Genomic DNA, 72,089 nt, shown 5'->3' with positions numbered 1-72,089 from the left:
ATGGGTGCACAGAAAAAATACACAGTAAGGGACACAGGAAAGAACTTAGAGTATACTAGAGAGAGTTCTCACATAGCAAATCTTGGATGGCACTGCTTCTTCAGTTGGTAGAAACAAGAGATCAACCCATCTGGTGAATAGCGAAATAAGCGGTGAGAAGGAAATTCTACTTAAAATCAATGCAGAGTTGTGGTAGAACTCAGAAAAGTTCCTCATCAGCTTTAATTCAAAGCACAGCTTTTTGCTACTGCTGACTATGGGATCTGACAATTGGCAGAATAAGATAGAGAGTGGGAAGCAATGGTACAATGAGAGTACACATTAGTCAGTTCACAAATGCTCTCATACACTGATCTAAATTCAGATAGTTAAACCACCCATACTGCAAGTTTCAGCTCTTTGCATTTTAACATCATAATGCCATGCTGACAGTATCATCAGATTTAATACTTTTCCATCCTTCTGGTAGAAGAGAGATTACAGAATTGTAATGAAGCCCCCAGTTTGATCAGAAAACCTCTGCCCTTCAGCTTGTCCTCAGATGCATTCTTCTCTGAAGTCCCAATCCTGCATTATTTTAGGAAGAAAGCCTTTGTAATTCAGCAGCATTGGATGAGTCACAGGAATACTACAGTCCACGCTTTTGAGGAATCCTCTTGCCTTTACTCCCCCTTGCAAATCTCACCTTTTGCTCACCTAATGTCATGCTGCCTCTGACATTGAGAGCAAGGGCCCAGGCATCCTGTTGAAAGGCTGGCCGGATTACAAATCTCATCAATGCAAAGGGAAGGGAAATTGCACATTTTAAAGACAATTGTGAATTTGCCCATCAGTAAGGGGATGAGTTTGGAGCTCCTCTGAATCGTTCACATTGGGCAGCCACAGTAGAAACAAAACAAAACTTAACCTTTTCACCAGCCACTGACAGAAGCAGGGAGGGAATCATTCTGAGCTCTTCTTTCCATCTCTGCCTGGGGAGGAAGGAAAGGGAAAACTGCAAAGCTGGGTAGCCAGCTCCAAGCCGTCCCCTTCCTTGCAAGTTTTTGCCTTTCCCAGAGAGAAACCCATTTTAAGATCTTATTTCCGTTTGTAGTTCAAGTAATTCCAGAGGAGCAGCAGCTGTATAGACAGATCTGACCATTCCCCTTCCCTCTCCTTGCAAGCCTTTGTTTATCCTAGGCAAAGTCTTGGAGCCACCAGAGGCCAGGCCTTTTTAACAGATTGGACATGAGTCCAGCCATTGCAACCAGGAAGTGGAAAGAAGGCTTTGGGTGAACCAGACTTGCAGATACAACACTAAGGAGGCCGCAGGCTTGCCCCTTAGACCCTTCTCAAATCCAATGAGCAGCCCTACAGAGTTGAGTTTCACAGCCTGAAAGAGCCAACCAGCTCTGCTGATCAGTTGGGTCCAAATCAGATAGAGGAGTGGGAGACCAATACCCAACTTCTTAACTGGTCTGAGTTCCCATTCAGGTCATTGCTCCACCATGGCCTTTGGAGCCCAAAATATAATAAAATACAAAAATAATATAACCTTTGGTCAGTGAAATAGCATCTGCCCCTGTAGTAGAGGTTGTAAACTTTGTTCTATTTCTGCAACATTGCTATTCTCGATACCTGAAAATGGCATACTTCTCTATACTTTGATTGGAACTGGACAACTACCAGGCAGCAAAGGGCTATAAAAACCATAATTCTTTGCTGCCAACTAGTAGTCTGGATTTTTGCAGCCCAAATATGGTAGCTCTACTATTTATAGTATTCAGCAAGGTTAATTTATTTATTCCTGAATTAATTACCAGAATGCCTTTGCTGGCTGTCATTGCAGTACAGTTATTATAAAGTTACTCAATGTTGCCATGCATTTAAATCTTTGAAGATTTCAATCAGCACAATTTAAAGCCAGCATACACAAACTATCTCTACCCAAAAGAGGTAATACTTGATCATTCTGACTACTTTAGAAGTGGTTTATTATCCTGACTTGGAATTTTCAGAGTTAAATATTTACATTTATCAATATAAGCCATTCATAAACATTTTCAATGAAGCCAAGTAAATCCTGCATTCTCCATTCTGTTGACCTGTGAAAATATTTCCCTTGCCAATGTATCAAAAAGCACTGTAAATTAGGAATGGTTGCTTATTGATGGAGGCATTTGCCATTCTGCTATGTAGACAAGATGAAAAAGAATCATCTGAGCACATTATCACAGTCTTCAGTTCATGTTCAAAATGTAACAATAAGCAATGTACATTTCTGGCTAAGAGGTAATTGAACAATTATTTACATTCAGAGCTTACCCATAATTATTTTCCTCTGACAAAACATGCATCACAACCTCATTTCACAGATGCCATGATTTACATCCTGGCATCAGATTTAGGAGGCAAGGACATGATCATGACATTTATGTATGATGTCACCAAACACTTGTCATTATTTCAGTGTCATTGCAGTTTGTTGCAGATGCTTCTGTGCAGATTGCCTTTGAAATTAGACAGTGCTGTCCTTCCTGCTATTAAGTAAGCTCTATCAATGCCACCTCTATCCCTTTTGCTAATTCATCCATTTCCCACTTGGTCTCATCTCACTCAATGGAAAGTTCTCATGATTGGGCAGGTTAGAAATAAAATTATTTAATAAAAATGGAAAATCTACTTGGACAGACACAGATGATGTGCTTAGCAAACATTTTTTTTCCATCTTTGAAGCTCTCCTTGCACTGGGTTATGCAAGGAAATGAAAGGAATTGTGGTCAACAGTTTTTCTAGACTGGTTTTGAAGAGCTGTTGCCAGTTGGTGAGTAAGCTAGCTAGAGTTTTTCGTCTTTTTCCTTGCCATTGCACCTATAACTTATTCCATCCTTTATCTGACCAAATAAATAAGTTGTTGAGCATTGGGCCAAATAACATCAGCTCTGGAAAACTGGACATTAAATAAATTAAGGGTTATAATTTTGCTACTTCCAGCTCACTGTATTTATCAAAATATAGCCCCATGGCATGTGGCCATGTTACATGTAGAGTCGTCTTTACCTGGCTGTATCTATCTTTCTCATTAGATCTGGCAGGAGAGGCATCCTCCAGGTCCCATTTATTAGGGAGTACCATCTGGTGTGACCCAGGAAGAAAGCCTTTCCTGTCATAGTTCCATCCTCTGAAACATCATTCCCCTGGAGATTAGACTTGCTCTGACCCTGCTGACCTTTTGTAAGGCCTTGAAGACATAGCTTTGTTACTGAGCCTGGGGTACTAGGTGTGTGGTTGAGCCCATATTATGGTTGTGTAATTGTTGGTTTTTATCTCAGCTGCTGTATATGTTATTTATTACTTTGTTATGATGCTTTTTACCTGTTTTTATTGTTAGCCACCCAGAATCATGTATTTGAGATGGGAGGCCATATGAATGGAATGAATGAATGAATGAATGAATGATGTTTAAGTAAAGGCATAAACTCAGCTGAAGCTGGTTTGAATGACTAAAAAAAAAAATGAAGATTGGAAGATGCTACAGATCTCAGTAATTATGCTTCTAGAGGACTTCAATTCTGACCTGCTGATTTAAGATACCACTCCATATTTAACCAAATATATGTTGTATTTGTTCCAACTCAGATTAAGGGTTATAATTTTGCTACTTCCAGCTCATATATTTATCAAAATATAGCCCCATGGCATAGGGCCATGCTACTTGTGGGATTTGTATTTGTTTTGTATTTGTTCCAACTCAAAAGCTTATGTCATTGTCGTAGTGACCAGGACAGTTTGGAGATTTCTTAAAGTGGCTAGATGAGACATAGTAAAGCACCTTTAGGGAATCCTATGATAATCGGAACAATCCATTATCACTGCAAGAACAGCATGGTTCATATAAAAGCATTCTGTGTAATGAAAAATGCACCACAAATAGAAAAACTAAAAAAGACATTATCAGTAATGCCTCCAAGGATATGTGAATATACACCATTATATTGGGACTATACAGTAGGGAAGAATATGAAAGCAAAATCTTTTAACTAAAGGGTATTTAAAAACTATACATCCCAGAGTGAACATGGACCTAAAAATGGTGACTATATAGGCCCCAAACAAAGGGATTTGATTTTATTGAAGAATAACAATGCAAGTATATCAATGGGAAATGGCAAGGAAGGAGAAAGCAGCAATCATTGGAGAAATAGGTTTCAATGGGGATATAATACTTAGGCAGTGTTGAGAAAGCAACAATAAACAATCAGATCAAGGAGAGCTAGTGATAGACCAGCAAATACACTGCAGCGTTTAAGGAAGACAGGGAAGTCAGTATTAGCCGAACAAGCCCTCTCCTTTGCCTTAAGAGAGAGAGTGGGTCCTGAAGAGCAGGAGAAGGAAGGAAAAGTGGGAGGAGAAAGGATAAGGAAAAGAAAGAAAAGAGGCTGAGAAGCCAACCTGTATGTAAAGACAGATAATAGATAAATTAGGAGGGATGGGGAGAGATGTACCTTTCCATAGCGCAGTCCTGGTTTATGCGGATTGGGAATAGATACAGCCTTCTGAAGTTCATGGAAGAAAAAGGAAGGAAAAGAGGCTCTTAGCAAGAGATGGTCACCAGTGTCTTCTAGGTGGGTCAGCTCAGCACGTGAGTTACTGAAGCTGTGGCTTTCGTGGACAGACTGCATATGTAAGGTATGGGAAGAGGCTGAGACACACCTAGGAGGAATTCAAATTTACTGAATCTCATGAGCCTCTTTTGAGGCTCAAGTGGCAAATTTGTTTATCACTCATCTAAAATTGGCACCAGTGAACATTCCCATTTTTGCAGCAAAAGAATTGGAGCAGGGGGAATGCAAAACTGAATTCCATGTTGGTTCCTTGCCCCAGTTCTAATAGGAATTGGTACTCAACGTGATTGACTAAATTGGAAGATGGAAAGGATAAAAATACTAACCCATCCACCACAGAAGTAACATCAGCAGAATATTTAAGTTATCTGAATCTGGAAATATTTTTATGGATACTTTTCTGAATACTATTGAATGTGTATGTGTACTGTATGTGTGTGTGTGTATTTCTAGAATTGCATGGTTGACCACATAGATGTGGTCACTGATCACATATATGCCAAGGAGTAAATGTAAAATGTATCCCATGATCAACAAAACTAGATGAATGAGACAATAATCAAATGATTTCTTGATAATATATGTAGATAAAATGGGCATAGCATTTGTCTAAGCCCCATATCAAAGAATTTTTTAATGCAATTTCTCATTTCAACAGGCTATGTCCAGTCTAAATGTCTTAAGCATAACAGCACCTCACATATGATCCTCTTTTATTTTTAAAGTGTTATCAGGAGAAACAGTGAGCAAGAAAGTCGCTCTGTGAGAGTGACTGGAAAATCAAAAGCAATTCTTATCCTCAGGCAGATTATGGGTCCACCTAAATCTACAGTGGCCTTTATTATCCATTGCTCTTAAGGCTTCAGCAATATATACTGTATTTTTACCCAGTACTGCCTGCAAGATGAACTTGGGACTTTTCTACTTTCCTGTATTTGGGCCATAGTTTTTTCCCAACTGTGTGATCAACCTCTGGGTTATAGCATATGTATCCTATTATTGCCCAAATACAGGAAATAAGTATTTGCTTACAAATAGTATTGTATCTAGTGAATGTTTTCTATACAAAGCTGTGTGGGTTGCTTTTGTGATTCAGTTAACACCCACCTTTCAATGAGAAGCAGTATTTTCTTTGGATATTATTCTGCTCTGCTAACAGCCCACACATTCTGCTCTGCTAACAGCCCACACATTCTCATAGGAAGGCATCTTATTCAAGATAGAAGGAAGAGCTATAGTTGTTGAGCAAGCAACAATCAGGATTCTGGGAAGAAGATGGAGAAGGGGAAGAAGAAGGTGAAAGAAGAAAAACTGGAATGGAGGTTTGGGGAATGGCTGGCAACTAAAATGAAATAGATAGCAGTGACTGTTAATGTTGCTTTTATAACAAGTACTATGTGGGCTGGTAAGTATTGGGCAGTGTTTGCTGAAAAAAGTTGTTGGGCACAATCTGAAAAACCATGCTGAAGGCCAGAAGAGGATGAAAAGTGTGGATGCACAGTGACTAATCAATGAAGAGAGCATGATGGGGTATCAGAAGGTATCAGCAGCCCCACTAGGTAGACCAGACCAGGAAATCAACTCCTCTGAAGGCTAAAATTAGTTTTATTGAAGTTGGCTATAGTAACAGAATCCCGCAAGTTTGATTGTGCTGTACCTCCTCCTCCTTCTTATAGTTCAGTGAATTAAGGTGTCTGCCTGTGTCACTTCCAAATGTTATCACACAGTTCTGGACTTTAAAAATGTTTCAGCCCCTTTTGCCTAAGTAATAATTCCTACATATCTCTCATCAAGGTCATCTTACTATCTACAGAAGAAACTAAGATAAAAAGTTTTATCCACCAGAGAAACATTAGCTTGTATCTTGACTGGGAGAGTGAGAAAAAAGCTACTATTCTATGTAAGTTCTAATTTAGGAAGGTGAAACAAAGTAGCATGCACATATGCTAATCTTACATCACAACTAGTTTATATATGTACTGTATATGCTTTTTTTTCTCCCACTTTTCATTCAGGAGCTCAAAGTGGTGCATATAGTACTCTTCTCTCCTATTTTTCACCACAGTAACAATCCTGTGAGATAGGTTGAGCTGAGAGTGTTAGTGAGTGAGCAGCCCAAAGTCTCCCAGTAATGACTGAGGGTGGATTAGAACCTGGAGTCCTTGCTGCTAGTGCAACCCCTTAACCACTATACCATATTAGCTCTCAAATATGAATCATCATGCTTCAGTTTGTCCTTCTTAATTTAGGGAAAAATCAGTATCTATCTATCTCTATTTCCTTGACCAGAAATTCCTTGTGGTGGTAGAAATTATGGCTTCTGGTTTCTCACACTACTGGGACTTGTGAAGTATGGCAGAATATGCCACATTACAAAAGAGTCTGTGGTTGTTCCAGTACACACCAATCCTGCTCCTAAAGGAGGGTAGGAGAAAAAAAATAGTAAACAACTTACTGTAATGTTATCTACCTCTGTATCTCTATCTCTGTGCATGTGTTTGTATATGTGTATGTAAATGTATATGTGTGTGTGTGTGTGTATACAATATACAGTAGGTTTTATTTAATGGGAGAGAAGAAAATGTTTGAAAATGACACAGATGTTTCAGGGGTCTAAGCAAACCAAGTTATAATAATGAAACAAATCCAAAGCACTAAGAATGTGCAAAGTAAAATCAAAATAACTCCACGCTACCATGTATGTCAAAATAATTTCCTCTTTTCTTCATATTTGACCATATTTTGGTTTCCTACATCTTATAAGCTTGTTTACTTAGGCTGAAATACCCTTTTAGTTGCCAGATGTTTTGCTGCACTCTAATTTTCCTTTTTATTATGCCTTATGCAACATTTGCATCACATTATATGGAAGGTCTAATTTCAGGTTTTGCTACAGTTTCCCAATTTATAGACATACTTTCTCAACTTCCATTCCAAATACTACTCTAAGCTGCAGTTAGAAATCAGAGAGCAATGCACAAAGTAGGTAAGAAACCATACAATTTCTCAGGAGACAATTCTAAATTGCAGGGAATAAGATTGTTCGACCTTCTCTTGCAATGCACAGCTAAAACAAATATTAAGTGGTATTTAGGTCAAGTGACATGATGTTGGAGAAAATCCCCACAGCATTCACAGAGATCTGTGAACACATATGTGGGTGGGGCAGGGTGTCCCCAGAAAATAGCACTACGCAATAAGCATTCTACAAAGAAGTAACAATTTTTTAAAATCACTGCATGAAGACTAAGCAAAAATATTGGAGTATTGCCTCCTGTCTGTGATGGGAGTTCAGCAAGATGTTGAGCTCATAAAGAAGACTGAATTGGAGTAAGATACAGCAAAATGGTGAAAAAGCAGTATTTAATTATATAAGGCCAGATTTGTAATTTCCACTTTGAAGGGCTGCACTTCACAATTTTCTGGAAACAAGCAATATTTTTGGAGGAAGTTTTAAGAGGTAAAAAATGTGCTTAAGCCAAGGCACCCATTTAACCTCTTAAATCCCAGTCTCAGCACTACCAATAATACATTAAATGGCCCCACCAAGTCTGGGAGGATTATCGGTGCCCTGAAAGTGAATTTGGTACTTTTGCACTCATCTCCTAGCAAATAATTTCTCCTGCTTTTTAATGCCATAATTCCCAAACTCATTACCTCTAGTTATATGTAGATTGTGATGGTAATGCAATTTTCTCTTGACATACCAACCACCATTGCTAATATGTCTTGTATATAAGAAAAACTGCTGACACATGCTGAAAAGCTAAGAAATACAGGTGTTTTCACTCCTTTCTCTTTGGTGATGACTTCAATCATTCAAGACTTCTTAAGACTTTCACCTCTGAAATAAAAAATCTGCTACAGACAGTTTATGGTTTATCTTTGAAACATGAAATATTAATCATTTCCTCCAAGAATTCCAAATGTCATTGCCTTGCGACTAGTCATCATAGCCAGTCCATCAACCTTTATGAAGGATTGATGCCCTAGCAATGTTGACTCAGTAGTTATTTATTCCACATTCTCTTCAGCTTTACATTTTGTTATTTGGAAAAAACTCTGTATTACCTAAGCATACAATCTCCTTATCTTTTTTCATCGAGTTGGCGAAAGCTGCTCAGGGGATGATCTGTCCAGTGGCACCCCCTTCCCTATAGAAGAGTATGTTCCCCCGAAGCCAGATTAGCCCTCACCTGCTAACCTTTGGAAAGGTGGTCAAAGCTATCCTCTTCCAGATAGCATTTGGGGTGGATAGTTTTCCATTGTGGATAAGAACATATACAGTAGAACAGAGGTCCCAAAGTCTTCAGCACATCGACCCCCTTCATGAAGTTTCAGATTGCCCATCTACCCCCAAACATTTATTATATAAAAATCATTTAATAAATACTACTTTAAATAATAGTACTACTAGTAGTAATTTTGATCCCTTGGACAGTTCCATCAACCCTTGGGGTCTATATTGATCACTTTGGAAAACCCTGATATAGAGGAATGTTATGCTATTATTGTTTTATGGTTTTAATATTGTAAGCATTCAGGAAAGTCACTGTAAACATTCAGGGAGCATACGCATCTTTGTAATAAATTAAAACAATAGTAAAATAAATTTGTCTATATTTCCTAGAAAGAAGGCAGGGAGAGGGCATGCCAAATCTGCATGGTAGTCTATAATGGGTTTATCATTCTGGCTGGTAAGCCTCATAGCCATTCTAAGTTAGGTCTTGTTAATACTGAGATGGGATACTATCAGAGAATTTCAGGGTTATAGCCTATATTGGGAAATAGAAAAATCAATCTGGAAGGCATGGCTGAGCCACTTCACTGTTACTGAGAAGTTCTCTGAATGTGTCCATAACATTGTACAGGTAGTCCTCATTTAGCAACCACAATTGGGACTGGCAACTTGGTCATTAAGTGAGCAGTTTTACTTCAGCTTCCTTTGCTTTACAGACCTGCAAAGGTCATAAATGTGAGGACTGGTTGCAAAGTTACTTTTTAATCACTGTCGTAACTGCCAATGGTCACTAAGCAAGTCAGTCACTAAACAAGGACTACCTACACTTGACTCAAAGGAGTCTTTACCTTTAAACCTGCTTAGGATTATTCTGCATGTTTTAATTTGCCAACTTAGCTACAATTCTGTATAATATTACATTTTAAATGTAAGCATTTTCCCTGCCCTTCTTGTGAGACTATCGCTCTATTATATATTTTTTTCCTTTTTGTAATATACTAAGCACAGTTGATTGGAGTTACCAAATTCACATCTGTAATAGTGTTTCTTGGATACTGAAATTTTACAAGCCTTCCCCAAAGGAACTCTAAAACATATGAGGCATTGAAATTCATATTCTTTCATGCCAAGATTTTGGTAATTTGAGTATTATCAGCACATTGCAATGTAGTCATTATGCCAGAACAGGTTTTTCTGGTTAAAAAATCTGATATCATTGGCCTGGATAAAGGACAAATTCAACATTATGTATTGTTGCTTCCTACAATTTTAATTTTCTTTTAAACATACCATATGGTACAATTCAATGTTTTGATCTGAAGAAGTAAGAACAACTTACTTCTGAGTAAACATACATAGATTCCAGGGCAAATTTGTGAACTCTCCCACATTAATTTTCTTATCATTTGCTCAAATAGACTAGGGTACCTGAGCTGGACTGCCAAAAATTCAGACAACTACTAGATGACAGCACAGAGATAAAACTGCTGCTGTCTATTGACTGTTCAGATTTTTGCACCCAGATATGGTAACTCTAAATATGTGTTAACACTCAGGGTTCAAAAACACAATGCTGTTGTAGTCTTCCATCTTTTTTGCAATGTGGTATTTAGAAATTCAGTCTGAAATTTACTGTATACCTTTCTGTCAAATACCTTGTAACTCTCAATACTCCTGACCTTTTAATTTTCTTTTGCAACCATTATCTTCAACAGCGCTTGAAACAGAATGCATCGTAGAAAGTTACCTCCATGCAGCAGTTACTTTACTATAACTGCAGCTTTCATTCAGTACAATAAGTCATCTGACATCAACCAACCATTTTTCCCTTCAACTTAAGAGTTCCAGATCTCTTATATTAACCAGTAATTTAAGAGAACTCTGCAGTTTTGAGGAGGAAAAGTCGAAAACTTCTTTGCTTTTTCAAACTTTTTTTGAAAAAAAAAACCACAAATTACCTGTTTAATCCATTTACAGAAATACAGTATAAAGATGCAATGTTTTTTGTGATTAATATTAATAGCTTTTCAGTTTCATGCATTCATGAATAGATGGCAATATTGGAAAAGCATAGTTACCAATGCATTTTAATGCAATAGCTTATGTTTTATTCATAGCGTATAGAAACAGAAATGCCCTTTCCTAACAAATAGAAAACCACTGGATACATTTTTAGCCCTAATGTCTAATCAGGCTTCTCAACCACAGTAACAGTTCTATAATTATTATATTCTCATTAAAACGCAGAGACATCCTTTGATGAAGCCACAGGTGTCAAATCAGACATGTAGATCAACATAATTCAAGGCTACAAAATGTAGGCCTAATTATCAACTTTGTGGGCAAAACAGCAACAACTTTCAGAACTCAGATCAAGGTTTTCAAAACAGAGCGGTTAAAACAATTTGCTGTTTTGTTTTTTGTTTTGTCCCCAAAATCTATTTTGTAGATCACAGCAACTTTCATGGAAAGGTGATTTATAAGAGCATGCTACTTCAGTGGAGAGGTTCTTCCAGGGTTATAAAGAAATCCAGAAATGGAGGTGCTACAGAGGGAGGTGTCAACAAAAGCAGTGCTGTTCCGTTGTAAGTGCTACTTCTTTTGTATGCACATTGTAATATTGCACACAGATACAAAAGGGTGGAACTTGTGTTAATCTAAGAAAGTTGGTGGAAAATTAATAGCCCATTACTATCCCTAAATCCTCTGTGCCTCACCCCATATTATGCAGGGCCGCTTTCCCCTGCTCCAACTTTCCAGCAAGGGTTACTGAAGTTGCAGGAGCCTTCAGAGGAATGAAATGGGATTCCCCCGCCCCCAAATATCTTCTACTCTGGTTTCAGATCTAAACCAGGGTTTTTCAAACTATGTCCTACAGAACCTTAGGGAGATACATATTTTTCTCACCCTTCAAATTTCTGTAAATCTCTTGAGAATCTGGCTCTGCTCCCAGGCCTGGATTGACGGTGTCTGCGGAATACCTGTTTTTTTTGTCATTACTGTAGTTCTGTCTGGGCATTCATGTTTTTTTTTCCCCTTTTTATATTATGTATTCTTTTAAGTTTGTAAGCCTCCCAGAGTCTTTTTTGGAATCAGGTAGCCTTGAAATCAAATCAAATCAAATCAAAAATCAATCAATCAATAAGGTTCCATGAGAGATTAGGGGGGCAAAAAAGCATATTCATTTGAATGCAGCCAATTTTCTATCACTGGAGCTTTGCCTCTTGATCAGGGGTACAGGCATTTTTTTTTTTAATTAACAGGTTCTGTAGCCTGAAAAAGTTTGAAAATCCCTGAACTTAACCATAGCCTATGCATGATTCAGTCTGGATTCTATGCCAACTTAAGTTTTTGAATTGTCTTGTGAATCCCCCCCTCCCAATTTCACTGTCAGTACTGAAAGCTGCCTGGCACTTTCCTCAGGGATGGTGGATGCACTCTGCAGTCAACTGCTGAAGTTAACTGTCATGAACCATGCCACACTGATTTATCTCCATGATACTTCACATTACTCATTTTAAGGTGTAAAGGTTGTTAAGCCACCTTTCAAAGAAGAGCTACTGATTTGGGCTGCAGAAATACAATTAACTTCTAGATGGCTCAAAAGAGTCAGGGGGTTTCTGTAACTTTTTCATTCTGCCCAGCGGCTATCTAGATGTTTGTAACCAGATAGCATGAGAGATTTGTATGCGTGTATGCAGGAGCTGCATCCTTTTCTCTGTTATTACAAGGAGAGAAATACAGTTATTTCCAGATTCTGAATAGTTAATACAATTTAGTTAACACATTAGCAGCAAACCTCGCCCATCAGCATAGACATGAAGATGCAGTGGAAAATACTTCTTTTTTCACTGTGAAAAACATATGCCCTGTGTTCTAATTAGAGATCTGGTAATTACTTGCATGCCTGACCAGTAGCTGCAAAAATGATAACTGAGTGTGTGCAGTGTTTTACTCAAAGAAATTAGCATTTTGCTAATGACAAAATAGTAATTTGCTGGAATACATTTAACACTGAAGGTCAAGATGAAACTATACACTCACTATTTATCTGCCTTGATATACAACAGATAAAGGTATTAATGAAATATTTTAAACTGAAGCTTGAATTCTTAAAGCTACATCTACTTTATGTACCCCTGAAAATGTAGGTTCTGGATATAGAAAAGTGAATTATGGCAAAGATTCAAGCTACCATACACACAACCTTCTCCCGCAACATACACATCACAAGAAAAGCTCTTGCTTAATCAACAGATATATACTGAAAAAGGTAGGATGTTAAGTTGAAATCACTCTGAATACCTCAATTTGCAAGATTTTTTTTTCATTTGTCACTCAGAATAAACAATCTTTTGCTAAATAGTGATCACATACCACTCACATTGACATTTCTAAAAGAAACAGTATAGCTGTCAAACAAATCCTTACAGTTGCATGTGCACTGACATATCAACTTTTTAAGAAATCCATTCTAGACCAGTTTGTGAATACAAACTCTAATTCATATAATAATGCCAATAAATTCTAGGAAATAATGTTTTTACTCTGTAATGCAAGACCTGAACTTTCTTTCCTACCTTTAAAAAAGAGGCAATAAATATCCCATGTTTGAGCATCTTAATGATGAAACAAGCTACAAGTGAAATCTTTTTTAAAATTTGGAATTTGAAAATTGAATTGATGAAGAGAATGTTGAAAAAACTATTTGCTTGGCTTTGAGTCTCATCATGATGAGTACAGTCTGTATCATGTTCCAGGCACATCCCAACCATTGTCAATACAATCATCTGCTTTTGGAAAAAGCTAGAAAGGAAAAGAAATTAAGCCTCAGGCCAAAGATTGAAAAACAGTATAAGTGCCTTCTGAATCCTAGAAAGCATTTCTTGGACTCAATAACAAGTCATAAATTGTTGGGAGGTGGCCTGAAAAAGAATTGCTGCAATAATTATGCTCTGGCTCATTAGACAATTAATAATGCATGCTACCATTTTCAACACCTAAATGTTAAGCTTTCCCAATTCATACTTAACCCTCTGATTAAAATCAATAGGGCATACAAGGGATGAAGTTTGGTTGCATCATGTCTCTGCAACTGAACATATTTTCAGGAGATAAATTAAGTAATTCTGAACTGCTGTATATTTGTCCTAACAGTCAGAAATCACACTGAGACGAGGAGTAGGTCTCTAGTGTTTATTACTGCTACATTAAACAGAATCCTAACAAACTGAAGAAGCGTGGGAAAAACCCAGATAAACCCTGAAAGTTAAGGTGGGTCTGATCTGTGTCTCTTTGAATGGCTGCTTAATTCCTCAGTACTACGCATGCATTTTCCCCCGTGGATAGAGGCCCCCTCCTGCTCGCCATCAGTACTCATGACAATATTTCAAACTGCTTTGTTTAAAATTGCAGTGCAGACACAAGAAACGTGGTTGTTCTAAACGTTGGTCTGGTTTGGCATATTCACCTATTACCCTCAAACTTCCTGATAACTCCACTCTATGCTGCCCTGGTCAGACTGCACCTGAATACTGGGTTCAGGATTGGTTACCACAGTACAAGAATACTGAGGAATTGGAAAGAGTGCAGAGAAGAGCAACAAAACTTAAGAGTAAGGTAACACAAGGGGTTAAAAGGGTACTGTGAACCTCAAAAAAGGGAAAGGAACATGGAAGGAGAGCTTCACGGGGACCAGAGCAAGCTCTTCCTTTCCCTTTTCTTCTCTGCTTCCCACTGGGTTTTAAGGCAGCCTGAGTAGCCAGACCACACCTGTATGGGAAGAGGATGCTTTCAGCACTTGGGTGTGGATGTAGATGTGGATGTTGAGAAGGGAGACTGCAGTCATGGGGGAGAGCAGGGGAAGAGCAGCTTACAGGTGAAAGAGGAAATGCCAAAACACAGCCAGCTTGGTGCAGCGGGCAGCAGGCAACTGGCAGTGGAGAAAAGCAAGCGCAAAATTCAGATACACAAGCAGCTGAAAACAGAGCAAGTGGCAGAGCCCGGTAGCCAACTCCTCCAAAAACCCAACAGCCGGCAGCTGGTAACAAATCTTTCTCTGCCAGCCAAGGTCTGAAACTCTAAAGTCCCTGTAACAGTTCAGGATGGCAACCACCAGTACTTGGTTGAAAATGGAAAACACCAAGCAGATCTAAGGTGACTTAATCATGGCTAAGAGGTGGCTATATTCCAACTGAGAAGTCTCCCCCCCTACTCCCGGCAACAATCCACATCTGAGAGCAACCAAGGACAGACTAACTAAGCTGGTTATTTTATACAGGTCTAGGCAATTCAAGTCTGCCTATAAAGGAGGACAAAAGGGAGTTTATGAAAACTCACAGTAACTGTATGTAAGAATCCTTAAAATTAGACACATAGCACATATAGAAATAGGTAAATAGATAGTTGTGGGTATAATAATGGAAGGAAAGAGAAGAGGACAACCAGCAGCAAGATGGATGGACTTGGTGGCAATGAGTGCACTGTTGGGAGACTTGAAGTAACAGGTTAGGGATAGATTGTCATGGAGAAAATCTATGTGGTCACTAGAAGTCGAAAATGACTTGATGGCACTCAATCAATCAATCAATCAAGGTATAATAATTAGGATTAGAAATAAGTAGGTATCATAAATTTTAATTAATTTGAAATTAAATTATTTTAACTCAATTTTAATTAAGAGGTTTTATTTTTATGTAATAAAATCTCCTTTGTAACAAAGGGAAGATAAAAACATTCTTTTCTCTAAAAAGGATCCTGTCTCACATGCACATGCAGGTGCCCCAGTTGGTATGCTGCAATTATAGCTCTGCCAGAACTTACCCTCTTCAAAAACAAACAAAGCCTTTGTCACTTTATAGTGACTGTTCCTAGAACTGCAAATCATAATTAGGTGAGGATTTGAAGTTATGTCACTAGACATCATCCATCAGTGGTAGAAGAATGAGGGAAAGATCCAGCTCTTATGGCCAGATCCAGATCCCTCAGCATTACTGAAGAGAAGGATGCTATGCAAAGGCACACTTTCCTATAGCAATTGAGTTATCAAAACTGTCCTAGATTTCCTACCGCCCTGAGGCTCCTACTTATTAATGCTTATTGGATAAATTAAACACTTAACAGAAAGCTGAAGAATTAGGGTTAGGGTTAGATCAAACTACACATTCAAATTGGAACTTAAAGGTACAAGGTTATTTTAAAATAACAATTGGGGATTAATTTGTGTTGGGCCTATTTATAACAAGGTGAACTATGATTTCTGAGTTATCACTTCAACCAGGCTACCAGGCCTAGAAAAGCTGTCTTCATTGAGTTTAAAGCTGGGGACAGGGTGCGGGGAGTCTCATAACCATTCCTAAGAAAATTCCTGCTAGGCAAAGACTAAACCTCTCCTCTCTGCCTGGGGTGAGAAGAAATCTCAGGAAAAAAAAATACATTCCTGTTTTAAAAAGCAAAAGTCTTAGCTGCTAACTGTAACTTAGTTTAACGTAGCACATATTTGACGCTCAGATTAATATTAATGACACAGAAATAGAGGTGGGTGAATCAAAGGGAAAGTTCTATATTTTTCCAGAGTCACCAACTGTACAAGCTGGGTCAAATCAATTATATTTTGTTTGGTGTTTGAGGATCTCTATAAAACAAAGTCACGGTACATGGAAATTGCTGTATACAAAGGTCTTACACCAAAGGTCTTGCACTTAAATGTAATCATATAATGAACAGTGGACAATTGTTTTGCCAGCAGGTTTGCTTGTTTCTAGCTGAGGATGACAGATGATTATGACCTATTCAAAGGGAATAACATAGTTCTGCTTTGCACTTCAGGGAAAATATACAAATCATGTTTCTAGTTAGCAGCACTGACAGCTTTTCTTTTTTCTCTTGATGTTCCTTAACAAAATATGCACTGCTGTAAGAAATACACACTGGCCCACGTCATATTAAATATGTTTCACTGCAGAAGTGTTTTCTTTCCCAGAATACATTACAAAGATTAATAAAAAGAGTTAATCAGTCCACATCTATTACACATGTAGGGGACTCTCTTATCACATTGTCAAACATTTATTTTAGTAAATTCATCCTGACGATCTATTTATACGTTCACACAGCTACTGCATTTCAAAACAAATGCTTACTATAGCCCAGATTATAAATGATTACTTTTGACCATATGCTCAGGATTGAGAGATATCCGTTCTGCGTGACTTTGAAAATGACAATGTAACATATATAACACCTAGCAAGGAGGCCTTTTGCGTCATATTTTCCTATCTATATTGTCTGATGTTGAACTCAAAATTACGGAGTAGTCTATACCAATATCTTATTTCTATTTCTATGGAACTGACAGTGTACTGTTGGAAGGTTAGGTGAAGGCTACCTCTTTATACACATCAGATTGATTCTGCAGTTTCTTTGCAATCATCATATATTTGGAGGCCACAGAGAAAAATCAAATCATAGTCTGCCTACCCTCCAAGTGCAGTTATTTCACAATTATCTTACCCTCCACATTAGAAACGATTCTTACTAATTTTTAACAAGATGCCATTTAACTGGAAGATATATCTGAAGGCCTTGCAAACATTTGCAGGAGCAACAAATTGAACATAATCTGAGTTGTACAGTATTCTTAGAGGCAATTTCCCTCCTGCCTCCTTCGGACAGTGTGAAAACGGCATTGTTTCCACAAGGAGCAATCACTGAGAAACAGATCTGCTCATGCAAAACCATTTTTAGCACTGTAACATAGAAAAAATGACACAATCTTATGATTCCATCTTCAAGCCGATGTTTAGATAAGATTAATTGTATGTTAAATATACATTTCTAAAGAGGTAGCAAAGAATTTGATTGCATGGCAATAGGCTCTTAGGATGGAGTAAAGAACTTATTTTGTCCAGGCAAAAGCTGTGAGAAAATATTAAAAACAACATCTGTCAGCAGCACCAAGAGCTGCTGGTTTCACACCATAACAGAATTGATAGAGCTCTGTGTATTGCCATGGCTACTGCTAGGATATCAGTAAATGGTCCAATGGGAAAAGAGCTGGTGACAAGTGGAGAGAAGGGTAGCTAAGTATTAGTTGTGGAGAAAAAGTAGAAAAGATGCCTGCTACATATACTACTTATGGGCCTCACCTTAGGCATCCCCTGGTTTCTCTGGGAAAGGTGCTAGATTATATGGTCCTTTGGTCTGATCCAAAAGAGATCTCACATCCTTTCTCTGTTAGAGACTTTTTTGCCAAAATGCACAGAAATGCAGCACCTTTTAAAAGTTTGTTATTGTACAGTACAGACCCCTCCAACACACACAACCTATCTACACTTGATGTTTATTTACCTTGTTGGATTTAAGTTATTAGAGCACTTCCAATTAAAGTCATAATAACTACTGTGTGAAGCACTTTATGTGATCACTCACTTTGTGTTACACCAGAGGCTTTTCATTCTAATTATAATGTTAACAAGTTGGAGTGAAAATGGGAGTATACAGTATTTCAGTTTAGTAAACATCTGGAAGTTTGAAAATTGAAAAGAAGAATGATAAAACTATACTTAGCTTCAATGTTATTGTTTGAAACACTCAACAGCTGATTAAGAGAAGCTAATGGGCATCGAAATGGTACTAACAAAAGAGACTCATAATTCCTTTTAAACTGCACTGGACAGTAGGCATCACATGTAGATCTATTGACTATCCTTTGGCATTTTGAGCAAGTGTTTTGTAGCAATTAGAAGTGATCTCTGCTACATGGGTCAAGTCCAAATTTGAACGTCTGAAACATCTGAGAAAAAGTATTTATAAAACATTTCTATATTCTTAGACAAGTTGAATTTTCAATAAGCTTCAGTAAAGATAGAATAAACCTACACACACACACAATCAAGCAGTAACAAAACATTTCAGTTCACTATATATAGAATAAAGCCATTTATTCTTTGGATAGAGAGTAACTGCCAATAAAAGTACTTGATATGAAACCACAAGTAATATAAAGTATTTTTAAAGACCAATATTCATTTTTATCAAGGAATAGGGTTCTTGTTCTAAAAAATGTGTATGGTTATTTTTCAAAGCAACTGCAATAGTGACTGTATAATTTCCTTCCAATTAGTAAGATATTGTATGACAAAGAATTAGGCTTGACAGCTTTGCTTTACAGAGTTATCAGAGTTTGGCATAGGGAATGAAATTAGCTGAAGTAGGAAGCAGAAGATTCCTTAGCCTTAACTCCATATTTTTTTTAAAAAAGTTAAACTTAAAATTTATTTGAGTATTTTGACAAGGTATATAAGCAACTGTGCTGATTAAAGCCAAGTATTCCACCATGAGACACAAGCTTAGAATTTTTATTTTCAGTTTTTAAACTGAATGTTAAACAGCCATAGTCTTAAAAATGAGTAGCATAAGCTTGATTGCTATGGTAATCACCATGGTATCAATCCTCCAAGCATCACCCTATGGCTTATCCCTTGAGATCTCAACCCTGGAGACATGGTCCTTTCCATACCATGGGACAGTATGAGGGATGACATATATGATTAAACATATGACAAAAACCATTCTTACTTTAAATGCTGACCATGTTATGCATAATTAGTCTTCCCCATTCAACAGACAGACAGCAAAGATGTCAAATGCATGTTCAACGTTAGTAAGTTAATAAAATATTAATTTAAGGTTTCTTTTCAGCTGCAGAAACCAAATATGTAGCAAGGGTTTTGTAAAGTAGCCTAATGTTGTTTAAAGTTAAAAAAAAATGCCATTAACTATGCAGCAGCCACACTGGCCAAATTATTCTGCTAATGAAGCAATTTACAAATAGAATCCTGAGACTGTCATATAGTTAAGATACAGGGAAAATTCCTGTAAAGGAAAAATATTTATTACCTTTAAAGCAACATATTGGACCAATATAATGTAATGTAGTACCAACTGGACCCAGAGATCAAAAAGTAAATGCTACTTCTAAATTTACTAATCATATTAAAAAAAAAAAAAAGGCCAGGGAATTTGTAATACTTCTCTTTATCAATTCCATTTTGTAAAAGAGAAATTCTAAATTATTTTCTTTAAAAAAATACTGCTTTTTTGAAAGTATAGCTACTAAAATATGTAACATCTCAAAGTGTATTTCCCATGAAAGATTTCTACAGCTCAATATTTATAGGTTTTATTCTAAACTGAGTTAATCCCTGCTGAAGGGAGGGAGGGAGAGAGGGAGGGAGGGAAACAATGAATGAATGAATGAATTACTTTGGCCATAATGGTAAAATTGTTTTTAATTGTAAATATCAGTACTCAAAAGAGAAGTAAGAGGGCTTTTTTTTACCCAACTCAAAATTTATCCTGTAAAATAACTCATCTGCTTTCCTGAATTTTCTTTTTAAGCAGAATAAAGATAATAAGAGACTTTGAAACCCCAACTCCCACCCCATTCTTCTTCACAGCCAAGCAACTTGAATGCATGCACATAACACAAATACATGAAAAAGTTCTTATCTCTGAAGATCACAGGTATAATTGAATTCAATAAATAAGTCTCTATTTGGAAATTCTACAGAAAAAAAGTTAACAATTTAGTCTGTCTTTTTTTCTAATATAGTTTTCTGTTCTTGCTCTCTCTCTGGAAGTTCTATAGGACTTTCACTGTTTTCCTCTTGTTCTTCTTCAGTGCCTTCATCAGTTAGATCCCTGCTTGTAGTTTCCTTCTTAGATGCCTCTGCTTCATCTGACCCTCCCTCAGTGTCAGCAGTGCAAATCCCGTAACACATGATGCTGATGACACCCAGTGGTAGACCAAAGAGAAAGCAACCAAGAAGTGGGGAACTCTTGAAAACAGACTGTTAAGAAATAATTGACCATCAGTTATATTTTCGTAACATTCTGAACAACATGGGGACAATGTTTCCCACAACTTCCATACACTTATATAATAACACATTTTAAGAAGAATCAAGGTATGGAAAACATCATTGACTGTCACACATAAACTTTAATGAAAGAAGTGGGAAGACTGTTGGGCAGGGTTTTTTTGCTAGTATCCTTACACCCTTTTTCTTCCTGCCTCATGACTCATCCTTTGGGCAACAACAGGCAGACAGAGTAGAACTAGCAACGTTGCTAATGCCTGGTAACTTAAGGAATATGCACATGAATGTTCCAAGAAAGGTTTCAGGGAAAGCCTGGGTGGTTCCTCCCCATTTTTTCCTTTTTTATACATTGCCTCTTCTACCTTCAGAACTCTGTGTATTATACTTTAAATAGATCCATTTAATTTTTGTTAACAGGAATTTGCAAGGTGGTCCTTTAAGGCACATACATGCGAATGTTACTCTTTTGGAACTAAAATTTTAGATCTTATTCCATATGTGGAGGATGGCCTAGACTTAGATTATTTAATATTTTAAACCTCACAGTAGAACACAACGTAGACATGGAAAACTTTGTTGAGGTCTACATAATAGTGGTTTTATGTCAGCTAGTGTTTTTGGAGAGCCAGCATCAACATGAATGTTTTTGTGTGCATTCAATAGAATCCAAAACAATTGGCATGGCCATAAAAAATATAAGCTCAAAGTACATAGGTATATATGTGCAAGAGGAGAAGAATGGGAAGGAAACTGCACAATTTGAAATAATGTAAGCAAATGCTCTCCCTTGTCCAGTATAATATCTAGCAGCACTCAGCATAACAACTTCCAGCAGCACAACATCCAACTGAACACATTTTGTAAGTAATAGGAATGTCGGCCAGTCACAGAAGGAAAACAAAATTATAATAGTTAGATGTTATGTTCTCTGGGGGAAGAACAGACAAGGGAAGACTGATTTGGGTAAAAATCTCCACACTCTACCTGTCAATTATTCAGATGTACTATGACAGATTCAGATACTATCCCATTACTACCAATGACACATTTTATATGCCAACAGGTTTGTTTCAAAAACAAGATGTAGTGTAACCAAGACAAATCCAACAAACTTAATAATATGATCGAATGAAATCTTTCCGGATTCTTTCTGTGTTTAGCATGAGATGCAGCTATTTTAACTTGATGGATACAAATACTGTATAATACTTTACGTACTCCCACTGTGGACTTGGCATCATAAATTATTCTCTTGATTCGTTGAAGAATTCCATCTCCACCATATGCCTGAAATTTGAAAAATAAAATGCTAAAGCAGCATCAGCATTATTTATTTATATTTTAGTTTTCAATTACCTTATTATGCAATGTCACCTTACCAATACTTCCTTATAGAAATATTGTTTCACTGAAGGAGAAATTATCTTTTCCAGAGTAGGGGATTCTACCTTATTCCTGCACTGAGCAACGCAGTTGGACCCAATACAGCCTCTTCCAAGTGTATGATTCTATTATCCCACAATATTTACTGTATCATGAATGTTGTGATATGCAGATATTTTCATTATTTTCCCTAATTAACTTTTTTCCCCCTAAAGGAGATGCATTACTTTGCCTAAAAGAGCTCCCCACACCCCAAGTGCTGTTATTTAGAAAGCCTAAAATAGTAGTAAAGTTATTACAATTATGTACCTAAGTGGGTTTCCCATGTATCTTTCTTGGAGAACCTCTGCTCATTTTTTTCACTCCTTCCAGCTCTCCCATCACCTCAGTCTTATTCCTCTCCAACACTACCAAGTTCTTTCCATGACTCAGTATATTATAATCAACTACGCTATAGACACATTCCAAATAATGAGGTTAGCAACCCTCCAAAGATTCTGAATTGTTTTTCAAGTAAACACATTTAAAGATACCTTCAAGCAAGACAATTCAAATGTAGTAAGATAACTAATGAACTGCTCTAATATTTTTGGCAATTTGAAAAGCTGCTGAGATTTTGAATAAATGTGCAATACTTACTTCTGCTGTGCCTTCCAAAATTTCATTAATGAACTGGACCAGATCTTCAATGCTCTCTATTGGTTTATGAGGTAGGAAATATTGTTGATTGGATGTATTCAGGACAACAATAGTGGGGATTTTCAAATCACTGAAACAATAAAACTGAACAATTCAGAAACTGAAAAATAACTAGTTCATTAATAAAGACCCGAAAGAATGAGCACACTGTTACCAAAATAACTAGGCAGATGAGGGCTTTTTTATCATATTACTTCTTACTGAATCGTTATGGAATTAAACTTGGGACTGATAGGTTGGTTTAACTTATTTCTTACATAACTATAATAGTTATGGCTAATTAATCTTCCATTCCAAAGACTCTAAAGTATTCTTCACAGTTCTGTCTAGCATTCCATTCTACTCAACATCCACATTAGTCCGTTAGGACAAACCAATCATGCATTAATTGTGCTACAAACTAATGGTACTGTTGTCTTGCAGTCTTATTATTTACCCAGTGAATGACTCTGATGAGAAATTAAAGGTATTATAACTGAATCCAGAGAACACTAAAGCAGTGGTCAAAAAATTACAGGATATAGTACAGGACAAAAGCCACAGCAAGTATTGATAAAGTTTCTGTGATCTCCCTTTTGCAAGTTGTCATTACAACTTATTACTAACTCTTAATTCCGAGGGAGGTGTGTGTCTTCTGTAGTCAAGCACAAAACAAACAAACAAAAAACCTGGGTGGCCTTCTAAAGGACATACATGATCTGATATTACCATTGGTAGGCACAGTGCATAATCCTTAAATTTTACAATACAAATAAATGCCAAATCCTTTTCAGCTCCTGAAAATTAGCTATTTGATGCTGCCATCTAGTGGAAACACATTTAAATAAAAATGTTAATATCTTTGTTGTCTTTATTAAAGAGTTTCATTGAAAGACACACTTTTATTCTCCATCTAAAAACATTACAAAAAGCTTTCAGAAGAAAATGACAACAAGCCATAAGTCTAGACAAGACTAATTTTGACACAATCTACATGTCCATTTTCCAGATGCAAAAAGATTTTAAGTCACTATTACCCCAGGGAAAGAACATGAGGAATCAATCCATTTTCATTAATGCAGTGATCATACAGGATACCTTACCCTACACTAACCAAAAACAGTTTTTCAAAGGCATATATAGCATTTTTGTATCTTAGGTACTGGCAAACCAATTTACAATGTATAAAATAATAATTTTTGAAGCAATAAAGAATTCTATAGATATGCTATTAAATAGCACCATGCAATCTTTAAAGAATGGTTTTACTCACTCCATTAGTAAACTATTAATGTATTCATTTCCATCCATATAGCCAAATTGGAAGTTTCTGTTAAAAAGCAATTCACAGAATTATCCATTACAGAGATCTTAAAATAAATAATGATCTTCGTAAACAAACAAAAAAAGATGACATCAACAAATCCATTTAATGAAAGGAAAATCCAAAGAAGGAAAAGGAAGGAGGTTCAATTTTTAGAATATCAGGAGCAGATGAAGACAACTGATTGTCTAAGATTACATCCTCAAAACACACTAACACAATCACTGGTAATAGGAGAACGGCTGAGGAAAAAAGCAACTAAGGATTTGAAAATGAGATAGCTGAAAATGTAGTATTATATCCCTCCACCTGTATGCAACTTTTGTTCTAAAATTTGCTTTACAACATGCACTGGGACAGTCCTGATAGCAGATTGACTGCCCCTGAGCTTTGGAAATCAACTAGGGTAGGTGAAGTTATTACATACCTCTAGCCAGCATTCCTCAACCTTGGCAACTCTAAGCTCTGTGGACTTCAGCTTTGCTGGCTGGGGAATTCTCGGAGTTGAAGTCCACACAGCTTAGAGTTGCCAAGGTTGAGGAACACTACTCTAAGCCCTTGCTCATTTGTCTCATAATTAATTATAAAGTCAGAATGAGACAATCTTGCGATAAAATTCATGGGCAACAGCAACATAGAGCTCTGTAAGGTTCTGCATGTAGGTCTCTCTGAACTACTAAACTATTCTCAAAAGAGCAGTGCAGGACAAACCTTTAGTACTGCACTAAGGATTTGATAGCCAGATCTCAAAACTAAAACAAATAAAAGGATCTTACTACTCATGATCTATGATGATGATGATAATGATGATGATTTATATGGCCATCCATATCAGATAAGCAACTCTGGGTGGCTAACACAATAAAAGCATCAATACAATAAAGGATGCCATAAATAAAATGCATAAAAGAGAAATGGCCACCAAGGATAAACCAATTAACAACAAATACATTCCCCCCATGATTCCTACACCTGAGAGAAAACAGCTCTTAAGAGCTTCACAAAAGGCCAGCAGGGTTGGAGTAATCTAAGGTTGGGAGGAATGGTGTTCCAAAGGGCAGGTGCTGCTACAGAAAAGTTGTGTTTCCTGGTCCTGCCAGATAACAGTCTTTAACTGATGGGACCTGGAGTATGCTCCTTCTTCCAGATCTGATGGGAGGGGTAAAGACAATCAGAGGGAGACAGTCCCTCAAATAACCTGGACCCATGCCATGAAGGACTTTGGAGATGACAATCAGCACCCTGAATTGCACTCAAAAACCTATTGAGGGCCAGGGCAGCTCGTGAAGCAAAGGTATAATATGGGCATACTGATCTAATGCTGTAACATGGGCATACTGATCTCCTGATTATTAGACAGAAAAATTACATGAAATTAAACCAAATTGTAATACAAACAGCTTTTTTTCTACTCTTTTGATCTACTCCTCCTTTTAGGGGGAGATGGGCGGTGATAGAAATGTGAATAATAAATAAATAAATAAATTTCTATAGCAATTTATAAGGTCTTAGCAGATAGCAGTACCTAGTCTCAACAGAATAATTAGCTTACCATAGGCCCTTACTAGATGTGTTGAGAAAATGGGGAAAATGTTTTGTTTCAAACCTTCAAACAAACCACTGCATCCCAGGTTAGCTTCCCTCTTTTTCCTCTGCAGCCTCCACTGCAGCATATCCCATTGGTTCACCATTTAACTTCTTCTGTTCCCTCCCTCCTCTCAATAGCTGCTGTATAAGTCCCATCTTGACATATCCCACTGGCCCACCCATTTTCCATCCTCCCAGTGCCCTTCCTCTCCTCAGCCACCAGTAAAGTCAAAACATGATACAGCTACTGACCCACCTACCTCCTGTTCATATTAGGGCCTTCTCTCCCTCCCCTTGACTAGCATCACTAATGGCTCAGCATGGCATATCCTGACAGATAAGGTAACTATTTTATAACAAGAGCTGATTTGTAATTATCTGCTGCTGCTGTTTTATGCTCTTCATTTTTTAACCTTCCTGTTTAATAGACTTTTTCATATTTTTTCATGCTGTATATTATTAGCTGTTAGCTGCCTTGGGTTACACTGTAAACATTATACGGAAAAGCAGAATATATTTTGAAATGCGTACATAATTTTAAAATGCAGAAGACTGCAAATGTTTACATTCCAATCCAATCCCTATTTATCAAAATTAAACTCCACTATATTCAGTGGACATTTATTTTCTAACATGAGGATTCTCAAATAAAAATATCTTACCTATTAGTGATCACAAATTTCTGAGTAGCTCAATAAAATCTACCAGAATTGTCTATGTAATGCACATAACAGAAGATGCAGAGCTAGAATATAAAAATAATAAATTGTAACATAATTACCTCTGAAAATGGCTTCTGTAATTTTTAGCCACTTCCTGAACAATAGACTTCAACCTGTAAGAGAAAAAAAATCATAGGATTTCTACATCTTTTAAGCAATAAGACACAATCGTCAAAGTATACAAAGGAAACAAAGAACACAAGCATGAGGCCAGTTAATAAGGGATGAGGTATACCTGGGCATGACATCTGAATTCCTCTGCAAGCCCTTTTTTGCATCAAATCTCTTTTTTACTCTACTTTAATTTCAAATTAGAAAGAAAAAAAAAAACCCTCCACTGTTGTAGAATATTAGGAAATCTGTGCCAAAGAGAAACAGTGCATCATTCTTTGATTAATAGAACTGCCTATTCAAAAATGGATAGATTGCACATGTCTTGAATCTAATCCTTAATAAATATCCTCTTATGTCCCCATGATGACGACTTTCAAAATGCATTTACACAGAGGTTTTACGTGGCTGGGGGGGGTGTAATATTACAGCTAACAATAATTTTATAAGAAATACACAATTCATGCAAGACTTAAGCAGCAGTATTTGGTTTTGCAGTCATAGATACAGACAGGTATTTAAGTATGGCAGTACTCACGGAGTCAGTTGCCCATGAGACAGATTTCTAGAATAACTTTTGCTTGAAATTGCTTAATAGCTGGGGTGGTAGTCCATGTAATACTAGAAGCTGTTCCTTATCAAATATTTAAATATTTTTTTGGGGGGGGGGGAATCATCCCCTTGGCCAATTGTTCTATAAGTTGATTGGTCAGGCTACCACTAAACATTCTTCTGCAGCTCTGGTATAAAAAACAAAGGAACTCGAGGCCTCCTTTGTTGTGCTTTATTCTACTGGAACACAGCCTACTTTGACTATTCTAGCGTACAATTTCAAACAGGATTGAACCAACAATCACCCCATGTAGAATTTACCCAGAATTGGATTGAATCCAATCCTTCTCAATGCAGGAATTCAAATGAAAGTATCCCAGTAAAAGGCTGTTAGCCACTGTCTGAATGAAAACTCACTACCTCTCTGGGTATCAGGTTACACTTTCAAACTGTTCTTGGGCTTAGAAAGTCTTTTCTCCTAATATTTAATCAAAAACTGCTGTCCTGTAAATGTAAAATTATATTCTTTGATCTGCATGTTGGAATGACAGAGAACATTACTGGATCTTTCTTTTGGGTGGCATCTTTTCAAGAACTTGAAGAGTGCTATCATTACCCCGCCCCGCCAGGCTTCTCTTCTAAACACTATTTCTTCTTTCTTCAACCTCTCTTCATAGGACGTCATTTTAAGTCCTATAATTATCTTCTTTCTCCTTCCTTAAACCTGTTCCAATCTGTCTGTAACATTCTTAAGAGGCAGCGCCCAGGATTTGACACAATACTCAGGATGACATCTGGTTAATACAGAGTAAAGTGGAAAGTTCAAATATATCAGTTTAAAATAACAAGCCATAAAAAGATAATAAAACTGGCAACAGTCTCTCTCTGAAGTCTTTGTCTTGTCAACGAAAGGTTTTTTTTAAAACCTGGGCTGATTTTACTTTTTAATTCATAAATTCTTTTAACATATTTTAATATATATTAAAGGTGGGTCTACTGGTTTTTCTGACAGCTTTATTTTGTTATTTGTTCCCTTATTGTTATTTATATTTTTAAAGTGTTCTTATTATGATACTTAAATTATGGATATTATATACATAAAGTCACTATTTTAAAAAAAAGTTCAAATACTTCAATTTTAAAACAACAAATCATGTTTTAACACAAAACATAACCCCTGGACCTACCTTGCATGTTCAGCAGAAACATTTTTATCATCAATAACTGCAACAGCCACAAGTTTTCCTAAAATAAAGTAAGATACATAATGCTTATTTGTTTTGATTTATATTCTATCTTTAAGTTAGCATTCAAGGCAGCCAATAAAATTTAAAAACAAAAACAAAATCTAAGTTTAAAATACAGATTAAAATTAACAATAAAATAAATACAAAGGGCGTCTAATTTAATAACAGATTTTCAAAACACTTAGAGAATGGGGAGTGGGGCAAATACAACTCCTGAAAGAGTATGTACCCTACTTTGGGAACAGAGCAGATGGCGGCCTTTTCCTATGTACCATCTGACAGTGGAGGCATCTTCAAAGAAGCCTCTCTTTTAGATCTTATCAGGCAGGTTGTAATGGGAAATATTGAATACAGGTAGTCCTTGTTTCACAGCCACTCATTCAGCAACTGTTCAAAGTTATGATGGTGCTGAATGAGGGGTGGTTATGATAAGTCCTCATAATTAGAGCCGTCGCAGTGTCCCTGTGGTCATGTGAACGTGATTCGGGCACTCGGCAACCAGCTTGCAATTATGATCTTGCAATGTCCTGCAGTCATGTGGTCACCATTTGTGACCTTCACTGCCAAATTCCAACAAGCAAAGTCAATGGGGAAGCCAGTAGGAGGTCACAAATAGTGATCACTGTCCTAACAGTCAGAAATCACGCTGAGACAAGGAGTAGGTCTCTAGTGTTTATTACTGCTACATAAAACAGAATCCTAACAAACTGAAGAAGCGTGGGAAAAACCCAGACAGATAAACCCCAAAAGTTAAGGCGGGTCTGATCTGTGTCTCTTTGAATGGCTGCTTAATTCCTCAGTACTACGCATGCGTTTTCCCCACTGGATAGAGGCCCCTTCCAGCTCGCCATCAGTACTCACGACAATCACGTTATCATGGGACACTGCGACCGCACGGGATTCGCCTAATGATGGCAATTGGGACTGCTGGGACTGCTGTTATAAGTCTGCACAGTCACATGACATTGTGCCTTATGACTTCATCACTCAGCGACAGAGTTCCCGGTCCCAATTACCATTGGTAAGTGAGGAGTACTGTACACCCACATAGAGAAAGGTTTCTTAGATTATTTAATCTTAATTCCCCAGACAAAGGCCATGACATAATTATTTAGACAGAACCAATGGGGGACTCCCCCTCTTTCTTTCCCTCTAATTAGTCACACTTTTACATCACTTTAAAAGTGCCCTCCCCCAAGTACACAAAGAGGAGGTGGACAACCAGATATATTCTAGCAGCAATGAATCACAATTCAATCCAGATCTTCACAGCAACACTGGTCTTCTCTCTCTTCCTACCTCATCAGCAGCAGTCAAATTTGGAATTGTTCCCACAATATCCAAGCCCACACTCTTCCAATAACTCTACTTTGACTAAGCCCAGATGCTGTGCTGGTCCACACAGGAAATAGTAAAAGCAAGACAACACTAAATCACATTGCCTAACATGGAATTTTGAATATTCCACAGCACAGAATATTCCAAAGTGTCATGGTGCTTTCTTCCATACTCAGAACAAAACATTCAAACACATACGTTTTGTTCCATGCACAGAACAGTTGAAATGCCTGCTTCAAGCATAAAAACAGTTCACACCCTGTGCGAAAGGAATCTGGAGACACATCAAGTTGTTTCGGATACTAGGAAAAACTGTAGGTATTTCACAATCCAAAATAAAATGCATACTTAAAACACATTTATTTACACAGTTCTTTCTGGCACAGCATACAAGAATAAAGAAATTATTATTTTAAATTGAGATTGACATTATAAAGATATATATGATAAATTGTGAAGGACAATCATCTTACCTGTGTCTCCAAGCTCATAGAGTGTAAATCCATCTATACTAAGGTACCCCTGAAATCTTTCCCTATTTATCCAGGCTGACAAATCACCATCTTCATACTCTTTATGGAAAAAAAGGGAGAAAGTGAGAGAAAATGAAAATATGTACTTAATCAAGAGTTATCTCCTAAGCTCAACAATAGGACATAAGGGCCATATGTAACAATTCAAAACTCTAATTGTGCCCCAAAAATGCCTCCCAGAAAATGAGAGGAAATGGAACCACCCCCTCATGCCAGACTATCAATACACATTCCTATAAGGAAGAGATGCACTTGGTCACATACTGAGTAAGATATCCTAGCTCTTCCTCTGCTGGAAATAGAGAGGAGTTGTTTTAAAAACAAAGGACAGAACTAGCAAAAAGTTAGTGGAAAGAGACTGGGTAATGAACAGGGTTTCGACCTCACCAAAAGACGCTAATAAATGGCTGCAATACACCAAGAATTTGGAGGAGATCCAATTAAAGGAAGAAGAGACATTTACCCCAAGAAGATTCTATTTCCCCAGAAACAGGTGACATCTCTAACCAGGAACTGATGTCAAGATTTTGATTTCTGTTTATCATGCTAGGCTAAGTCTCTTGCCTTTTATTTCTTACAATTTATGAAATTTAATTTAACTTCACCCTTCCTTCTTCAGACTAGGTTCAAGTATAGCATTTTTTCCTTTGGAATATATTTGTGATTTCTAATAATAATATGAAATATCTCAGGGATCTTTATGGATTCTGAGATTCTGAGAGCTTTCTATATGTAGCAGACCTGAGCCATCTTGTAGTCTTCCCAGAGCATTATATTTGGAGATTTTCTATTTACTGAGTCTCACAGGTTCAGGTAATGTACAATTGTTACAAATAAACAAATTAATACATACGTAAGCAGCTGTTGCTTTCTACAACACTGAGCGTTTGCATTTTAGTATTTAAAGTTTTAATTTTTATTTTTTACAATATATATATGCCTGAGGCAGCAGCAGACATGGAAGGAAGATCAAGCAGAGGAAGTGCCATGGCAAGACAAGACCCTGCATGGGATGTACCATCGACAGATAGCTGAGGTGGCTGACATTGGGCAATCCTACCAGTGGCTGGAAAGGGCTGGACTAAAAGACAGCATGAGGCACTGATCATAGCAGCACAAGAACAGGCACTAAGCACCAGATCCACAGAAGCAGGGGTCTACTGCACTAGGCAGAACCCAAGGTGCAGACTGTGCAGAGAGGCCTCAGAGACAGTCCATCACATAGTGGCAGGGTGTAAGATGCAGGCAGGAACAGCAGACACTGAACAGCACAACCAAGTAGCTGGCATTGTGTACAGGAACATCTGCACAGTGTATGGGCTAGACCCTCCCAAGTCCAGATGGGAGATTCCATAGAAGGTCATGGAGAATGACAGGGCTAACATCCTGTGGGACTTCCAGATCCAGACAGACAGGCAGGTACTGGCCAACCAACTGGACATCATGGTAATAGACAAGGACCCGAAGACAGTGGTGGTGATAGATGTAGCAGTGCCAAGTGACAGCAACATCAGGAAGAAGGAGTATGAGAAGCTTTAGAACTACCAGGGCCTGAAGGAAGAACTAGAGAGAAAGTGGAAAGTGAAGGCCAAAGTGGTTCCAGTGGTGGTAGGGGTACTTGGGGCTGTGACTTCCAAGTTGGGAGAGTGGCTCCAACAGATCCCAGGAACAACATCAGAGCTCTCTGTCCAGAAGAGTGCAGTGCTAGGAACAGCTAAGATACTGCACAGAACGCTCAAACTCCCAGGCCTCTGACAGAGGACCTGAGGTTGAGGAAGACACATACCACCCATAGGGGTGAGAAGGGAATTATTTTATTTTTATATACTGAAAGTTAAGATTTTGTACATTCTTTGTGAGATTGGTTTATTTTCCTAAGTGGGAAGTACAGGCAAAATCCTGTAGCTACCACTTCTCTATTCTATCCTATAAGAGAACCCACAATGATGTCAGGAACAACTCTCAGTAGCAGTGCAGAGGCGTTCAAGAGAGAGCAAGAGGAGAACCAGAGCCTATTTAAGATCCAAGAACAGGATTAAATATCTGCTGCAGATATTTAAGACAAAAGACAAGGATCAATGAAAATATAAGGAGAAATGGAGAAGGCAGAAAGGTATATCTATTTCTTCTTTCATTATTCCTGGCGCTTTTCTTTTGTTCTCCACATGAGACAAGAAAAGAGAACAAAGATTCATATAGAACTCTGTGTACAATCACCCTGCAGAACTGTGCATTAGTATGAAACTTCTGTTATAACTTATGGAGTATGCTGATAATTCAGTGTTATATTCTCATTCCAGGTTGTTCTAAGAGAGAATATATCAGCCCTGCAGTACGCTCCACTATTAATGTAGAGGATACTAAAATTTTCTAGATGACAGAAATGGAAAATGACTCTGAAGAGCTTCAGGAGGATCTCTTTAAAGAGAATGGTCAACCAATTGCCAAACGCAATTCAATTAAGCAAGTTTAAACTGATGCACATTTAGGCCAAAAAAAAAAAAGATGTAACAAAGTAACAAAGCACTAACAAGCTATGGTAAAGTGTTAATCAAAAAATGCAAATTAGCCACCAGGAGTATATTAGATGCTTGAGAATTTTTAGCAATGAGTCCTGGGAGCCAATATTTTTTTTTAAATAGCAGCAAGGGAAAAAATAACAAATTTAAGATAAATTCAAATATTTATTGTTTAAGTAAGGCTTCTATTGTATATGGAACAGTAATTTCATTTAATCTACCCCTTAGTAGAATATTTCAATGTGTATTAACCAAATCAATTAATAACGGTAATTTAATCAGGGTATAATGATAGACAATAATAATCTTGATGATTAACTGTAATTATAATGTAGCCAACCAAATGGAAGAGTTAATTTGTTTGCGTCAATAAAGAGGGCTTGTTACCTCACTCCTCTCCAGGCTTTGTCCAGGACTATAATTGTCAATAAATCAATTAATACTTCAATGTAACTGTATCCTGGTTTTCAGTTTAAACACAGCCCAGGTAGGCTTATTAGAAGCCAAGAATTTAGAGGAAGTAGTTTTTAGAACAAAGAAAGTTGTACCAGTGTCAAAATAGTTTTTTTGGCCAGAAACAGACACACACATAAGGAACCAAACTGGTCAAGATACACCAAAGCAGATTCATTGTCCTATACTAGCAATTTAAGATTTTGTTTTACTTCCCAGCATAACATATATCCCTAGGATTTCCTGGTGTCTTCTATTCAAGCACTAACCACAGCTGACTTGCTTAGGTCAGCAGCATGCTGCAGCCTACAGACACATTTATTAGTAATTCTCAGGTAATCTGCAAATAATCTAACTTGACACTGAACTGCTTTTGAATCTGTAAATATGAAAAGACAGTGTACTGCCAAATAAACATGCTCCTTTTTTAGAAAAAGAAAAAAATAAGGAATACCTATGGATACAAATATTAAGTTCCATAAACATATAACCTATCTATGATAAGAGCATATGACTGAACTTACCATCATACACAAAGTAAGTTCCATCTTTAAAGACTAGAACAGCTGGCATCTCAGGGAGTGTCACATACTGAAAGAATAAATTGAGAAAAAAGCAGAATGGTTTAATTACAAACTGCCTTTATACATTTTATACATTTTATACCTTTAGATCCTATGATTTTTGTTAAGTAGACAATACTTATTTTTAACTTCCCAGCTGTTAATAGTACAATAAAGAAAACTGGCAATAGAAGTATTTAGTCTCTCTGAAGTCTTTCTCTTGTCAGCTAAATATTTTTTTAAACCCAGAGCTGACTTACTTTTTAATTCATAAATTGTTTTAATATATTATATATTAAAGGTGGGCTTATTGGCTTTTCTGACAGCTTTATTTTGTTACTTGTTCTGTTATTGTTACTTATATTTTTAAAGTATTTTTACTGATAGTTAAATTAGGGATATTATATACATAAAGTCACTATTTAAAAAATAAAACAATGATAAAAGTATATGTTATTGTCTGTGTCCCTTCTTTTCCTTCTTCCTCTCTTGGATCATGGAAAAATTAGGCTGATTTCATAACAGGAAAAAAAAGGAAATATAAAAATAAAAATTTATTCACAGATGTACTGTACCTGGCAGGAAGCAACCCAGAATTGCCTTTTAAAAGGACAATTCAATTTTGTTTACATTTTTCCACTACTATACTAAGCAAAGAATCTAGTTTATGTATTACGTATTAAAAAAAGATCTTTAAATTTCATATAATGTATACATGTTTAATAAGGTGCTCTTAACAAATCTAGAGAAATTCCAGGTAAGGTACATTTTGGGTCTTTCATAGAATTTGGAAACTTGGATCTTCATTCTTTTTTTCTCCCAATTTTTCAGTTTCAAACTCTGAAGATAACAAAGAACTCCAGAACCCAAGGTAGAATGATCTCTCGAGCAATGTAGAGCTGAGATGATCCCTTGAGTTTGAATCAGGTTTCATAACTTCTCCTCATATAATAAAGCCTCAGGGTATACTAAGGTCAGTATAAATACTTTTAACAGAAACAATTCAGTTATGTTTTCAAATAAATGAAAACAATTAATGTTCTTTGCCTGTTTATATTAATGGGAAGCCAGCCAAAGCTATGGCCATCTTTGTAATAGGATGTACCTTTTATTTTGCCATATCAAAACATACAAAATGCACTTAAAACAAAATGAAGATGTAAGGCAGTATCAGGTCTTTATACAACCTGTAATATCAAGTATATATGAAGGGGGCTATAATTTCAACTTGTACTAATAAAAGAATACTACCTTGTTCTTACTAAGGCCATGACTAAAGGCAAAGTCAATCACACAAATTAACAATTTAAAACATATATTTTTCTGTAGTTCAGCTCTGGATACTAGGAAAACATAAGAGGCAAGAAGCACTCAGAGATACTTAAGGAGGGTTATCAAATGTTTGTTTGGGGAGGTGGTAATCAACATCAATTGTTTTCCAGGCTCAATTTAAATTGTTCTTCACCTTTAAAATCATGAACTGCTGAAAGCCTGGCTCAGCAATGATTTGTCTCATGAGCCTACCTAGTTAGTAAGATCTGCAGGAAGGCCCTTTGAGGATATTCATTTTCAGAGAGCTATTTCTCCAATCCATATGCAAGGTTGTTTGCCTACATTGCTTCCAAACTGAGCTCTCCTTCAAGAATTAAGATTAGTCTGCCACTTTCTCAGCTTTCTAAAAAGGAATTAGCACATTTGTTTGACATTTTAAATTTTGAGTAGTGGTTTCTCAGTGAAAGTTGTTTTTCTGTATTTTACCATTTTGTGAAATGTTTGTCTGTCTGTCTGTCTACTTGATAAAATAAGGCTACTATTTTAAAGCTAAACTGACCTTGGAGGTAATGTTTGGACTATTCACTTTCACTCAGTCATAAACCCAATTAATATTGGGTTGCCAGTTAGTAACAAGGATGTCACTCCCAATACTTTCATAACAACTCTATGTGCAAAGACAAAGCTGATTTCTCATCTTTTACTGTCATCCTTTACTGTCCTAAGAAAAAGAGAGACCTGTGTTTTAAATGTATAATTAAACTATCTAATTATATTTCCATTTACCTAACTTGGATTCACAGACTGCACTAAATTTGAATGTGATTTGTTTCATTTTGACTAAGAGCAATCTATAAACCAATCACTGTGGCTTAGTGTTCTATAACCACTATTGCTACAGCATGTAGAACCAATGTAAAAAATAAACTATGATATTACACAGCGTGTGAACTCAACAACCAATGAAGAAAGTTGAGGTTCTATCATGAAACATAGTTTGTCAACCAATGGCTCCTTGAGTTCATGGTGGGAGGCTTAAACACTTACTCTAACTGGCATTCATGAAGAATATTGTCAACATTAATAGGTAACAGGTATTTCTCAATGCAAGTAAGTATTCAGTCAGGTACATCATTATCATTGCTATTATTATTTTACCTCGGGAAGTATCTCTTCTGAGGCAGAAAAAAAGTATGTATAAACAATTAGTTCGGAAGCAACTTCTATGTATCTTTCCTGTGGAAATACAAATAGGTAGTTTTAACGCATTTCTCAGTCTTCATCAGCTTCCTTTGGTAACAGAGTAAGACACCATTTTAGTACTATTTCACACTTAAGTTTGCTTAGCAGATAAGCAACTGATGCAGGTCTTTTGCCTCTCCACTGAGTCTACTAAATGTCTCTGTATTGTTTATTGAAATTATAGTACAAAGGTGAGCACAGATAGAGTGATAAAACTTTTATATCTCTCCCCACTTAATAATGCATCCCTTTTCTGTCCAACTTTCTGGCATGTTTAGTAAAAACAATCTTCTGTTAAATCTTCCATCTTATATTATTGACATCTATTGTATTTCAGTATAGCAATAATATAATCAGATATTCCCACTGCCCCATTTCAATATTATCATAAATATTGCAGGAAACCACGGCATTTCCTTTTTTCCCTAGCATTTTCACAGTGTGAATTGCGTATCACAATCTACCAGCCCATTTTGATTTTTCCAAGTGAATAACTCTATAGTAGCCTTTTTCTAAAGATGAAAAGAAAAAAAAATGTGGAATTCTGAATGTGACTGTTCACATATTACCCCAGTTTCATGAATTATATCCAGTTCTTTAAACGGAACATAGTCCCTTCGACATTGCTGTTTTAAGTAAACGTATACCAGTTTTCAAAGCTCTGTAATAACAGAACTTTATTAGGAGGTATACATTAAAATTCAAAAAACTGCATCTATAATGAACAAAACAAGTATTTGAGGTTAGTGAAGTTTCACACCTTTAATGGAGATTCCCCACCAATGTACAGAAAAAATATGCGATGTCTTTTTTGAACATGCTCAAACATATGCTGGCTAGGGAGATAACGAATAATAGGCCTGCAGATTAAAGACAGAGAAAACAACAAAAGATCAACATCAGCAGGAAAAGACAAGGAACTGCTTCTTAAATACTATTCCTAGAGTTCTGTCACATCTCAGAGGATAAGGACCCTCAACAGTCCCACTTGGAAGAACATAATTATCCAAAAACTGATAAGGTTTTACATCTTTAAAATTTATTATTTAAAGCTGGATGAATGACTTCCAAGATAGCTAAAATACATACATATATGAAGCGGGGGGCAGAGAAACACAGTGCTAACTTCATATATTGCCACTTAAAGATTTTGCTTGTATTTACATTTAAAAGTGAAATGTATTATCTGCATTATCAAAGGACAGTGCTCAGCAGTTACAGTACAAGTACTTATCAGTACACTCTATGAAAACTGTCAGTATAATTCTGTGGCCACTGAAGCAAAAGACTTGCTTTGAAAATAAATTCTTACCAGAACTCATTGCAATTCAGTATCTAGAAGTTATTAGCAAATATTTCATCATCCTATCCTATTTTTACCAGTCAGCAACTATCTTTTACAATTGCATCATTACTAGAGGCAATATAGAAACATTTGAAGATTTAGTAATGCAATTTCATCAGACACTACACTGTGTGCACAATTATTAGGCAAGTGAGTATTTTGCCCATATCATCATTTTTATGCATATATTCCACCTCCAAGCTGTATAAACCTGAATGCTTATTGGATATAAGCATATCAGGTGATGTGTATTTGTGTAATGAGGGAGGGTGTGGCCTAAGAAGATCAACACCCTATATCAAGGTGTGCATAATTATTAGGCAGCTTCTTTTCCTCAGGCAAAATGGGCCAAAAAAGAGATTTAACTGACTCTGAAAAGTCAAAAATTGTAAAAAGTCTTTCACAGGGATGCAGCACTCTTGAAATTGCTAAGATATTGGGGTATGACCACAGAACCAGGAAGGCTGAAACTCGACCATCGCTGAACAAGACACATAAGTTGGAATGGCAACACTGGGCCAAGAAATATCTGAAGACAGATTTTTCAAAGGTTTTATGGACTGATGAGTGACTCTTGACGGACCAAATGGATGGGCCCGTGGCTGGATCATAACGGGCATAGAGCTCCACTTTGACTCAGACACCAGCAAGGTGGAGGTAGGGTACTGGTATGGGCTGGTATTATTAAAGATGAGCTATTTCGGGTTGAAGATGGACTCAAAATCAACTCCCAAACCTACTGCCAGTTTTTAGAAGACACTTTCTTCAGGCAGTGGTACAGGAAAAAGTCTGCATTTTTCAAGAAGACGATGATGTTTATGCAGGACAATGCTCCATCGCATGCATCGAAGTACTCCACTGTGTGGCTAGCCAGTAAAGGCCTCAAAGATGAAAGAATAATGACATGGCCCCCTTCCTCACTTGACCTAACCCTATTGAGAACTTGTGGGCCCTTCTCAAACGGGAGATGTACGGTGAAGGAAAACAGTACACCTCTCTGAACAGCTTCTGGGAGGCTGTGGTTGCTGCTGTGCAAAAAGTTGATAGACAACAGATCAAGAAACTGACAGACTCCATGAATGGAAGGCTTATGATTGTTATTGCAAAGAAGGATGGCTATATTGGTCACTGATTTTTTGTTTGAAATGTCAGAAATTTTTATTTGTAAATTTTGAGTTATTATTCTGACTTTAACAGATGAAAATAAACGAGTGAGATGGGGGAATTTTTTTGTATTTAGTTGCATAATAATTCTGCACACCAATAGTTGCCCAATAATTTTGCACACATAGATAAGCTCCTAAGAAAGCCAAAACCTCACTTTTACTTTCTTAAATATTCAGGTTTGAGGTTTATTAACATTTTGGATTGATCAAGAGCACTGTAGTTGTTCAATAATGAAATTCATCCTCAAAAATACAACTTCCCTAATAATTGTGCATGCAGTGTATTTCCTACTAGAACTGTCCTAACAACCAGGAAACACACTGAGACAATGAACTGGTCTCTAATATTTATTGCTAGTACTTAACAGGAATCCTAACAAACTGAAGAAGCGTGGGAAAAACCCAGACATATAACCCCCAAGGGTTAAGGCGGTCCTGATCTGTGTCTCTTTGAATGGCTGAACAATTCCTCAGTGCTACGCATGCGCTTGACAGTCTGGATGGGAGCCCCCTGCTCGCCATCCTTACTCATGACATCACCCTCCCCTCCAGATTCACATTCCATTTCAGCCCCCTCCCCTCCAGAGTCTTGATAAGATGTGCTGTCTGCTTCTAAAGTCCCATGGGAACTGGGCAAGGAAGGCAAGTCTTCAAAGGACAACTCCTCCAAGGACGAAGCAGTGCTGCCCTCCCAATCCGATAACGCCTCCGGGCCAGGTGGCTGCTGCTGGAAAACATCTAGAGAGTTAGCAGGGTCAGCCCCCCTCCCCCCTGGGAAATGCAAGCCCGAGGTTGAGGGCTGTGGTTCCCCCACCTCCTCTGTAACTGGAGTCGAGGCTTCAGGCGGGGGCGGGGGGAAATACACACTCACAAACTCCTCAGCTTGAGCTTCTTCGGCCTGCTCAGGTGAAAGAGGAATCTCAGGTAAAATGCGAGGCTTGGGTTTGTGAGGGAAAAGCTGATGGAATCGATGAACCAGTGCTGGAGCATGTACATCTCTGGCATTCTCCCACGTGCGCTCTTCCTCAGGGTACCCTTTCCAGTGTATGAAATATTGGATGCCCCTTCCCCTCCTCCTAGAGTCCAGAATTTCCTCCACTTCGTACTCTTCCTCTCCCTCCACAATTACTGGAGGTGGGGGGGGGGTAGTTGCGATCGCAAGTTACTTGGGGGAGGGTCTTTGGCTAGCAAGGCTCTGTGAAACACTGGATGGACCTTCATAGATGGTGGGAGCTGTAAACGATAAGCTACTGGATTTATCTGCTGCACCACAGTGAAAGGGCCGACAAACTTAGAGTCCAATTTCTTGGAGGGTCTGGTAGAGATCAAAAACTTGGTAGAGAGCCACACTTTGTCTCCTACTGCAATCGCTGGCCCCTCCTGCCTGTGAGCGTCTGCCGCTCTCTTATAAGCACTCTTTGCCCTGTTCAGCTGCTCCTTTAACAACTCCTGTGTGGCTTGTTGCTCTTTAAGAAAATCAGCTGCGGCTGGAACAGTTCCCTGCTGGGAGGAGGTGGGCAACACCCAAGGGTTAACCCCGTAGAGCGCTTGGAACGGAGACATCTGGGTAGATGACTGCACAGAGTTGTTATAAGTAAATTCTGCCATGGGCAGCAGGGCTGGCCAATTGTCTTGCCGATAAGTGGTGTAACACCTGAGATACTGCTGTAACCACTGGTTAATTTTTTCGGCTTGCCCATTACTGGCAGGATGATGCGCTGATGACAGGTGGATCTGGACCCCTAATGACTGGAAAAGGGCCCTCCAGAACCTGGAAGTGAACTGTGGGCCTCTGTCACTCACCAAGTGATTCACCATGCCTCTATACCTAAAAACGTGGTCTATGAACTGCGCTGTGGCTGGTGCAGACGGGAGGCCCTTGCAAGGAATAAAATGTGCCATCTTTGTGAGAAGGTCCACCACCACCAGTATGGAAGTCAGGCCCTGGACCAGGGGTAAATCAGTGATGAAATCCATGGAGATCGTATCCCAAGGCCTACTGGGGGTGGGTAGGGGTTGCAAGAGTCCTGTGGGCTTCCCTGGGAGAGGCTTGGCTCGTCTGCAGGTGTGACAAGAAGCAACGTACCCCTTAATGTCTGCAACCATCTTAGGCCACCAGTAGTCTCTCAGAGCTCTATGGAAAGTTTTGAAAACGCCTCCGTGGCCTGCCGTTTGGTGGTCATGACACAGTCTCAGTACTTCTTCCCTCAATGAAGGGGGAATATACAATCGCCCACTATGCCAGAGGATTCCTGCCTCCACATTGAATGGGGAGGCAGTGTCTTGCGGGGCCCTCTGGAGGTCATCCATCCTGGCCCTGGCATACGGGTCCTGTTGCTGCTGAGCTCTGGCTCTTGAAAATAGGTCCTCTGCTTGTCTGCCTGCTGCTAAAATCTCTGTTTGGCTCCCCCTCATCGGCTGATCAAAGTTGTGAGGTTGTAATATAGCAGCCTGTATTTCCTGGTGAGTGGGGGGTTTTGCTTGAAAGGATCGCGACAGGGCGTCTGCCAAGCAGTTTTGCGCCCCAGGCACATAAGAAATAACAAAATTGAAACAGGAGAAAAACTGGCTCCATCTGATCTGGCGTGGGGTGAGGGATCTGGTGTTCTGTAGAAGCTGTAAATTCCTGTGATCGGTGCAAACTTTCACAGGAAAGGTCGCCCCTTCTAGCCAGTGCCTCCACTCTTGGAATGCTGCTTTAATTGCCAGCAACTCTGTTAAAAACATCATAGTTTCTCTCTGCTGGTGAGAGTAGGCGTGAAAAAAAGGCACAAGGAAGCAATGTATTCTCTGCCCTGTTTGTATATTGCAATAACACTGCCCCAATGGCAACATCTGAAGCATCTGAATACATTATGAATGGCTTCGTGGGGTCAGGGTGCCTTAAGAGCGGTTGGGAAGCAAAAAGCTGCTTCAATTCCTGGAACGCTGCTTGCTCCCTCTCCCCCCATATGAATTTTGAGCCTTTCTTCAAGAGCTGTGTAAATGGTCTGGTACGGTCACTGTAATTTTTTATGAAACGGCGATAAAAATTGGAGAATCCTAACCATTTTTGTATATCTTTAACATTTCGGGGAGGTGGCCAAGAGAGAATTACCTGGACCTTAGCAGGATCCATGGATGTGCCTTCTGTGGATACTATATAGCCCAGGAAATGTACTTCAGTTAAATCAAAGGCACACTTCTCTAGCTTGGCGAACAGCCTGTTCTCTTAGTCTTTGCAAAACATTACGTACATGGGTTACGTGAGTTGTAGCATCCTCAGAGAAAATTAATATGTCATCTAGATAAACGACCATGTACTTATCTAGTAAATCAGCAAAAACGTGATTCATAAATCTGGAAAATATGGCTCCTGCATTAGACAAGCCAAAGGGCATAACAAGGTACTCAAATTTTCCAAACCTGGTGTCGAAGGCAGTCAGGTATTCGTGCCCCCCTTTCACCCGAATCAGATTGTACGCACTCCTGAGATCCAACCTGGTAAAAATGCGTGCCTTCTGTAAGCGATCTAGCAGATCCGAGATTAAGGGCAGAGGATAGGATTCTCTCTTTATTTGTTTATTTAAAAAACTGAAGTCGTGGACCACTCTCATGGGTGTCTCCTGGGTTGCAGGTGCCAACGGGTCAGGCTTCTTTGGTACGAAGAAGGTAGGAGCAGACGCTGGGGACGTAGATGGTCGGATGAAACCCTTTTGGAGATTGGAGTCCAAGTAATCCTTTAAGGTGGCTAACTCCTTGGGGGACATGGGATATTGTTTCCTTGCTGGAATCTTGGCTCCTGGTATCAACTCAATGGTGCAGTCACAGTCCCTATGGGGGGGTAGTGCTGTGGCCTCTTGTTCGCTGAAAACATCTGCAAAATCTGCATACTTGGCTGGCAAGCGGACTCCCCCTGCTACTGTGACTGCATTGGTTGCTGGAGAGCGTGGAGCGGCTTGAATCTTGTGGTGCTGGCATTCCTTAGCTGGGAAGGAGATAGCTCCTGTAGTCCAGTTCATCAATGGGTTGTGGATCCTCAGCCAAGGCGTGCCTAGGATTACCGGCACATTTAGCGATGCAGTAACATAAAGCTGGATCCACTCAGTGTGGTCTCCCACTGTCAGTTGCACCGGTTCTGTGAGCCTTCTAATCGGCCCTGCTTTGAGTGGCTGGCCGTCAATGGTCTCCACTTCTATGGGGCATGGTAATTCTCTGGTCGGGATGTTGCAGTCTTGTACGGTCTGCGCATCAATAAAATTAGTTGAAGCTCCAGAATCCATGAGGGCCTCTAGCTTGACCTGGTGCTCTGGGTTGTCATGGATTATTACTGGTAAGTAGTAAAAGGCTTGCCTGGAATCTTCGGAATGAGCCCTCCTTAATTGATTGTTCCTCCCTCTTTCGATGGGAGTAGGAGTTTGTTAGGATTGATGTCCTAACAACCAGGAAACACACTGAGACAATGAACTGGTCTCTAATATTTATTGCTAGTACTTAACAGGAATCCTAACAAACTGAAGAAGCATGGGAAAAACCCAGACATATAACCCCCAAGGGTTAAGGCGGTCCCGATCTGTGTCTCTTTGAATGGCTGAACAATTCCTCAGTGCTACGCATGCGCTTGACAGTCTGGATGGGAGCCCCCTGCTCGCCATCCTTACTCATGACAAGAACAACTTTTTAAACAAAAAGGTGAAGGCTTCTAAAGTTTGCTTTCAATTAATATATTAAAATAGTAACTGCGACAATCATGTAAAAAGTTCTATGTAAGCACAACAGTAAATACAACATGGTTACAGAGGTAATGGAAATGCAGTCAAAGATACATTAATGTTTAATATAGCATATTTTAAAGCTTTGAATTAATATTGTGCTTGTGATACTCAATGAATTATTTCTTATCTTTAAATCTTTTGTATTCCAAAGAGGTTAATTAAACTATTCTAAATGGCAATAACAACATTTCATTTTCATTTCTGACAGCAGAACAGATGTTGGAGTTATTGATGCATATAATAAAGTTGCTTTAAGTTGCCAAATCCTTATGTTTAATAACTGTTACAATTAAATGAAAAAAGGGACAGCTTCAACTATGAGCAGTTTGTAACGCAGAACTTTAAGTGCTATACAAGAAAATGAATGTACAGGTAATCCTCAACTTACAATGGTAATTGGGGCTGGAATTTCTGTCGCTAAGCGATGTGGTAGCAAAAAACGACTGCATCACTTAGCGATGGTAATCCCTGCAGTCCCTGTTGCCATTGTTAATTGAATCCCATGGTCATTAGGCGAGGCAACCTCCTGCCAGCTTCCTACAACCAACATCAGTGGGGAAGCTAGGAGGCAGTTACAAGTCCCAGGTCCTCAGGCAGGTAAGTGGCTGCTGCCAGGCAGGGGAGGGAGCGAGAGGGTGGGTGGGGGGAGGGTGCATGAGGCATCACGTGGGTCAGGGAGGGCAAGCAGGGATGTGCAAGTGACCAGCACAGCACAAGCGCAGAGGGGTCGGGGCAGGCTGCACAGCTGGGGGAAATTTACCCCAGCGACTTGCAATCTTCCCAGCTGGCTTCCCCTTTCACTTCCTGGGGAAGCCAGCATAGAAGGTTGCAAATGGCAATCATATAATCATGGGGCGCTCAGCAACTGGTCATAAGCGTGAATGGGTTGCCAAGCACCCAGATCATGATCACATGATTGTGGAGCGGCTGGGATGGCCAGAACCCTGAGGTAGTAACCACCATTCACTCAGTGCTGTTGTAACTTCAAACAGTCACTAGTCGAGGTCTATCTGTAAAGGCTATTAAATAAAATGAGAGAAATGCGGGATGACAGAGGAGAAAACTACTCTTTTTCAAATGCGCAAGGAATCATACATATGTGAGAAAATCAAGAAAATATTTCACATTTTTCCTTCCATTTGGATTGACTAAAAGTAAGTTGAGCTCAACATTTTGTGAATATGTGAACTTGTCTCTTAAATTTTCTTGGCAGGAACTTCAGCAATGGTTTGCCAAAGCCTTCTTCTGTTATACATCTGTTTTTTTAAAAGCCCCAGCCTAGTTTACAGCCCTACAGATTTCCTGCTGGTCTTCCAATCAGATACCATCCAGATCCAACCTTACCTATATACAGTCGCTGTCTCAACAAGTACAAAGGTTGACTGTTAAATATGACACTGAGCCAGCTTGGTTGCATGGTCTGACATACCCCCAATGTTTTCTTGCTGCATTTGCCAGAGCAGCTCTCCATCCCACATGCTTGACAGGACTGAGCCCATAAATACTTACCCTGCAACTCTATTTGCAAACTCAATAATATCATCTTTGGTCCTTGGTCCTCTATAATTGTATGCTAAGTCACCCTTCAACCTAAATAAATAGACACGAAACACCTTCAGTGAATACCTTTAATGCTATATTTTTTTAGGATAATCAGTAATTGATAACCAGTAAAAAAAGTGCATATGGGACTCAATTATAAGAGATAAGCATAGTGTAGAAACAGTATTTAAAAGCATAGCTTTGGGGGCAGTAAAATGGAATGACTCTTCACCAAGTTTCAGTTGGGTTTTAGCTGATGCAAAAACAAAACAACAACAACAACCCGGAAAGAAAAGATTGGTTTTAAGTTTCATACAAATTTGCAAAGACTTTTCCTAGAAAAAAAAGGAGAAACATTACAAAGTACATGGATTTTAATATTCAAAGCACAATATTCAACTTACAGTTTAATTGTTGGATAGCCTCGAACTCCAAATTCAGAGGCAGTACCTACCAAAAGAAACAAATTAAAAAAGGAAAAAAATGAAAATTTCAAATGTGATTTTTCTCTTTGACGAATTCATGTACTCCAAACTATATTAGTAGCATCTTTGGAAGCAACTATAATACAGTACAAACATTCTAAACTTTAAAAAGTATTCTTTGATGTAGGAACTGATCTGGACAATTAATGTACTAAATTTTTAATTTCCAATATTTTGTATCAATACCTAATTTAGCTCTTTTGTTAGTTTCCAAAATTATAAATTACATAATACAGAATACATTAGCAATAAACTTACTAGAATAAGAAGTTGCATCCATCTTGCCAACCTTTATTGGAGACCCAATACTTCCCATCTCTTTACCAACTTCATTCCACACTGGCTCCAATTTCTTGCAATGGCCACACCAAGGTGCATAGAACTGTAGAAAAACCGTAACTGGTGCTGTTCAGATATTTAAGCTACAACCTTGTCATTGCCATGTTTGGGGGAGGGGCGGTAATTAGTATTGAAATTTAAAACACTTGAAAGGCATTAGATTGCCCCACCTTTCTTTAACAGCTACATCCCCCTGCTTCTGGAATTTCTACAGAGAATCCCCTCCACTGGAACATACAAATGTGTAGCTTCCATATTTCAGCTTGAGTATTCTAGATAGCTTTAACTTAGTGAATCAGAACGAAGTATGAAGTTATTTGCAATAATCAATACTCAAATTGAGATGTCTGAGTATCTTTTCAATCAATATTTGGGTCTAACAAATTGCTCTAATTCATCTTCAAAAAGGTTAAGGAAGAATAATTACAGTACATTCATAGAACAGCTATAAAAGAAAGTATTGCTTTTGAGGGAATGTTTAAGCCTACAAATTGATATCATACCTGGCTCTACTGATTTATTGTTTATGGTTAGCTACAATTCTTCAAGTTCTATAGAATTTTTTAAGAAGGGGAAAAACAGTACTATACACATAGTTTAGAACAAGGTTTCTCAACCAGGGTTCCATGGCACCCTAGGGTTCCGCAAGAGGTCACCAGGGGTTCCCTGGGAGATCACAATTTATTTAAAAAATTATTTCAAATTCGGGCAACTTCACATTAAAGAGGTAAGTTTCATTCTTTATTTTTAGTTTAAGAACACTGTCAATACTTAATACACATGAATTATTTAATACTTAATACACATGAAATGAATTTAAGTTTGTAACTTGTGGCCTATATTGGAGCCTGAATATGCAGGGGTTCCCCGAGGCCTGAGAAATATTTCAAGGGTTCCTCCAGGGTCAAAAGGTTGAGAAAGGCTGGTTTAGAAAGATAAAGATTTATTGTATGTATGTACGTTATTCCTAACATTCTGGATTTTTTATAGATACAAAGCTCTGTGCTGCTGCTCCAAATTTAGAATTTAACATCATATTCTATTATATAAGCCACTTTGGAATGGTTTCCCTTTAAAGGTAGGCTAGAAGCATTTTCAAAAATTATAAATAATATTTATGACAGCAATCATTCTTCAACTTGTGACCCTACTGCATGGGATTCTCAGAGTCCTTATACCTCACTCAGCATACCTGCATAGCTCAGAACCAATGAATGCTTCTATACCATTATTGGTTTGGGGTTAGCAATAAGGGGAACAATAATATTTTGTGCATTCTTGCATATTATCAAACTAAGTTGAACAGATGGAAATTCTCTTCTTTTTCCAATGAATTACATTTTGAATTTCTGCATTGTGAGATTTCTAATGCAGAATAAAACTAAATTGCACACAATAATTCAGTTGAAGAGCATGCTTAGATATGAAAATATAGCAAATGCATTCAGAATTGGACCTAAAGAAAGGCAATTTCTGACCTTAAAAATATTTTAAGTTCTTTCTAACAGAAATACCTTAAAATACTTTTTTGAAGTGCAGTAGCAAGATACTTGGTCTTCATATGCAAGATAATCTGTATGTAAAGTTGCAAATGTAAACAAGACAATCCATAGATTATCTTAATATAGAAAGCTGATCCACCTGTCAATTAACATTAGCATGTCAGATCTTTCAACAATAATGACTTCTAATCCACTCTTCCAAAGATAACACAACGGTGCTAATCTATATCAGACTATATCAAAATCAACTCTTAATAAGAGTAACTGTACTCCATTTATAATATTAACAAAGCAATAGCAAACCACTTCCATATTTCCCAAAGAAAACTACATGAGCATGTCTATGAGCCACTAGGAGTTGAGTTTGATTCAAAGGAGTTTTTATTTTATCTGCTTTTGCAAGACATTAGGATAATCACAGAAGAACTGTAAAAAAATTAAAGCAAATTATATTTAAAATATTTTTAACAAAACTGTTTTATACTATCATACTCACATCAACAAGCCAAATGTCATCTTTACGGTTCTCTTTAAACCTATAAAAGATGCATAACTGATCAATATTCTTATTAAATTTAGATATTTGTCTGGAGATTTACATTATGTCTTAACAAAGTGATAATGGAGTGAGAAATCACCTTTTCCAACTGAAAGACCTCAGACTTTGGTATTGACTAGAATGTCATATTTGTTGGAATTATCAGGGGTCAACTCAGCATTGTCTCACAAGCAGAGCCGCAACTAGGGTCTGTGTCACCCGGAGCAAACATGGATTCCATGCCCATTTTGGTGCCCACCCAGTACTCATTTTGGCGCCCTACCAGTGCAGCGCCCAAGGCACATGCCCCAGTTGCCCCCTCTAGTTGCAGCCCTGCTCACAAGCATAGTAAGACAGCTTATCTGGTAGGCGTGTCTCTATTGTGCTTGTGGGAAGTCACATGGGTCACCTGATTTCCTCTTCCTCCTCCTTCTTGAGTCTGGGAGATCCACAGTCTCCATCTCTACCTCATGGGCAGACATGCAGGCAGGAGGACTGAATAATGCAGGCCTTGTCCTCTAACATTTCGCTTGCACACAGACTTCCTATTCCACGTAGAAAATTTCTTTTCTCTTCTCCAAGCTACACATATCCAATTAATCTCATTCCTATTTTCCCCCTATTCTAGGCTCATCATCCTTATTTATTCTACTTTAGACATGTGCCAGTTTGTTAACACCCTTCCTAAAATATGGTGCCCAGAACTGTACACAATATTCTAGGTGTCAATTGACCAATACAGAAGAGAGGAATGATGACCTGTCTTGAGTGTGATATCCTATTTATGTTGATGCAGCTTGGGATTGTATGTGGGTTTTTGCAACTCCATCACACTGTTGGCATATGTCCAGGTTGTGATCCTCCAAGATAGCCTGATCTTTTTCACATGTACTGCTGCTCAGTATGGTCTCTCCTAATCCTATCTGTATGTCTTGATTTTTCCTCCTAAAATATAGGACTGTATTTGTTCCTGGAAAATTCATTTTACTGGTGTCTGTCCAATGTGGTGTCTTGTCAAGATCCTCCTTTGTTTGGTATTTCACTCTAATTTTGTGTTCTCTGAAAATCTGATAAAACGTTACACTGCAGATTCTTATTTCTCAGATCTTTGACTAGCATTTGGATCCCAGGAACTCAGGCATCCCATTTATTCTTAAAAACTTGTCAGTCCAAAATAAAACATATATAAAATGGACCTGATGGGTATTCTGGGCCAACTGCCATCAATAAGGTCTTTCATACCAGAGCAAGTTATTATAATTGTAAGACACATTTCTCTTTCCAGAATCCTGGAAATAGTATATTTTACAGTGTATTTAAACTTTGTGTATTAGGTTTTGAAATTTTGAAAGAAATATCCTTATCTTGAACTGCCATAAACCCCAGTATATAGTAGTTTCCCTAAATGAAAGAGAAAGCACTGTGTTATTAAAGTTCTAATGGCAGTATGTCAACATAATTAAGGCAATATTGTACTATTATTCACTACATGTGGACAAATACATTTTTTTTTTATTTCAGATGCACAGTGATTATCTGAATTATATTATTTTTGAGACTTTTTTTATGGAACTGCTACTAAAATAACATCTGTCAAGTCTCATGTGTTGGAATTTTTAAATTTCTGACTAAAAACTGTGATTCCTGCAAAGTCTCAAACTTCTGATTTAAAACTTTTGATATTCTTTTACAAACCAAGGGGAAGGGTTCTTTCTTCTTTTGAAGCAAACGTGTAAGCTGAAATTGGACTAATTCCATTATATTTGTTTCAAAAGAGCCACAATGACCGTAATTTGTAACCAACACAGGAAAGAATGGGAATATTTATTTATTAAGGTACCCAAAAATTATGCAATCACCAGTGAAAAGTTCAAGATTTTAAGTTTTTTGTAGTTAAGAGTAGTTAGGTAATATGATCAAACTCTAATTTATGCACCATAAAAAAAGGGTTTTTAAGCAAACACTTAAGCAAAAAGGCATTTTTAAGCAAACAATGGTGTTGTCTCTCTTCTATATTTGTGAACTACAATGCACTAATATACAAAAAAAAGGGGATGCTTGAAGGATGCTTGTCATTCCATAAAGGTACAGTAAAATGGAAATCTCTAAATTTTTAACTTGTGGAAATTCTACATACTTACGATTCATCTAAGTCTTCCACAAATGATGCATCTACAGCAAGTATAAAGGCAGCAAATGCTGGAAGAAAAAGTTGGCAGAAGAAAAAAAGTAAAAGATAATGTGGCTTATCTCACACACACTAAAGACTACACATGTCCTTTCATTTTCTACCCAAGCCATCTCTACCCCCAGATGCTACTTGAACACTTTCCCTGGAGATCACTCACTTCTAACAAATTTCAAAACACCTTTCTCTTAATTTAGAGTTTCAGGAGAAAGTTGGCCCCATCCCTCTCAGAACAATAGGCAACAGGATGCAAGCACCTTTTTCTTTCATAGTGCCAGAGTTCAATCCCTCCCTCTCCTCCAAACGGTCAGAGAGAGGGACAGCCAGCACGCCGAGTGAGTGAGTGAGCCTACCAAGAAACCCATTCGAGGCAGTGATTTCCAGCGCTTGCTTGCCAGTGTTTACAACCACGCACGCGGATCCCGTCGGGCACCTACGATTTGAATTAGCGGCGGAGGGGGGTGTCTATGCCCGAAACGGGGCCAAACCCCTGCCCTGTTCTTCCTTCCGCTTCAGGGCTCCTGTACTTCCTCGGCAGAATTATTCAAAGACTTGGCCTCGCTTCTCTTTCCCCTTTCAATCCGATTCCTGCAGCATCAACCGACGCCCGTGGCCATTTCCTCGTCCCATGCCCTCGCCGCCTGCTTGCGGAGAGGCGACGGAGGGCGGCAGTAGCCGCCGCCTTCCTCCCATTCCTCTCCGCAACGCCCCCTCGCACTTTCCGGCGTCTCTCGCACCCCATCCTCGTTCCCCCACCACCCGTCCTTAGCAGCGTTAAACCATTCCTACGCTCCAGCCAACTCCACGCTGCCTCCTCTCCTGCCGCCCGGGACGCTGCCCTCGCCTCCAGCTGGTACTCATGGGGGAGCCCATCCGCGGCCATTGTACCTGTTGCCCACAACAAGCGCAACCACTGTTTCCTCACTGCCCCCATACTGACAGGAGCCGGCAGACCGAGGGAACCATCAGCCGGAAGGGGAAGCGGAATTTCTCCCACCCCTGCTTTGCCTTCCGGAGCATGCGCAAAGCGGCAGCGCCACTGCCAACAATTGTTTCGTTGTTTGACAGTGGGCGGGGCGGTTGCTAGGCGATGCACCGTAGGTAGCCCGGAGCTCTGCCTTGCCGGGACCCTTCAGGTTCCTCGGCCTGTTCCTCGGTCTTCTGTCTGTTCAGTACAGGATTAGGGGAGTTATAGCAGACGGCGGGCGGAAGAAGGGCTCTTGTCGGCCAGTATCATTTCCCGAAAGCTGCAATGGGAAAAGTTAGAACTCCCTCTTTTCCTCTCCCATTGCAAGTTCTGATGAACGGGGCCAATGACAAAAGCATCTGCTTGTCAGCCCTCAGGTCCGCCTCGAAATGCCGAACTTGTTGCAACAGCTTGGTTTCTGGAAGAAAAAAAATACATGCTATCCCTTTCTAGAACAAAATCATATTGTAAAACGTAAGGGACGAACGTCCATCTTCAGGGCAGACAGTACAGCCAATATATGCCTGTTATGTTGATTGCATAATTTAGGTGAGGATCAACAGTATTTAATTTAGTTCCCTATAACATTAGGAATGAAGAATCAATGGGGGAGGGGGGCAAAGAGGAGATAATTTTAGTTGTGTGTTTTACAGTAGAATAAAGACTAGTTGAAACAGTTTGAAGTCCAGACTTTTAAATTACATTATCTAGTTGGCATCTTTTCTGGCATACTTATCTACCTTTCCTTTCCATCCAATTCTGGTGTGACATTTAAAAAAAAAAAATCACCCAATTATTGGATTGCATGGTGATTTTTATCATTTCTTCACCCTGGATCCAAATGTGGTTCTAAATGCCAAAATAGTTCTTTTCTGTGTGCACATGACATTTTTTTCCCCAAGGTAAAGGTGATTTTCCCAATGGCATTGTTTGGGAGTTTTAATAGTCTCTGGAAAGATGCAATCATGCATAACATTTCAGCTTTTAAAAAATTCTTTCAAGTTCATGTTGGGGGGGGGTAAAGTTCTTAAATTAATATGGTAGCACAGTACTACCCATATGTTTGTTTCATGCCTTCAGTTCAGAGAATTACTGCACATAATCTATCAAATTCCACATTCCATAACTTTTTATTAGATACATGTCCCACCTTTCCTTAAGGAACAGTGTACATGGCCTTCTACTTTTCCTCCCAAAATTTCATACTTTTTGATACTTATATTTTAAATTTGATATTTTTATTTAATACTTAGAAAAGATTTGCTAGAAATCTTTAAATTTTTCCTGTCTTTTTAAAAGGTTCTTCATTTACTGTTCTATTCATAATGCCTTCCCACAATCCAACAAGAAATATGTTAATTTTAACACTTTACACATTCATTTACTTCCAAATATTACCCTAATTGCTATAAATGTCTTTTTTCTCTAAACACCCCATGTTACATATACCTAAAGTAAAAACATATTCATAGAACCCCCTATATGGATGCTTCAGTCCCCATCTGAGGCTGTCAAAATACTGTTTCCCATTGTATATAGTAGCTCACCTTTGTACCAATATTTTTAAACTCAGACGTTTCTCTATATCTTTCTTAGTGTGGCTTGGAAATGGTGATGTCCCAGCCTCCAGGCTAGCTCTTACCAGTTGAGCACGAATGCCATGTCCCCACCAGAAATCCCTCAGGGATACACTTCCAAATATATATTAGTTCATTATATTACAGTTTTCACCAAGATTGTGATGGCAAGCAAGTTTGCCAGAAATTTTGCCTCTTAAAGCAACATTAAACTAACAGTGTTGTTCACTGAAATTGCTAACATACAGTATTTTTATACATTTCTGTATTATCTTGTGGCAGAACTGTCATAGCCCATGGTGGCATACATCAGTAGAGCTACAGAAGTCATATGTAAGGTGATTGGAATTGATGTGCTTGTGGTACCATTAGGTAATGTCAGAATCTGCATGTAATGGTCTTAAAGAGGAAGAGGTGATCTTTAGATGACAAATGTATACCAAATGCAATAAGCTCATAGTGGTCTGGCTGCATTCAAGCATAACAACCAGCTTAAGATTTAATTTTGAATGAAATAGACTTATTTTAAAACATTTATTTTCATTTTCAGCCAACTTTAAATTAGTGAACTAAGACAAAATGAGTACATATGCACAATATAACCAGAGTTCAGGTTGATCATGGATAACTGATTTATCTATGAGGCACCAAGAGTCTCCTCTGAAGTAGTATCCACAAACATCCTTGTGGTGGTAGATGGCACTTACGATATATGTATGGATATCTGCATTTAAAAAAAACAACAACAAACAGCCAAACAGTAGACCAATTAGGCCTGAAGCAATTATTTGCAGAGAAGCTAATCTTGGCTCACCTTATAATTGAACACTCCCACATATTCTCAAGGAATGCAGCCAAGATGGGAATAGTGGAGATTTCTAGCAAAAATGCATCTCTGGTTTGCAATAATTCCTGCACCCATTCTATGTTTGAAGTCAAAGAAGGAATTGGTGTTTATTGTAATACGTGTTCCTCTAATTTTTGAGTTGGTAGAAGGCTATGCTGCCATAATTTGCACTTCCCAAGGTCAAATCTGTCTCAGCAATGACACTTGCAAGTGGTCCTGTCCTTACAGCTTTACTGCAGGATAATTCAAGGGTAGCAATTGGTGGATTCTCCTGGTTTGGTTTTTCCTCTACCCAGCATCAACAGCTAGCAGGAAGACCATGCAGAAGAGCAGGCTTGGGCAGATGTGGGTAGGTGCTTGGGGTAGAAGCTTTATCTACTTTTCAAGTTGACAGACTGATTGGTTCCCAGTGCAAAGGTGCTCCATGCTGATAACCAGTCTCTCAGGTGATTTCTGAGCACAGGTCTACCAGTCTAAGACCAGTAGACCAGTGTCTAAAAATTGGCCAGCTGACAGGCTGATTCGCAAAGGAGGGAAACACCATGAATCATGAGGGACCTCAAGTAGCATATCAAGTCATCTCCATCCTGTGCCCAACTTTCATCCCACTGGCCTATCAACTGGGCTATTTTAAACTCTTCTGTTACAGGACTAGAAAGGGAAACTGCAGAACATGTCAGTTTCACCCCAGCTCCCAGATACCCCAAATATTCAGTGGGCAGGTAGTATCCACACCTGGCAGCTTCTGGAAGTATTGAGTATGCAAATGCCATTTAAGTGTGCAAAATGGTACCCCCTAAGTAATAAAGAGTGTAGAAAGCACAGCCATGTGAAAAAGTTGTTGGCAGAACCAGTGAAAAACCTGTAACCCACTCATTTGGGATGAAACTAGCAACAACTGACTCTTTCCAGGTTTAAATTAATCTTCCATGAAGTAGAGCAATAGTCCTGTTTTTTTAAGACAGGTCAACCATACTTCAAGACCAATAAAAACATGTTAAAAGCATGTATAGCCTAAATGTCATTCAGACATGTGGGAATATGCCTCTGTGGAAGCCACATGCCCTAACTCTCCCACAGCTCAAGTTCAACTGGCCATGAGGGGTAGTGCTCAGCATAGCAAAGGAAAGGCCACACCTTGAGCAAATGAAGGTACTAACTGGAGCTAAGCACATCCCAGCCTCTGACTGCAACATTAGCAATGTCAACAATGAGAGAGAGATCACAGAATGTTTATACGGCAAGATTTGTGTTGGATGAAGAGAAAAAATTGTGCTTTAAATCTGGAATAGCTAAAGACAAATGTATTTGCCTCTGCAATGGAATATCTATAAACTACTAAAACTCTCATGTCTGTCTGTTTGTAACCTTCAATTGGGCAAAATTGAAGTGTTGCATCATAGGGCAACACTTTCTGAACCAAGGTACCTCAGATGGGCTAACTTACAGAATGTGTCCAACATCCAGGACTCATTACTCCTGTGGGCTTGAAATTTGGAAAAGTTGTGGCCACTTCAGCATCACCACACCTTGCATCTATAACACCAAGAAACCCATAGGTTGTGTGGCACAAGAAAAGACAGGAGGGGCGTATCCCTGCCCCCTTTTCTGCCTCCTGCTGGCCCTTGTGCCCAATTGGCTGGCGGCAAGGCCCGACAGGCAAGGGGTGATTGGCTGCTTTGAAACTGAGGCCAAAATTTGAAATCTCTTAATGGTGGTAGGCAGCAGTGGAAAGACAAAAGAGCATCTTGAATACCTGCTGGTGAGATAGGGCTGGCTGGGGCACCAGTAGTTGATGGATGAGCCCTCTTCCTCCCTGGAGAGTGGGGGCACTTTGGGACATGCCGGGATCAGGAGTGGGGCTGCAGTTTTTCTCATGGCCCACAGCTCCCTTTGTTCCCCCTCATCTCAGCAAAGTGGCAGGCAGTTTTATGGGTCAGCCAGGGAGAGGGAAGAGTGATTTTTAATGCTCCCTGTCAGCTTCCCACAAGCAAAGTCAATGGGGAAGCCGGCAGGAAGTTGGAAGTTGCTCCCACTCCCACTGCTTTTTTGCCCGCCTGTGGTCATTCTGTTTCTCTGTTTAGATACGGAAATATCTCTGAAAGGATGACCCAATGGGTCATGAGTTGTCCGATACGGAATCTAAAAATAGTTAACAGGTTTCTCTGTGCTGCAACTAGCAGGACATGAAAACAAGTCCTGAGTTTAGATGGCTAATGGAAGCATGGCTGGGGCAAATAACTACAGACCCAGATTATGGTTAAAGAACTACAAACACAGGAATAGTGCACAAAGAGATAGATCTTTATGTCATAGCCCCAGAACAAGTCTGTACCTGGGGATAGAGGAACTGAAATGAAAGAATATTATAAAACTAGCCACAATAATCTGTGCTACTGCACATTTAACAGATGAATTTGTGGGCATGTATTATATAGCAGTGTAAGTTGTTTATATTTACTAATATTCCTCTGTTTTCTTGTGCACTGGATAATGAATAGGCAGTGACTGAGATTCTAAATTGTTGATAAAACACATTTCAAAATCAGTTAGAGTTAACCTTGCTATAAGTCACTGTTGCCCATAATGGATGCAGAGAATTTTGTATATATGGAAATATGCCCAGTTTTTATACACTCTATGGAGAAAGCAACTTCAGTATGAGGTCTTGTCCTGAATGTGATTTGTGATGTTTTTCTCAGGGAGTCAGTCTGAAGCTATAGGGCAACTTAGGCTTTTATCTTCCAAAATTCCTCTGGCTTTACAGAATTCAGCAGTATTTCTTCTGGCTTTTAGCTATAAAACAAAATAATGTTTTGTTGGCTTAGGAACAAGACTGTCAATGTCTTGCACCTTTAAACTAAAATATGTTCAGTACAGTCATTTTGACATTATTCAAGGTATTTGCAGAAATATCCTGCTGTGAACAAAACATATTAATCACATGGAAAAACTAAAAGAACTCATATGATAAAACACTTTACTGCATATGCCAGGAAGTAAAAATAGTAAAAATAGAAATAGATAATACATTTCAGGGCTTTCTCTTAGCATTCTACCTTTTCTAAAATGTGAGGATTTTTTTCTTTTATTTATTATATTAGTCCATTTATATCACTAAGAACAGAAATCTTTCAGTGGTTTGTAATAAAAGCATGAACTCAATTAAAACCAAACAAAATTAAAGTAAATTCATACAGGAGTCTAATCATGGAGACCTAAACTATTTTGGCTTTAAAAGTAGTAACCAAAGTATTTCTTTAGAATCAAATTGTAATGCTTTCAACACATATCTTATATAGCCTTTTTGACTTCTCTGGAATATTTTTTTTTCGGATAAGACACAAAGGCAATTCCATATAAAGCACATTTTAGTAGTAAAGCCTAGAGGTCACAAGCTCACAATTTTAAGGTTATTTTCTTGGGAAAAGAGAGAGAGAAATAAATAGATGCCTTCATGCAACTTTTGAATCTGGGGACCCTCCAAATGTGCAATTGTTTAGCCATTGCTAGGTGTTGATCTGCACATTAGTCAGGTGCTCAGATTGAAGAAGCTGAATTGGGCCCCATGGCTGGAAAATGTTATGTACTATACAAGATTGTACTCTCAGACTGGCATACTAAGTCTAACTGTGGTTACCCTTCCATTAATTTTAAAATAAATTATCTTGGTTTAGTAAACCCTCCATTTACATAAGCACATTTAGGAAAGATATTTTATAGGTCCACATAATAGTTTTATTTGCATGACATACTCATCTGTGCATAGTTGAATTACTGTATTGTATATTCAGTCAACCTAATTTTCTGGGGTTGTACAAGACACTGAACCATAAGGTAACCAGATAGACTGACTTTGCACAACATGTTAGGATAAAAAATAGTTGTTCAGTTTGTAGTTCAGTGGATTATCCACACATGGATAACCAGATATTCTGGTAGGGTGAAAAGCAGAGCAGCTAACAATAGATTGATAATTTGATGACCCCAGGGCAAAAAAGATGAGCATACTCAATCACATAGAGTCCCTCTGGTGGGAGGAGATGGGCAGTGACAAATCTGATGAATAAATAATAAATAAAGCATATGAATCAATATCAAATTACATAACACAGGAAGCAACACATAGAATGTTTCCTGTTCTTCTTCTCCCAACATAATAACTTCTAGCGAGTTCCAGAAGAACTACCCCACTTCCAGAAGACTACTCCATGATTGCTCTTGACAGTCCTTCCCCAGTCTGGCTAAGAAGGTATTGGCCACAATAGCACTTGGGGCATTAAAACAAAAGCTAGTTGTTTGGATTAAAAGGCTGGTTGGGGAATATTAACACAGGATGTGATAACACTGATTTTTATATTCCCCCAAATTGCTTAAAAGTTCCGTACCACATAATGGAATATGCCATTTTATTTTCTTTATTATGCTCATCCAAAATATGTATATACATTTTTTTATAGCTGATGACGACTACCCAAGGTGATTGAAAAGCACTGTATGGAACACATGCATAGATAACCAGTAAAACATTTTTAATATTTTAAGTCTGTCGCCTGACCTTTACACAGTGTGTATATCCTGGTGTGTTTTACAGGATAAAAAGTATTTTTAAAAAACAAAATGTTTTGGACATAAGAAATGTCTACAGTGCTAGATGTTGTCAAGCATGTTCTAAATAACAGACATTCTGTTAAGGCTTGACAATAGAATAGCTAGCTTTTATTATTCTGTATGATATATGTACAGTATTTGTTTTTTTCAGGATAACCTATTGCAGCTGATGAATTCCAGTCTTCAAAATGGGTCAGTGGTGCTCTTATTTATCTAGCACAAAATCAACAGATCAGATTTCTTAGAGAGGTCAAAACAATACTGGACCCTTGATTTAAATTTGCCAGAGTAGAAAGTGTTGAATTTCTACCACAAGATGATTGCTTCTGAAAAAAAAAATCTGTATATATTTCCAAAATTAATCTCAGCATTTTCTTTCAGTTGTTCTTAACAAGTTTAGGAAACTTATACCAGCTTGATAGTTGTTGAACTTTAACAATATTGCAAAGGAGCATTGTGGAATGATTTTATTCATGAAGTTCTCAAAATGTCAATATGTGTTGTACAGAATGTTCCTGGAAGGAATACAGTAACAAAGCTGATGACAGGATTAACACCCAATCTTCAGTATTTTAATGGCTTTGTGTCACAGCTGAGGAATCTTTTGGGGAAAAAAGGAATACAACTTAATCTAAAGCCAAAAACTTTGTTCAAAAGTCAACCAATTAAGACTGGAATGCTGAGCATATTTGGCAATTGATGGATTTACTTCGGAGTAAATAAGTTAGGTTGTATGTTTTATTGCTCTCTCAGGATGTCATTGTTCTTTCTTTATTAAGGTGCTGGGCTAGAAACCAGGAGACTGAGAGTTCTAGTCCCGCCTTAGGCATGAAAGCCGGCTGGGTGACTTTGAGCCAGTCACTCTCTCTCAGCCCACCTCACCTCACAGGGTTGTTGTTGTGGGGAAAACAGGAGGAGGAAGGAGTATTAGGTATGTTTGCTGCCTAGAGTTATTTATAAAAATAATAAAGGCCAGATAAAAATAAAAAATAAAAACATATTGTTTTCATATTGTTTTTAATGTTGTACACTTTCCAGAGTCACTCTGGAGTTCAATAACTTTATAAATTTGGTAAATAAATAAATATGGGATTGTATTGAATGTTATTACAAATATTTTACATAAATAACATAAATTAATAGGATTCTAGTATCCCCCCACTTCCCACCCCTGTTACTGCAGTGCAGTTATAATGAGTTTTTATTGCATTAAAACATGTACTGGAATTCAGAGAAGAAACACTCTATCTCATATTTGTAAAATCACTTTCTCTAAACTTGCTCCAATTATTTACTTTCTTTTTGAACCATGGTTCCCAGAACTATACATAGTCCCGCAAATGAGGTCTGACCAGGGCAGAGTGGAATGGAACAATTACTCCTCTGTGCTTCTCTTAGGACACCCCAAGAAAGCATTACCCTTTTTAGCAGCGGTATCACACGCTGCTGGATCATTTTTAACTTCCGATGGACAAGAATACCCACATTGTTTTTATGAGTACTACTGCCAAGCCAGATTTCTTCCATCCTATACTTCTACCTTTCATTTTCCCTACCCAGATGCAGAACTTTACATTTCTCCCTGTTAAATTCCATCCTATTCAGTTCAGCCCACTGCTCAAGACAGTCTGGATCTTTTTTTAGTCTTCTTTTAACTTTCATTTTTTTATCTAAAGCAGGGTTTCTCCGCCAGGGTTCCACGAGAAGTCACTAAGGGTTAGCTGGGCGACCAATATTTATTTAAAAAATTATTTCGAATTCAGGCAACTTCACATTAAAGAGGTAAGTTTCATTCTTTATTTTTTGTATAAGAACATTGTTACTGCATATATATACAGGCCTACCCATGACACAAATATAATAATTTTGTAACTTCTGGCCTATAGTTGATCCTGAATGTGCAGGGGTTCCCCAAGGCCTGAAAGATATTTCAAGGGTTTCTCCAGGGTCAAAAGGTTGAGAAAGGCCGACCTAAAGTATTAGCCACCGCTCCCAATTTTGTGTCATCTGCAAATTTTGTAAGGGTACCCCTCAGTTCCCTCATCCAAGTTATTGATAAAAATGTTGAACAGCAAAAGCCAGGACAGGAACCTATGATACACTCCATGCAATACTTCCTTCTAAGGTGAAGTAGAAATAGGCCAGATTTGGCCAGGAGCTGTGGAAAAAGCTCCAGAAAAAAATCCCCCAGGGGATTCCTATGGGAGAGGCAGCTGAGTAGCAGCTCAGACTGTTGCCAGTTGTTCCATTCTAAGCCTTTCTCTTTCTGTTCACATGACTCAGAGTCAAGCTATTATTTAAGGCACTGACAAGAATACCAAAGGCCATCTTCTGGGTGCCTTTCTTAATTTGGCATCATTTTCCACAAAAAGCTGCCAATCAACCAATCCTGGGCTGCTTCTCTTAATTGCAGTTAAGAATGTATTTAAATTATAGTATTTGATGTGTTTAAGTGTATGAAACCTGGAAGTATAAAAAGTGCATTAAGATTTGTTATAGCATTATGAAAGTGCTTAGTATCACATGCACTGATGTATATTTTCAGATTGTCAGTTATTAATAAAACAGAAAAAGATATACAGGCAAAATATTTTGAAGAAAACCACAACCAAACAACACTAGAAGTATAAGAACTGCTAATACTTACACAGGAAATGGATAATCATAATTAACTTCTAATTTATAACGAATTTCAAAAGTGCCTCAAAAACCTTGCCAGTTTTTGACTGTACCTAATATCAAAGTCGAACTTGGATAAGATATACATTGCAGCTGTTTCCATAGCAAATTGATCTCCCTCCAAACTGCGCAGCTGTTATGCCATATTGCTTCAACTTTCAAGACTCTACATTGCTGCAATAAACACCTTCATCTTGAAGAAAAGCTACCTTTATTGGAATTATATTGGTGAAAAAAATGGCAGTATTTCTCCCAATGGTATTTGGAAGATAACTAAAAACTGTGTTTGTTTTTAATTTCCCTGTTTTGATACAGTTGTATGTACAGTAGAGTTGTACAGTACTCAGGGCACAAATGTACCTCCAGTCTGTAACATCTTAAAGCTCCTTTTCTTAGGATCACACAGCTGCTTGTGACAGGACAATTGGAATGAGCTGTAGTAGTCAAGAGACCCTTCAACCTGTCTTCATCATGGGAATCTAGCAATACCTCAGATCAAGGAGTGGCCAGCCTGAGAAATAGACTAGAATGGGTTCTCCCAGAGGAAAAGGAATCTGCAGCCTTATAACCATGTAGCTGTTGCCAGATGTTGCAGATAAAACTTTGAGTCTTTGCTCTAATCCCTGACTCAGGTTTTCATTCCTGTGAGGTGGGGACGGTATCAATAATCTTTCATATTTTTGACTTTTGCTGGTTAAGCTCCTAGGAGGCGCCATAATCTACTGCGTGAGACATGGAGGATTTTAAACAGAACTTCCACCAAGATTTTAAACAGATTATTTCTGATTCCTACCAAGTTTTTATGCAAGGAATTCAGGACATTGTGGAAAATATGAGATCTAAAATATTTCATCTGGTTGGGGATGTCATGGAAGAAACTGAGGAATTTAACAGTGACAGAAATGTCTCTTCTAAGAGTGAGATCAGGACTTCTGTTGAAATGCTGGATGAAGATCAGATGTTGAAGAAATTAAAGGGAGAGATCAAGTTGCAAACCATAAGTGAAATTAATCTTCTGATGGAACACCATGGAAAAGAAGGGGTTATTATAGATAGGAGGTCTCCTGAAGAGAAGTTGGAGCTTTTGAAGGGGGCAGTTGGGCTGTTTGATTTTTTTTAAGAAAAAAGCTCTGTGCATTGTGGGGATGTGTAAGCGCTCTGGTTTATTTTGAAGTGGGATAAAGGTTAAGAATATTTATCTGAATTGCTTTTAGGGTTTGGCTGATTTCATTTATCTTTAATGATTTGGATTAAGATTATTAAAGTGTAATAAAAAATAAATGTTTGTTTTTGGGTTTAATATGACTAATATGCTTAAAATTGTATTACGAAGCACAATGGCAGAGAATGTATACGTTTTTTAGTTTGATCTTTATTATAGTAGACAGGAATGTATAGAATAGTAGTGGGAAGGAAATAATTAAATAAATGTTATCATTGGGGGGGAGTTGATTAGGAGGGGTGTGTATGTGTGTGTGTCTGTTTCTCTCTCTCTCTCTCTGTATGTATGTATGTATGTGTGTGTGTATGTGTATATATATATATATATATATATATATATATATATATATATATTCCTTTTAGTATAAGGGGACGGAGCAACTGTATTTAATGATTTTTATAATGTACCAATGGAATGATTTATAGAAATAATGTGATTTTGGTTTAATATAGAGTAAGGGATTGATTGGGGGAAATTGTTGCATATCCTTGCTGTTAAAAGAAGTCACCTCTTTTTGTAATTTTGAAACATTTTCTCTTGTGTTTCTACACTTTTTTAGTTTTTTTCTTTATAGATTTTTGTTTTTCTTAGCTTTTAACTTTGCTTGAAACTTAATAAAATTCTTATTAAAAAAATATTTTTGTGTGAACACAGTCTTTCTGTTTGCCAAGGTAGCTATCAAAAACATGATTGCCCCAAAAACTTTAGTAGCTCATTCACAAAACTAATTGAGTAAGACAGTACTGTTTAATGTAATTAATTTGCAAAACTGTTGGAAAAAATGGAAAGCAAAACAGAATAAGCAATAGATACCTAATGCGATTTTCACATGAACAAAAGCATTATCCAGATATTTTACATGAAAATGATGCTTTTTACACAAACCATTTACATTTTCCAGTTGAATATTGATTAGTGCAACTACTCATTTCCTGCTATGTATTCTGATCATTACTTGTTAGGAGAAAAATGAGGATCATAATGATGTAATGTTTCTAATGAAAATATTTAAATTCAGTTCAGTAGAAGAATGAAACATACAGCTATACTGCAAATGCTGACTGTAGGAAAAATGACCTACAGATAGCAATTACATAGCAAAATAATCCATACAGCTGCAGTCTGCATTTTTTTTTCTGCTTTATAATGCAAATAAAATATTTTCTCTCTTGAGGCCTGTACTTTACTAGAGGATGTTATCAACTATTCTCATAAAGGGAAGTCATAGTTCATCAGTTGAATAAATTCCAGTTTTGAATTCCTCATAGGCTAGTTATTCCCTTGAATATTTGTATGGAAATCATCTGAAGCCATTAAGAAAATAATCACGTATGATGAGCTAAAAAACTCATTTAATTTACCCACAGTGTATTTTCAATGGGAATTGTTTTTATTCTTGAAGGTCATCTGTCAGTGTTGGACTTTAAATACAAGACCAATTTATAAGCAGTGTTTGAAGGAATATCACATGAAGGCATTGTTGTCAGTGCATCTCCTCTCTGAGCAGTCTGAGACTGTATAACTCACAACCTTCAAATCAAAAAGGCCAAGAAAGCCATTTAATCCAACTTCACTATTGCTACAGTGGGATCCACTTCCAGCTCAGTCTATTATTTAATTTTCTAAGCTGGTTTGGAAATCAAACGCATGTGAACAAGTATCTGGGTTTTCATACCACAGTAAGCCATAATGTGGTATGCTTGTTTTGGCTTTTCTTCTCAAGTGAACTCAGTCATTATGATTTATAAACCACAATATATGATAGCATGTTCTGTAAAGCAAACATATTGTTCATTATTAAGAGTGATTCCAATTAGTCAAGACAGCATGAAATGTCGACTAATTAGCCAATGTGACCATTTAGAGAATATTTTCATAAGCAAAAACATAATGTTGAATAACTACCAAATATCATTCACCAAAAATAGCATCCAAAATTTGGACCACAAATTTCTGGAAGGAAATACTGAGCTCTTAAGAATGATATTGTATAGTACAGAAACTCTCCCTAAAATAAGTAGGCTATTACAATGTAAGATTCATAAACATTTGTAATATCATGTCTAACATTCTTCTACAGTTCCATCATATCTTGTCTCTGTGCAGCTGTTGTAGAATCTGAATATATTTTTTAAAAAATGTGAATCCCAGTTTAGGGAGTAAATTGTTTGCTCAGTGTAATGTTTAAACTTGGGGTCCTGATTTGTTAGTTCCAAATAAATCAGAATTTATAAGCTATGAAAAAAACTGTTTTGTGCCAATAACATTTGATTCCATCAATTATGATGAGCACATTGATGAGAGGCATTTGTTGTATGTAAGAAACCTCTTTCCATAAGGCAATAGACTGTTCCCCCAGCATTGCCATACAATCCTATCACACATTTTTTTTCTTTTAAATTTCCTAAAAGAAAATCTCAATTTATTACATCATTATAATGCATCTGATCATTTTATGGCAATACTATATCCTGCCAAATTTTAAATAATTCTTTTAACATTTGGCAGGACACAGTATTGCCATAAAATGATAACAGAGAGTTGATGCTTAAAAAAAAGACTTTGCAAAGCAAAGATAACCCTGTCCATAATTTTTACTGCACACATGGCCTTCTGTTAATGCAGCTGATACCATTAGCCTACCATTTTAGCTGATTCATTTCCAGTAGGTTTTAGTATTTTATTGCAAGTCTTGAATATAAATAATTTGCAGAGTAAATTAATATGGCAACTGAAATAAGTACATGTTTAAAGTACAAACTTTAAAAATCCAAATATTTTGGATCTAAGCACATTCTTCTTACTGTTAAAATATTTTCTAAGCAAATCCCATTGCAAAGAACACTTAATAGAGCTGTGGAATGTTGATTATGTACTACTTTTGACATATTTTAGTTATAGGGTTTTTTAGTCATAGTTTTTTATGTTATCAATTAGTCATCCCAACACAAAACATACTGAACACAATACATCTGTTTAAGCAGCTTTGCACAGCTTCTTGTATCTCTGGCTCCACTAGATAGGTATGAAGTAGGACTCATGATGTCCCAATGCAAACCCATGACTTATGGAATTGTTTCAGACATTGGGATGTAAATCCATAAGGGAGGGGGTTGCATAGTGATGCCACCACCATTGAGGCTTGCTGTAGATGTCTATGTAAAGCAGTCTTTGAGAACTGATCAAAACAGAATTCATTGGAAATCCCTTTTTTGCTCAGTGGGCCCTTTCTACAGTAATGACATCTGTTTATGTAATACCACCTCCAATGAAGACCTTTTTTATTTTAGAGGCATTTAGGAAACCATTTTAGAGTTATTAAGTATTGAATACTGCTGATTTTGATATAATTTTATCTGCTGTGGTGGTGTCACTCTTATTTTTTATTGTTTTTATTTCTTTATCATTATTTATGGTGAATGAGTCATAGATGGAGAGGGGAGAAGCCAAGTGGTGGAGGGAGTCTTCTCCCCACAGGTGCCTTTTACTGTGAACTTCAGCTTAACTGCATTACTTTCAAATATACATACATTCTTTTAAAAGTAGATCAACTCACTCATAACTAAAAGAGCTTAAATTTGTCCTGAACCTTGTTGCTGTCACATCCTTGGCTCCCTTTTGGAGTTGAAAAAAGTATACCATCTGGCCATGAAAAGCTTGCCAGTCCTACATTAAATATTATGAAATTAGCTTCAGTTCCTTTTCCTCTTTTTCCTTCCTTCCTTCCTTCCTTCCTTCCTTCCTTCCTTCCTTCCTTCCTTCCTTCCTTCCTTCCTTCCTTCCTTCTTTCCCATGCAAAATGTGCAAAAATTGTTTGCATGCAAGACCAAAAATGTCAATTTGGAAAAGTTTCATCTACATTTGGGAAAGTATAGTTTCAATGTAATTTGTTTGAGTCAGGAGTCCCTAAGCAGTGGGTGCCCACAGGGGGCACAAAGGGAGCAGAATGATGAAAGCAGCATCATTATGGAAGCCCCACAACTTTTATATCTGTGCCATGATGTTGTACACACATATAAAAGGGGCAGACCTTGTAGCCCAATAGTGAGACACAATCTTCATCATTCTGAGGAAAGCAACAACGTCCTGCAGATGTCAATGTCCCCAAACTGTTTGAGCTGGTGAGCAGATTTGAAATTTTGAGATCTGACCCAGAAGAAATGTCAAAGCAGCCACGACCAGTCACAAAACATTTATCTATCAGAAGGCAAACCACCAGCTTTAGCCTCCCAAGATGGTTTCTACCTCCTCAGCTTCCCTCAATTGCATGAAGGTAAAACATCCCTGTGCAAACACCAAGTCATGTCTGACCCTTTAGAGGGACATCGCTCTTGCAACGTTTTCTTGGCAGACTATAGCAGGGTGGTTTGCCATTGCCTTCCAATCAAAACACTGGACTATAGCCCCCCCCCCATCATTTTTATTCTGTAAGAATACTTGTAGAAAGGTGTGAGGCTCAAGTCTTTATTGGAAGTAAAGATAACGCTGGGCTTCTGGTTTGAGTCATGCTGACTGAAGACATCTCCGTGAATGAGTGGAGACAACAACCGCTGTAGAATGAAAGACTGTCCTTCAAATTTCTCTGGAGAGGGAGATTGGGAGTGCTCTGAAAGGCAGCCAGGGCTGCAACTAGGGGGGGGTCAAGCAGGGCATGTGCCCCGGGCGCCGCGCTGGGGGGGTGCCAAAATGATCACTGGGGGGCAGCAAAATGGGTGTGGAATCCAAGTTTGCCCTGGGTGACACAGAACCTAGTTGCGGGCCTGATGGCAGCTCCTCACGAGGAGACCATAAAACAGTGGTCTCCCATAAAACAGTGGCCTCCCATAGGTTTGAGCACCAGGAGCCAAGGGAGAACGCATCTTTGCTCTCAGCAGCAGTGGAGCTTTCTTAAGGACACAAAGCCAGTCAAACTCACTTTCTAATCACTTTTGGAAATATTCAATTTAACCATTTTATGGATATTAGAGACCTACAAAATGGTGAGCTTAATTTGACACCTGGTGAGTTTTACCTTCTTCGGATTTAAGAAATTTTAAATAGAGTCTCAAAAATTTAAAATAATATACAATTGGCAGAAAGCAGGGTGAAAAAAAGAATTTGATTTAAGAAAGTTTTGAACAGATTGAGAGACCAGAATGATTTGGAATATTGGCTATTTTTGCTGTAAGACTTGAAAAACAAGCATATAATTAATATACTTGTGGGAAATGATTGAAATGGAACTAAATCCATATTAAGAATTAAGGCTCGATGATGGTTACAAATGGACACTAGAGGGAACCAAAGGACCAGACAGAAAAGAGTTAAAATGGCTAAGCTGGCTATAACTTTTTCTTATTTTAAAGAACTTTTTACGTAGGCTGAAACTAATATCTCAGAAAGGATACAGATTTTAGATAAATGGATAAACTTTTAGAAGATGATGAGAAAAAAAAAACCCTTTAGTTGACATAGGCATTACAGAGTTTGAAAGCATGGAAGACAACAACATTGAGATTACCAAAATGGGAATGCAAAAGACAAATCAAGAAAAGGATCTGGACATGGAACAGCTGCAACAAGAAATTCTGGATGATGCCTCTTTATGGGACGAAAAGGATATGGATATGGAACAGCTCCAGCAAGAAATCCTGTACAATCCCTCTTTATGGATTTTCAAAGTAGGCTGGTGAAAGCTTTGAAGACTTCTTTTAAATACCAAAGAGTAATGAAAGATCAAATCCTGCAATGCCATGGGAAGGATTTAAAGGTCAAGATTGTGCAAAGCAGAAAGAAGGAATAGAAAGATGGACTAATTGACCAGGGATAAACTATTTGTTTGATATTTCTGGTAACTCCTAATGGATTTTTTACTGAACCAGGGTTGAAAAGATGATGATTTCTGGATTGCATATAGACAAAAGTTAGGTTACAGAGAGAGTACTTTTTTGTTTTATTTATAACTTTAAAAGAGGGTGAAAAGTTAGGACTCAACCCCAAATTGATTTCAATATAATCCAATGCTAGCATCTACTATTGGTGTAACTATTACAACAACATTTCCTCATAGGAGGTCTCTGCAAGCATCCACTGGTGCCTACAGACACCATGTTAATGCCTAAAGGTTGAAGTGGCCACACTTACTTTCACAAGTTCCAATGTAATAAGGTAGGGAGTTTTACTCAAAATGGAAGTTAGAGCTTCGAATCATCTCCTGAATGCATAAAGTACTCTATATCAGCATAGAGTTGAGAGGACACCGAAATTAAGGTTCTAGTAAATATCCAAAATTGCTAGATAATTTCAAGTTTGAGCCATAGTTTGCTGATAAAATTATGAATGTCTTTATTCCAAGGGCTTTTTAAAAATTTGTAATGAATGTTCTCAACTTTATTTACTTATTTATTTGTTTATTTTGTAGAAAGTTTCCACAAACATTTTTCTTTAAATTATATGAAATAAAGAGATAAGTACTGGAAACAAAATGATTTGCAAGACCATACTTCGAAAATGATCAATTGTGCCATTATTCCTTTTGTCACCTTAGAACACAATTGTGTTTTTTTTTTAGAAATTTGGGATGTTACCCAGTTTCTTCTGTAGTAAAATATCACATTAAACCCTCTGATGTAAATTGATTTAAACATACACATATATTTATAGCCTGGCTCAGTTCTTATTAAAATTGGGGTCTTTATTCACATTAAGTTTTGGAAGGCTTCGACACCTTCACTCTTTTTCATTTAATTTTGGAGTGTGTGTGTACAAGAGTTTTTTTAGAAGTTTGTCCTTAAAGGGCCCCAATAGACCAAAGAAGAGAAGAAGGGGGGAAATGGAGAGAGAGAGAATAAAGGAAATTAAATTATGTAAAAAAAAATTGTCCACACATTGCCTATGTTAGTCCAAAAAAGTGTTATTGGGGGACTTGATTCAGTGAAATAAATTACATTAATTGTAAATACACAAGTCATAGAAAATCTATCTACAGTATGTGATTGGTAAGAGTCAACAACAACTTGATGGCACATAATCAATCAAATGCCAAGAAGCAGAGACCCAATATTTTTTCTTATTCTCATATTTCTGCAAAGGGACCCCAAAATTATTTGAAAAGTGCAGTTTATGCATGTTTGAAGAATGTACACATGGAAGAACTTAGTTCTGTATCTACTACCTGCACAAGCCATCTGCTCATTTCAAGTGAATCAGAAAATTATCCTCTCTCCTAAGAAGACTTCCCCACACAGCTCCTGTAGTTCTAATACAGCTAATCAAGACTAAATATATTGTCTGGAAAACTGCGATTGATGGTTTAATTGAATAGATAGGTCAAAAGACACTTAGCTGGAGAATGAATACTCTGTGGTGAATTTTCATCCATTCTGGAGTAAATTAAAATGATTCTTGGATATGCTCTATGCATATATGTGTTTACTTATTATTATTATTATTATTATTATTATTATTTTGTTATTTTGCAAGGCTATTCAACTTCTCAGTGGCTCTGGGAGGCTTACAAATAAAAAAGGAAACAGTACATACAAGAAGATGAACATGACCCACAAAAAGAACAAACAACCAATCTTAAATTACACAAAAATAAACTAAGTAGAAGCGGCTAAACAAACATCTTAACCCAAGGCCTGGGAGAACCACCAGATTTTGAGTAATTTACAGAATGTGGTAAGGGTGGGAGAATCTCTGGGCAATATCATTCCAGAGGGCAGGCACTGCAACCAGGTAGTCATGTATCCTGGGTCCTGCAACATGACATTGTCTAATAGATGTGGCCCAGAAGGCACCACCTTGCCTGATTACAGTGGACAAGAAGAAAGTACAGCGAAGCAGTTCCTCAGATACCCAGGTCCTATGCCATGAAAGGCTACTTTTCTCTGTGAAAAATATTTGCCCTTTCAGACTTCCTAAATTTTTGCATACCTTTGCCACAGAATGTTCTCAGGGCCTTACGGGAGTCATAGTGATATACTGTATAAAAGAGTCTGAATATTTATGTATTTACTTATTTATTTTTCAAATTTCTGTCACCGCCCATTTCCCCCTAGGGGGACTCTGGGCAGTTTACCATAAAATTAAATAAATAATTTAAACAAATAGGAATAAATAAGTTCATTTAAGTACCTGTAATTATTCTGCCTTTGTTTTGTTCTGCTTTCCTTGACACCTTTCAACATCTCCTCACCTTTACTGAAGTCAGCATAGCAATTCTAATATTTTCCTTTTATTTTGAATATGTCTACATTCTTCTTAGGATCCTTTGACAGCCTCAGATCATTCTGCGCTTTAGCATCTCTACAATCCTGCATATGAACTCTACCTTGGGGATTTGGCCCTTTTTCGATATCTGATATATATTCTGTTTTGATTTTTAGATCAAATAGCAGCATTTACATGTCAATGTAATTATGTGAAGGCTGTCACTTTGGCATGATTCCAGTTTGTTGCAGATGCCACTGGGTAAACTCATAAAGAATCTGTGCAAATCCAGCTTTAAGAAGTAAAGGAAATTGATAGATGAGAGGCGTGAAGATACTGAAAATGGAGGCACTCATTATAAGCAAGACAAGGGAAATTACAGCTCCCAAAGCTATTCAAATGTCTTCTCTTTACTCATGCGTTTTAATGACTGAAAGAGAGCAAAGTGATATGAACAGAGTCTTGTTTTAGAGATGGGAAACAAGCAAATGTTTTATATTGGCCTAATATTAAACCAAATGTGTCATGGATTAGCTCTAATAAGGTCAAGCCAATAGAAATCACTTTTCCACTTCATATGAAATGGCTTTAATGCTGGAAATCAGTTTTATGGACAGGCCCCAAAACTGACATGAGAAAAAGATGAAGGAAATGTTGTGTCTTTTAACACAGAGAAGCAAGAACAGCTTTCTTGTACCTACAAGGTAAGGAATGTTTGCTTCTGTCTATATCTTTTTGAAAAAAATAGTGCTTTGGTTAATTGCAAAAGAACAGAGGTTCCATGTGGTAAAACATATGTGGGGGGGGGGGGAAATTTGAGTGTAGTATTAAATTGAAATTAATTAGATTTCAACTCCTTCATTTCAGTTCTCCTCGTTAATAACTTCGTTTGCCATTTTATAATTTTTAAAAGGTCTAATATGTTAACTTGCATAGTAATTATTTAAGGATACTGTATATGACAGAAATATCATACTATCCTTGCTTCAGCTATTATGTCCTCAAAGTCTGCTTTCTTGTTTAAAGTTGTGTCTGTCTTTGTGTTTGTGTATATGCATTTTTCTCTAGTTATCTACCTGCCTATGGATTGTTTTTCTCTGTAAGTCAGAAAAAATGTAGCCATTTATGTAATTTACTGTCTTCGTTCTGTATTATTCATATTGGAGCCCCAGTGTTGGAAGAAAGTGGCTTCTAACCATTTTGTAGCTTAAAATGTGCAAGAGGTAATATCCCAATGCCTCTTTGGAAACATGACTGTAGGTATAGGCTATGCTCTAAAAAAGAACGATATATAGTTCCATAGGTTTGGGGATTTTTTAAAAAACTGTGTAGTAAAGAAGCTACACAAAAGAAACAAAAGACTAGTATTTGAGTAGAATGTGGACTTCCTTCCTTCCTTCCTTCCTTCCTTCCTTCCTTCCTTCCTTCCTTCCTTCCTTCCTTCCTTTCCTTCCTTCCTTCCTTCTTCCTTGGCTTTTGTGATAAATTATTGTTCCAGTAGGCAAAAGACAGTAAGCAAAATTTATCATTGGTGTGTCATAATAGCAGCTTGGCTGTAATTTGATGCAACAGGGAAATTTTTCAAAACATTACAGATTGAACAGTCCTGTCCATGCAATATGACACAATTAAATATTGCAAAATAGTGAGTGGAACTATTGGGGATAGTTATATATTTGTGGTACAACCTCAAATGCCCTTTAGGACATTCACATCCTCCCATTTTGTTACCATTTATCCATATGCAGCTTTAGACTTTTTGGGCGGGGGGGGTGCCTTTGAGTCAGTTTTTGACTCCTGGTGACCGCCTGGACTAGGCTCTACAGTTTTCTTGGCAAGATTTTGGGAAGTGGTTTCCCACTGCCTCCTTCCTAAAGCTGAGAG

The 72,089-nt window shown here is 37.9% G+C and overlaps 1 protein-coding gene across 2 annotated transcripts; it reads right to left on the bottom strand.

The window, feature by feature from the left end:
- Positions 1-18,770: 18,770 nt before the first annotated feature.
- TMX3 (thioredoxin related transmembrane protein 3) lies at positions 18,771-51,112 on the bottom strand. 2 transcript variants are annotated; one of them, XM_063299051.1, is made up of 16 exons: positions 50,998-51,112; positions 50,063-50,120; positions 47,880-47,919; positions 45,801-45,924; positions 45,462-45,507; positions 45,025-45,105; positions 37,011-37,110; positions 36,167-36,244; positions 33,698-33,764; positions 30,142-30,240; positions 28,271-28,328; positions 26,480-26,533; positions 24,061-24,117; positions 22,749-22,878; positions 21,945-22,013; positions 18,771-20,696 (listed from the first exon to the last, which is right to left on the bottom strand). In XM_063299051.1, the coding sequence occupies exons 1-16, from the start codon at positions 51,041-51,043 to the stop codon at positions 20,433-20,435; spliced, it is 1,371 nt and encodes a 456-aa protein (XP_063155121.1). In that variant the 5' UTR covers positions 51,044-51,112; the 3' UTR covers positions 18,771-20,432. The 2 variants fall into 2 exon arrangements, with proteins under 2 accessions (XP_063155121.1, XP_063155123.1); XM_063299053.1 differs by lacking the exons at positions 50,063-50,120; positions 50,998-51,112 and adding an exon at positions 48,022-48,054.
- Between the last annotated feature and the right edge of the window lie 20,977 nt (positions 51,113-72,089).

The sequence above is a fragment of the Candoia aspera genome, chromosome 3 (genome assembly GCF_035149785.1).
Source record: "Candoia aspera isolate rCanAsp1 chromosome 3, rCanAsp1.hap2, whole genome shotgun sequence".
Lineage (NCBI taxonomy): Eukaryota > Metazoa > Chordata > Lepidosauria > Squamata > Boidae > Candoia > Candoia aspera.
This window is presented reverse-complemented; position numbering and strand designations above follow the sequence as displayed.

What these genes read in the sequence shown, in the direction of transcription:
- TMX3 (XM_063299051.1), bottom strand. Translation starts at nt 51,043, where the DNA reads ATGGGGGCAGTGAGGAAACAGTGGTTGCGCTTGTTGTGGGCAACAG. An exon ending in GCGCTTGTTGTGGGCAACAG is followed by an intron (nt 50,121 to 50,997) that starts GTACAATGGCCG and finishes TTTTTCTTCCAG; the next exon opens with CATTTGCTGCCTTTATACTT. An exon ending in GTTTCTGCTGAACATGCAAG is followed by an intron (nt 26,534 to 28,270) that starts GTAGGTCCAGGG and finishes TTTCTCTTACAG; the next exon opens with GTTGAAGTCTATTGTTCAGG.